General features: G+C 47.8%; 4 protein-coding genes across 4 annotated transcripts; 3 read left to right on the top strand and 1 right to left on the bottom strand.

Moving 5' to 3' along the window:
* Positions 1-15,736: 15,736 nt before the first annotated feature.
* LOC147967885 (uncharacterized) lies at positions 15,737-16,315 on the top strand. Its single transcript, XM_087522579.1, has one exon. The coding sequence runs from the start codon at positions 15,821-15,823 to the stop codon at positions 16,313-16,315; it is 495 nt and encodes a 164-aa protein (XP_087378705.1). The 5' UTR covers positions 15,737-15,820.
* An 18,091-nt stretch (positions 16,316-34,406) lies between these two features.
* Positions 34,407-40,500, bottom strand: LOC125507747 (Kinesin motor family protein). The gene is made up of 15 exons (XM_048672238.2): positions 39,993-40,500; positions 39,747-39,890; positions 39,544-39,627; positions 39,338-39,463; positions 39,189-39,248; positions 38,990-39,043; positions 38,813-38,905; positions 38,124-38,219; positions 37,661-37,809; positions 37,299-37,445; positions 37,061-37,190; positions 36,051-36,971; positions 35,880-35,978; positions 35,057-35,788; positions 34,407-34,961 (listed from the first exon to the last, which is right to left on the bottom strand). The coding sequence occupies exons 1-15, from the start codon at positions 40,233-40,235 to the stop codon at positions 34,707-34,709; spliced, it is 3,333 nt and encodes a 1,110-aa protein (XP_048528195.2). The 5' UTR covers positions 40,236-40,500; the 3' UTR covers positions 34,407-34,706.
* A 6,595-nt stretch (positions 40,501-47,095) lies between these two features.
* Positions 47,096-47,482, top strand: LOC147967884 (uncharacterized). The gene has a single exon (XM_087523300.1). The coding sequence runs from the start codon at positions 47,096-47,098 to the stop codon at positions 47,480-47,482; it is 387 nt and encodes a 128-aa protein (XP_087379426.1).
* Positions 47,483-56,178: 8,696 nt separating this feature from the next.
* On the top strand, positions 56,179-56,619 carry LOC147967883 (uncharacterized). The gene has a single exon (XM_087523299.1). The coding sequence runs from the start codon at positions 56,179-56,181 to the stop codon at positions 56,617-56,619; it is 441 nt and encodes a 146-aa protein (XP_087379425.1).
* The last annotated feature ends 15,470 nt before the right edge of the window (positions 56,620-72,089 follow it).

The following is a 72,089-nucleotide window of genomic DNA, read 5'->3' as shown; positions in this document are numbered from 1 at the left end:
AGGGCTACCAAAAAAGAACAAGTGTATGCATCAAACTAAATAAAGATCCTACTACACCAAGTGTACGCATCTAACTAACTGGCTCAGTTAGACGTTACTATTTATTAAGCTGTGGAGATTGGCTGACATCTTGAACCGGATGGGTGCCTAACGGGGGAAACTCCAGCCAGCAGGTCGAAGTCCGATACTTGCGACCCTCTCTCCTACTTTGGGTTGCAGAGCGTGGCGGCACATATCAGGGTATGGTGCATGCAGAGACGCATGGTACGCTGTGTACACACAGTTTTTCCTGATGAATGAAACCGCACTGCCATCATGATCCTTGCCGTCGGTTATCTCCTGGTTAATCGGATAATTCAGTCCGACAAATAAAGAGCGTGTACCAAGGCTACTTACCAGCCTCCAGTCAAAAATTCCTGAAGGCCCGGAGAAGCTGGGATCCTGCTCAAAGACCTTGCAGTGACTGTGATTGTATTCCGCGAAACAACACGTCCGGTATGTCTGAACGATCATCAATCTTTCGCCGTCGTCTGATCGAGCCAGGAACCACCTGCAACTGCCATGCCGCTTTTCTTTGAAAGGTTCTGGGATTAGGAAGGGTAGGGACACCAGGCGGCCTACAACATCATATCAAGTTGGAGTTAAATAAAAAAGGGCTCTTGGTTTAGTCAATCTTAAGAATAGCATGTTATGAGCATGAATATTTTTTCAGCAAATGTTGACAGTAATATAAGAAAGCCATCATGATATCATAGGAAAGTAACATACTGCTATAACAGCCGTTTGTAGTGATGACTGGAGTAGGCAGCAATACATCCAGCCATAGAAGGAGTCGACAGCGTAAATGAAGCCCTTGTGTTCAATGGCATCAGAGAACCATGGAGGATGTATGATCCTGCGATGGACGTGCAGATTTATCCACTTACCGCAGTGACCTGTCAGATAGGCAAGACCACGGTTGAAGAACGCAATTAGCCTGAAGTCTTTATAATTCGTAGATCTTGTGGTCACTTGGTAGATTACAACCTTGAGCAAATCAAACTTGGTATCATGTTGGCTACTGTAAGATTCCGAGTATTCTGGGCCGTGGTGCCAAAGCAGTGCAGTGTTAATCGAAGGAAGGGGGATCATCGCCGGGTGTAGACCTCCACGAGCATCCAGCTGCCGCGACCGTTGACGAGCACCATCCAAGACGTGTTCATGCCGACCCAGTACATACCGTTAATGTAGTTGAGGCTGACGGGATCAGATCGCAGTCAAGGGGGTTGATGCTCGCCACCCTACGATCGCTATGCTGCGTGACATGCCGTTTCTGAAGATCAGGCGGCATCAGCAAGCAAGGAGCTGGCTTAAAAAGCTCCGGCCTGAGGGCTTTGAGTAAATGGTACAGCCCCGACGAGCACGCGGCGAGCGGCATGGTACTGAGATTTTCCACACACGAAACAATGATCTTGATTACCTCTGTGGGGAGCGAATTCCAGCCACTCTTTCGGCGGATGCTGCTCGGTTCTGCCATTGTTAGTGCTTGGGTTTCGGACGAGGGGGGGGGCGCCTTAGCGGGGATGGAAGATTGGACGAGATTATGTGCGGACAAAGATGGAAAAGCGAATATGTGCTGCAGGAAGTGGACAGGTGATGATGACTACAGCACGCCACTTGACTTACGAGACACATACCAGCAACGTAGGGTCATGTCGATGCCAGACAACTTGCTTGAGTGATCACAGTACGGGTACTCCCTACAGTGCTATGCCCTAACTTGCTTGAGTAGAGTAGTAGAGTAGGACTCTGCTCTACTACTAGCACCGGAGGAGTAGTATATTCTAATCTAAAATAGTTACAAACTTCAATGCCCGAGCATGGAACGACTACGAACCGTGCTCAAAGACCGTGTCTACGTGGTGTTTGGACATGGGCGACAACCTCAACGCCAACGGTGCTGCTCCTGTTGCACCGTATGTGTTTCTGTCCTTCCTGTTCGAAATCGTGGTAGAATTCATGTTTTATACTCTGTATCCTACTACTATGCTAGTTCACATGATTAGTTTCATCTCTGTTATAGCCGTCATGATTTATTTTGTGCTTATTCGGATTAAATCTCGTAGTAACTTGCTCATATATTCAACTGGCGCAACGTCCCCTACAGCCACTCCCATGGACGGCCTGGTCGATGTTGGAATTTTGCTAGTAGGCCTTTATAAGGTGAGCTCTTCTACCACTTGTATGAGCATGAGAAGAGGAGACCTACACGCGCACTCCTCCTCCTCTCTCGCCTCGCCACGCCATGCCTCGTCACGACGCGTCGCGGGTTGCGGGATTGAGCCGAGCCAAGGACAGAGCTATACTCCGACGACCTACCCGGCCCGCACTATATAGTTTCTCACCACCATTCCAGATCATTGTGCCGCCAAGCAAGTCTCTCCATCCCTCCTTTCGGTGTGCACCGGGAGAAGGGACAGCAGGCCTCCAGAACCCCGCCTCTCGTGATCCTGTACGGGAGAGGGGCGATCAGGTTTTTGGGGAGCGCACTCGCGCGACTGCTGGCAGCGACGACTTCGCGAACGACGACTTCTTCCCCGACCTCGGCAACCTCATCCTCGACGACATGGGAGACAACGTCAACGTCGGCGGTGCTGCTCCCACTGCACCGTATGTGATTCTATCCTTCCTGTTCGAGATCGTGGTAGAATTCATGTTTCTAGTATGTGATTTGTTCATCTGCTATGCTAGTTTGCATGATTATTTTAATCTCTGTCAATGCTGTCATGATCTATTTCCTATTTATTCGGATTAAATATCATAGTAATTTGCTCATATTTCCAACAATCCAAAAACCTGATAATAGCCCTTCGTCCACTGCTATGAGTGCCTGATGCTGTTTTGTGGCTCGCCGACGGACATGGTGCATCACCTCACGGATGCGTGTAGCGGTCATTGCTGGCCCTTAGCGGAGAACATCAAGTACGAGACGTGCTACCCGTTCACCATGCCGGAGTCGCTGGAGGATCGCCGCCGCCTACTAGTCTCGGAGGAGGACAACATCGTCTTCCTCTTGATCGTGGGCACCGGCAAGGCCCGCGCAGGCCGCCGCCCCGTCTCTGTAATGTGCGTCAGGGGCGATGCCGCTAACGCTGACACTGACACGAGGCGGATGTACGGGTGCGTGGTCAGTGTTACTACCCCTCCGGGTCGCGTGGGTGGCGACACCGGCCTCATCGAACGGACTTGGACTCTGGGGAGCTGGGACTATCCCGCCAATGTGGACTTGGAAAACCCATGGCATCCTTTACCCGCCGACGCGGTGCACGGGGACTCCAAGGAGGTTCACCTGGCCATACGCATTATCAAGTTAAATTTTGATCATTAGTCTTCGCTGAATGTAATCCGCTGTCTAAGCATGTGGAGACTTCCATGCAGGATCTTGCTCTATTGGAGTATCGCGCATGAATAAAAGTGTATCCGTTTATGGTTTAGTCTAGAATCTTCCATGTATGAATTTTTACTACAGTACTGGTGAAAGACTTTCGATGAACCATTTCTTACATCTCCTCTGCCCGCTTGCAAGTCGTCCTGATTTAATCCCTCCGTCTAGGTGTATAAGGGCATGGTTAATATTACTTAATAGTATAGCCAACTGTTGACTACAAGAAAGTGCCGTGTCATCTGTAGCCAACATGTATAACAATCGATACTCAAAAACTAATTCTTAAAGATCATTTCTTGCAAAGCACAATAAGTGTTATTTCTTCACAAGTTTTGGATGCAGGTTGAACAGTTGAACGATTTTGTTTGCAAAAGATACCTTTTTATCTATTTCACCTGGATGTTTGTGAGCTCTAGAGATGAAATAATATCCGAAGAAACCTATCGATACCCGTTACACATGAGATGACCCCCACATCCTTTGTCAAAATAAACAACTCCCCTATCAATGCATTTCACTCTTCGGTGCAACGCACGGGCACCTTACTACTATAGATTAGTATGACCAAAAATTGAACTAACATTATATATAGTACGATAAATGCTGATGCATGTCACCTAAAATTATATCATTCAAAACTATGTTCAAATACGAATCCAACGATATAGTTTTTGTTGACATGCACTAACATTTTGTCAGTTAAATCTTTAGTCAAATTCAATGGGGGACTAATAAACCACGACCGATGTAGTACAAGTGTAGAGGGCGGCGCTGCATGGAAGTCTCACCTCTCACCCCGCTCGTGGCGCGGCAGTAAAGCCGTCATATCACAAAACCCAACTAATCCAGTAATAAGTACACTGTAACCAGCCTATAAGTCATGTACACTGTACTGACAGTGGAACCCACATAGTACTTAGAATACAAGATTAAGGATGCAATTAACTTTTTATAGAGGGAGAATCATACACACAATTAACTCAAATGGATTGGACGTGACTATTATTCTCCAATGACAACCGGCAAATTTCCTCCCGCAGGCCGGAGTAGGTTTCTCGGTTTGCATGCGGGTTTAACGGAGGGGTTTGATGGAGGCGAGGAGGCGTGTTCAGCCGGGCGTGCAGTGGACGGTGCAGTACTATTCGATTTGACAACTACAACCGGTATATTATAAAAAACAAAGAAGAGTAGTAGAGATAGAGATAAGAATAGAGACTAGGGAGGAGCACCATCTACTGCTTCGTGGGCTACTCTTGCGCTCCATTCGGCGGCCGCAACGTTCCCTACAGCCACTCCCTCATGCGCTCCATTCGGCGGGCGCTGTTGAAATTTGGGTAGCGCACTCTCGCGACTGCTAGCAGCGACGACTTCACCGACGACGACTTCTTCCCCGACCTCGGCAACCTCTTCCTCAACGACCTGGGCGACAACCTCAACGCCAATGGTGCTGCTCCCGTTGCACCGTATGTGTTTCTCTCCTTCCTATTTGAAATCGTGGTAGAATTCATGTTTCTAGTCTGTGTCCTAGATTCGATCTGTTCATCTACTATGCTAGTCCGCATGATTAGTTTAATCTTTGTTACAGCCGTCATGATTTATTTTGTAGTAAATTTCGTAGTAACTTGCTCATATATTCAACAGGCGGAACGTCCCCTACAGCCACTCCCGTTTCATGGACGGCCTGGTCGATGCCTCCAAGGAGCCCTTCGTCTACTGCTATGAGTGCCCGGTGCCGTTTTGGGGCTCGCCGGCGGACATCGTGCATCACCTGACGCAGGCATGCAGCAATCACTACTGGCCCTTGGCGAAGAACATCAAGTACGAGACATGCTACCCGTTCACCGTGCCGGAGTCGCTGGAGGATCAGCGCCGCCTGCTAGTCTTGGAGGAGGACGACAACGTCTTCCTCTTGATCGTGGCCACCAACGAGGCCCGCGCAGGCCGCCGCCACATCTCTGTAGTGTGCGTCAGGGGCGACGCCGCTGACGCTGACACTGACACGAGGCCTATGTATGTGTGCGTGCTCACTATTACTACCCCTCGGAGGTACGTGGGCGGCGACACTGGCTACGCCAAGCATACTTGGACTCTGCCGAGCTAGGACCTTCCCGCCGACGTCGACATGGAAAACCCATGGTGTTATTTTGACTCCAACAATGTGCACGGGGACTCCAAGGAGGTTCACCTGGACATCTGCATTTTCAAGTTAAATGTTGATCATTAGTCTTCGCTCAATGTAATCCGCTGTCTAAGCATGTGGAGACTCCCATGCATGATCTTGCTCTATTGGAGTATCGCGCATGAATAAAAGTGTATCCATTTATGGTTTAGTCTAGAATCTTCCATGTATGAATTTTTACTACAGTACTGGTGAAAGACTTATGATGAACCATTTCTTACATATCCTCTGCCCCCTCCCAAGTCATCCTGATTTAATCCCTCCGTCTAGGTGTATAAGGGCATGGTTAATACTTAAATAGTATAGCCAACTGTTGGCTATAAGAAAGTGCCATGTCATCTATAGCCAACATGTATAACAATGGATACTCAAAAACTAATTCTTGAAGATCATTTCCTGCAAAGCACAATAAGAGTTATTTCTTCACAAGTTTTGGATGCGGGTTGAACAGTTGAGCGCTTTTGTTTGCAAAAGATACTTTTTATCTATTTCACCCGGATGGTTGTGAGCTCTAGAGATGAAATAGTATCCGAACAAACCTATCGATACTCGTTACACATGAGATGACCCCCACATCCTTTGTCAAAATAAACAACTCCCCGATCAATGCATTTCACTCTTCTGTGCAACGCACGGGCACCTTACTATAGATTAGTATGACCAAAAATTAAACTAACATTATATATAGTACGATAAATGATGATGCATGTCACCTAAAATTATATCATTGAAAACTATGTTCAAATACGAATCCAATGATATTGTTTTTGTTCACATGCACTAACATTTTGTCAGTTAAATCTTCAGTCAAATTCAATGGGGGATAAACCACGACCGATGTACTCCCTCCTTCCATCTATACAAGGCCTAACCCCAAATTTTATTTTTCCATCTATACAAGGCCAAATGAACTAACCGAGGCATCTCCATCTTAATTTTCTCTTGCAAGTCGTGCGTGGTCCCTTCATCGTGAAAATGCTCTGGCCGTCGCATTGATTTGCATGCATGGATAGCACCACCATATTTTCAAAGGAGGAGCGAGCTCTATATTTCAGCCAATGCATGCATGATTTAAGGAATTATGGTTGGGCATGCATGTAGAAAAGGGAGGAGAGTAATTTGCATGCGAGGGATTAAAGGAAGGGAGGCCAGCGGCTAGGCATTCAAAGGAGGCTGCATGCAAGATTACACGGGATCCAGATACTAGTCCCAAAATCAGTTCCTCTTTTTGCGGACATGCCTTGGTACGAGAGATTGACAAGTTAGGCCCTGTAAAAAAGGATGGAGGGAGTAGTAGTACTAGTGTAGAGGGCGGCGCCGCACAGGAGTCTCACCTCTCACCCCGCTCGTGGCGCGGCAGTAAAGCCGTCATATCACAAAACCCAACCACTCCTAGTAATAAGTGGCCTGGTAATATAAATGGACAAGCAACCATCACATCCCTCCGTCTTTTTTGCATTTCATCTCTCTGCATTTACTTTCTCCGGTTCATCTCGCACAGTCGATCCCTAGCTACTACTCCTAGGGCCAGTTCTTTTGGCGGCTTCCCCAGCTTTTCCCACAAGACTAGTCACAGTGGAGAGTAACAATAAGGCGCCTCACTCATTTATTTGGGTTTCTAAACTACTATTCTGTCCTGGTTTATTCCTCACCATTGTAATTTGTGCTAAATTTTGACCAAAGATTTAACTGGTTTATTCCTCACCATTGTAATCCCTCCGTCTAGGCGTGTAAGTCATCTTATGAAAACCAAATAATCCCAAAACACTTAGGCGCGGTGCATTAACTTCTACCTCGTTTCTTGTTTCTTGACATATCAACCAATAAGAGATAAAGAGTGTGCATGCTTTTAATGACTTGAGATATCAAACACGACATGCTGTGGTTAGTTCATTGCATGCAATACTATTAATTAGCAAATAAACATTAACGTTTCTCGTTTTCTCCTCCTCCTTGGTCACGGTGCACAGCCTAAGATGACTTACTCACCTGGACGGATGGAGTAGTGCATGTGACATGCACTAACATTTCATTAGTTAAATTTATGATCAAAATTTGACATAGATTACAATGGGGACCAATAAACCAGGACGGAGGTAGTAGTTATGGGATTACTAATCTAGAAGCCTAAAAGAGCTGGCCCCTGGTACTCCTACTAGTAGTAGTACTCAAGTTGGAATTCCAATTGCACGGCACAACTTGTTAGGCAAAAAATTCGATACAGGGTGTAGGAAGCGGTTTGGGAATTTGCATGCCTTTCCAACCAGTGAGATACTCCGTACAAAGTACGACAGAGAAATAACCACAGAGAAGGAAGCTAAAAGTAAACAATCAAACGAGCATTTTTGCATTGAATCGTTTCACAAGCTTGACTAGTGCTGTTTTTCTACTTTTACAAAAACCGCATCATAATGTTAAAACGTGCATTTGCACGTACATAAGTAACAGTAGTACTCCCTACGTCTAGGTGTATAAGTCTTCCCTCCTTCTTGGTCACGGTGCACAACCAAAGATGACTTATTGACCTGGACGGAGGGAGTAGCACAGTCTGCAAGCATATATCGAGAGAGACGTGTAGTGCGATAGTATATAGTAAAGTTTGTGCTATATGCACGTACTTGCAAAATGCGTATGAATACACAAGGTTTCCAAAATTTCCCTTTTACATACTTAATTAAGGACGCTAAAAATTCCTGAATGTTCGGGATTTATCATTTGCGTCCCAAAACTAATGAGATCGCCTTACGAAACAAAAATTATACTCCTCCTAAAAGCCACGGCGCTTGCAGGAGCGCTTGCGGCGCGCCACGAGTGCCCTGGTGCGTGGTCGTTTCCCAGCGCGCCAACACAACGCCTCTTCCTCAGCCTCGCATCTCGCGAGGTGCTGATTGGCGGCTTGCCGGCGGGCAAGCGCGATCTCACCGGTATGGTGATCCGGCGCCAACAGGTACTCCTCCTCGCTGGAAGCATGCACCCGGTCCACGTACCTCCAAGCATAGATGAGGCGCTTGGGCCCGATTGCACTCAGGGCGTCGGCACGGGCGTCCTCCGCCACCCTCACGGCCCTCGCACGAGCCTCCTGCCAAAGAGCCAATTGCCTGACTCTCTCGGACGCGACATAGGCCTCCCAGGCAGCTTGTTCCGCGGTGCGCTTCTCTTCCTTGGCCTTCTTCTCTGCCTCTATTTTGGCACGCTCTGCTGGAGGCAAATCCTCCCACAAGGCGACATCCATTTCTTTCCAAAGCTCCTCAAGTCTGGGGGGCTCGGCGGGCGGCGCGGCGTTCTCCTCGTAGCGGGGAGCCAACGCGTCCTCCGGCGCATGTGCTGGCGAGATTGGGAACGCCGACACGTCCACCTCGATGGGTCGCGGCGAGGAGCGGAATGCCGACGCGTCCTCCTCGACTAGTGGCGGTGAGGAACGGAAGGCGACGCGTTGTGTCGCGGCGAGGAGCGGAACGCCGGTGCATCCTCCTCGACTAGTGGCGGCGAGGAACGAAACGGTGACGCATCGCGTAGCGGCACGGAGCGGAACACCGACGCGTCCTCCTCGACTAGTGGCGGCGAGGAACAGAACGGCGACGCGTGACCGTCCACGCGGTGCAGCGAGGGGCTCCTAGGGCTTTGGAGGGGCGATGCCATGGTGGTCGACGTGAGAGGGAGGGGGAGGAGATAGCGATGAACGTGAACGTGAGGGGAGGAGATAGCGATGTCGTGGGAGGCGCATTATTTATAGCGAGCAATGGCACACCTACGTAAGATATGGACTGAGCTGCACTGACTTAGCTGCAGGTCCAGTTGCGTCACTGACATGTGGGCCAGACCCCTGTTGGGCCCTTATGTCAGTGACCCAATGCACCTGCAGTTAAGTAACAGCTACGTGGGCATATTTGTTGGAGTAAATTACGGGGGAGTGAAGGGGTGGAAATATTGCTGCTCACAACGGATTGGACGAGCGTGGGGGAGTAGAGTCATGCATGCAGATGTTTTCACATGGGGTGGAGTGGTGGGACCGCCGGAGGGAGAAGGAGAGTTTGGCAGGCATATTGTTTCCACACATGGAGAGGAAAAGATTTGGAAACGAACGGGCTTCCTGCAGGTATGGGGAACGGTGCATAATAAGTCATCTTGCATGCTGGGCTAGGTATTGTCTCAAGTCATTAAAAACATAGACGCCCACACATGTTCATATTTCAAGGTGCACTAAATTATTGCATGCGATGATTAAGGCTGTCCATAATGGTGGTATCTTAGTTGGTATCATGCACACGGGAATAGCAAACATGCTGATGTGGCAAAGAATTAAAGAAGAGAGGGGGGTTAGAGTAACTAGTGTTCATGCATGCATTGGTAAACACATTTTTTTGTGAAGAACGACAACACTAGGTGAAATTTTTGAATCGAGCCCTTTAAACTAGAAGGGAGGTAGTGGTACTCTAATAGCTAACCTTGTTGTGATGACAAGATAGGACATGGCACGCACCTGGACGGAGGAACTAGTCTGCATTGTGCATTTAAGTTTTGTCTGAAGTCAATGTACATCTACTTTCACCAGACTTATAGAAAAATGTGTCAACATTCACAATGTCAAATCAATATTTTTACACTCATTATAAAACGTAGTTCTTATACTCATTATAATCAGTATTGTAGATATTGATATTTTTAGTATAAATTTGGTCGTGGGATTTCATTGATGCATGTCAAAGCTTGGAGGAAGCGGAGCTTAGGTCTTGCATTGCCGGTCTCTACATAGGTATTTCTCTTCATAATCCTGTAATTTTAGAGACTGATTGCGCTTTTGTGGTAGCGTCTCTTGCATCGGGGGACTATGACAGGTCTGCTATGCGTGACCTGAAGATGAAAGGGTTGAGCATCTTGAAGTTGATCAACAATCTTCAATTGTCAAAGATTAGCCGTTCAGCCAATAAGGTGGCACACTTAATCGCTAAGTGTAGCTTTGATAGTAGATTAGATGGTATTCTTGTAAGTAACGTACCGCCCTGTGTGGTGAATATTGTATCGAATGAGTGTACTGGTGTGGCTGGTTAATTAATATAAGGTGGTGTTCAAAAAAGTATAAATTTGGTCAAACACTTTGCAAACGGTTGACGGGAGTAAAAAGGACCAGAGGGAGTATCATGGATGTGGAGTAGGCAAAAAAATTGCTTGTCTAAAAAAAGGCAATTTTTTTCTCATTTATAGCCGGTCGAAGTCTCAAAGGGCGCGACCGCGTGAGGGAGGCGAAGGTCGTGGGAGGCGCGACGTTTGACGGAATTAAGTGAAGTTACATCCACGTGCCGGCATGGCGTGCAAACAGGCAGAAGCTATACCGTCAGGCCTACGATATGGGTCTAGTAGACATGACATCTAGTGGGTCCCGCATAGTTCTCGAGAACTCTTTGGGGGCTTGCAGCCGTTTATGCACCGGGCAAGCCAGCAACCCCACGCCGTTCGCACGCCCTACTCGTCCCCGTCTTCTATCTTCGTGTTCCTACTGTACTTAATACGTTCATACTAGTAGTATAATTTGGGTCAGTCGATTTGTGAAAGAAGTTCGACAGAGCGAAGGAAGAAGACGGCAGAAGAGGGGGAAGAAGCCCTTCTAGCCATCCATGTTGCATCAAACGGCTCACATGAGTCGACTGACCCAAATTGGTCCTTCAGACTGCAGGATCCACGTGGCATTCAAGGTCTTGAAGGTAGATTCCGAGTCCGCACCCGGTTTGCGGGCTCGACGTGCGCGCGACGGGCTTCCGCCGCGACAACCACCATGCGCGCCTCCTCCGCGCGGGCGGAGACGACAATGACATGCTAGTTCCTCCTCGCCGGCATGCTGGAGCACACGCTCCTCCTCCTCTTTGTACGCTGCGTGCATAGACGCGGCTCCACCAGCTGCTCGCGTCCTTGGCAGCGCGGCGGCATCACGAGGAGGGGCTGCAGACGACGTGAGCGGGCGAGCCTTCGGCTTCATGGCACAGGGATGACGGCGACACGGCGGTGATGGCCGAGAAATTGTTGGCCGGAGCAGGCGGGCGCCGGCATGCGCAACAGTGGCGGCGGCATATTGATGAGTGCGTGTGTGGGAGCTTACTTTAGTTAGTACCACAGCCACGATACGGAATCCTGTGCAAGCGCGTGAACCGCGACCGCGCGGTCGATCGAACGGTGCGTCACCGTGTCGCGCTCGAAGGACATCCACCGAACCTTTGTGTGTGTGTGAAAACAATCCTCGAATATTACTCAACTTTTTTCCTGTGGAAGTTCTTGACGCTGCAATATTTCCATATATTTGAATTTAGCTCCAGTTCGTGTTTATTTGGATTTGGACGTTTTAGGTGCGCCCTAGTTTTTTTAATACTGATTTTGTGTGTGTGACTAAGAGAGAACGTGTGTATGTGTCCATATGCATGTGTGTTGTGGCAGAAGGGCAATGTGGAGACGGTGTTGTGATACAGACATAGAGAGGTGTGAATGTGCAAATGATCATGCATGAGTGAGACATAGACAGATGTCGATACGTTGTGTATACATGAGAGAATAGTCTTCTAGTTTACTTGTGTGTGTGTGTGTGCGAGAGAGAGAGAGAGAGACAGAGAGAGAGAGAGACAGAGAGAGGAGCATCCGTAACACAACAACCATCTCTCTCGATTCGTCCGTCCCTTGCATGGTCGCATGCAACACATGCATCAACGCGCACATTTTGATACCCTCACCCGGCCCCTGCCCACCTCAAGGCCCGCACAATCTCTTCGTGAATACCCATTTCTCTCCTTAGGTTTGTTTTCTCTCAATATCTGACACACACACACACACAGAGACACACGCAACACAACACAACACACACACACACACACTCCCCCGAGCACACAATTCATCCCCATCCAAGGTTATATGGTGACCACTCTCGCTTGTGCTTCTTTGCACCCCAATATGCACAACACCTCAATCTTCAAAGAGGGCATCGAGCAGATCGAAGACGGCGACCACACCACGCTAGAGAATGCGGGGTCATTTGGAAGCAGGGTGATGTGACGATGGCTGACTGACTCCTCCCCCACCCTCTCTCTCTCTTGCACAAAATTACCAATCCCTCTCTCCCCCGCACAAAATTGTCAATCCCTCAACCCACGAGATCCTTCCCCTCTCGTCCATGTTTTTCTAGCTCCCTCATCAAACATGTTGTCTCTTCTCCTTCCACGTATACAGAATCCAGATGCACACGCATCTCATGTATATTACATGTATCCATCTTTCTCACAGACCTAACTTCTTCCTCTCTCTTTCTCTCTCTATCTCTCTCTCTCTGTCTCGTTAGGTTTGTCTCCTACTCTCTCGTCCACATACATACAATCTTTCCCGCCCTATCTGCTCCATCTTCAAAAGCTCTCTCTGCACGTTTCATTCACACATTGGGATATGTCAAAATGTTGCTTCTATAATGGATGATGTAGAGTTATGGTTGTTTTTGTTGCATCCTACAAAGTAATAACTATGAAATGCATTTAGATTCCCAATTTCTATCCCCACCGCAAAATAGACTTCTCCACGGCACCACAGCCTTCGTGCTCCTCCCCTTTACATCGACGCACTCGTCCATCGTAGCGCATCTGCCTCATCGACGACCTCATACGCCGCACTAGAGTCGGTCCATCGTCGTCGTCGTACATAGAGCCTCTTCCCCGGCATCGTCTTCCACGGTCTCGGATCTGCTTCCCGGAAGCCGACGCCAAGCGCAGAAGTACCACCGTCATGGACAATGAACTGACTCCCATTGCCGACCATGACTCACAGAGGCCGCCGCGACCATCGTTCTCCTCCTCGATTGGTAATGTGTGTATTGAATCACTTAGTAGTACATGTGCAGTTCCAATTTTTTTCATACCTACCCTTCAAATTTCCTGGGTGCTATTGTTCCCGTAAAAGTTATTGGTTATAGCCTCCATTGTCCAACAGAATATCAGCTTGTAATTGTGTGTCGCTCCTGTATCGCGCTGTGCTTGGGTAGGTTTTTCATCTGCAACCAGTAGTGTGGCAAATGATGGAAAGGTTTTTAGAACTAGCAAGATGCCCATGCGTTGCACGCATCAAGATGCATTTGTATGAGTAGTTTATCTTGTGGGAGAAAAGGATGAACGAGGGAAGACCTTATTTGCAAATCTGGAGAGGGGTATGATACGTCTCCAACGTGTCTATAATTTTTGATTGCTCCATGCTATATTATCTACTGTTTTGGACTATATTGGGCTTTATTTTCCACTTTTATATTACTTTTGGGACTAACCTATTAACCGCAGGCCCAGCCCAGAATTGCTATTTTTTGCCTATTTCAGTGTTTCGAAGAAACGGAATATCAAACGGAGTCCAAACGGAATGAAACCTTCGGGAATGTGATTTTCTCATCAGATAAGATCCAGGAGACTTGGACCCTCCGCCAAGAAAGCCACGAGGCGATCACGAGGGTGGAGGGTGCCTCCCCCCTAGGGCGCGCTCCCTGCCTCGTGGGCCCCTCTAAGCTCCACCGACGTACTCCTTCCTCCTATATATACCTACGTACCCCCAAACAATCAGATACGGAGCCAAAAACCTCATTCCACTGCCGCAACCTTCTGTACCCACGAGATCCCATCTTGGGGCCTGTTCCGGAGCTCCGCCGGAGGGGGCATCCATCACGGAGGGCTTCTACATCATCATCATAGCCTCTCCGATGAAGTGTGAGTAGTTTACCTTAGACCTTCAGGTCCATAGTTAGTAGCTAGATGGCTTCTTATCTCTTTTTGGATCTCAATACAATGTTCTCCCCCTCTCTCGTGGAGATCTATTCGATGTAATCTTCTTTTTGCGGTGTGTTTGTTGAGACCGATGAATTGTGGGTTTATGATCAAGATTATCTATGAACAATATTTGAATCTTCTCTGAATTCGTTTATGTATTATTGGTTATCTTTGCAAGGTTCTTCGAATTATCAGTTGGTTTGGCCTACTAGATTGGTTTTTCTTGCAATGGGAGAAGTGCTTAGCTTTGGGTTCAATCTTGCGGTGTCATTACCCAGTGACAGAAGGGGCGGCAAGGCACGTATTGTATTGTTGCCATCGAGGATAACAAGATGGGGTTTATATCATATTGCATGAATTTATTCCTCTACATCATGTCATCTTGCTTAAGGTGTTACTCTGTTTTCATTAACTTAATACTCTAGATGCATGCTGGATAGCGGTCGATGAGTGGAGTAATAGTAGTAGATGCAGGCAGGAGTCGGTCTACTTGTCTCGGACGTGATGCCTATATACATGATCATACCTAGATATTCTCATAACTATGCTCAATTCTGTCAATTGCTCAACAGTAATTTGTTCACCCACCGTAGAAATACTTATGCTCTTGAGAGAAGCCACTAGTGAAACCTATGGCCCCCGGGTCTATTCTCATCATATCAATCTTCCATCACTTTATTATTGCTTTGCCTTTTACTTTCCATTTTATTCTACCTTGCATCTTTATACCAAAAATACCAAAAATATTATCTATCATCTCTATCAGATCTCACTCTCGTAAGTGACCATGAAGGGATTGACAACCCCTAATCGCGTTGGTTGCGTTGAGCTACTGTTTTGTGTAGGTACGAGGGACTCGCGCATAGCCTCCTACTGGATTGATACCTTGGTTCTCAAAAACTAAGGGAAATACTTACGCTACTTTGCTGCATCATCCTCTCCTCTTCGAGGAAATCCAACGCAAGCTCAAGAGGTAGCAGGGTATGGGTACCTTGTTTCCTTCCTATCTGTCAGATATAAATCGGACGACCTATATTGCAAGAAAAAAAGTATAGAGAAAAAAAGTATAGAGAAAAAAAGTAGAGAGTAAAGGAAGTAGAGATAAATATTAAATATTAAATATAAAATAAATATAACATTAGAGAAGAGAGTAGAGATAGCAGAGACGTCGGGAAAGGATCACGCGCGCGGCAAAAAGCGGCCGGGTGTGCGCTAGTTTTGGCGCGCGGCGTCCGGCACGCTTTATAAAATCCAACGCCTCCCACCGCTCTGTGCCTTGCCACCGCTCTCTCCCCGCTCTATGCCTCGCCACCGCTCTCTCCTCGCTCTTTTTCGCCTCGCCGCCGCCGCACCACCGTGCCACCGCGTCACCGGGAAACTTGGGGATACCGCGGCGTCCGCGTGCGCCCCTTCGGCGGCTTCTCCACCGAGATCCGGTTCCGCGGGATGTGCCTCGGCCTCGGCAGTTTCGACACCGCCAACGAGGCCGCCCACGCGTACGACGCGGCGGTGTGGCGCCTCCGATGGCCTCATAGAACATTGAACTTCCCCAACTTGCCGACGCGGGAGCGGGCGCAGGAGCTCGCGCCTCTGCCGCGGCTTAGCACCGACGAGGATCGCCGCGACAACCGGAGGCGGGAGCACCGTCTCGGCATCGCCGAGATGGACGAGGAAGCCATGGCGCTGTGGCGCCAACACTTCCTGCAGGACATCATCAACGAGCGCGAGTTCTACACGCAAAGGAGGGCGGAGAGGGATAAGAGGAGGGCGGAGCGAGCCGCCTATCGCGAGGACAAGCGTAGGCGAAAAGCGGACGCTCAATTCAACATGAGGCTAGGAGCAGCGTCGCCCTGGGAATCCGACGACGATTGGTATCTTCACGCCTACAGTCAGACGTCTGAGGAGGACATCACCGAGGAGGAGTCGGACGACGAGGAGTAGTTGAATTATCTTTTTTTATCTATCTATGCTGAGAACTATCCTCTACTCTCTAGTATCTACTTCTAGATCTCAACACTGTAAACGCTTTTTTAAAGCGCCGCGCGTTGTGATTCTATTGGAGATGCTCTAACATGGCAGAAGAGTGCTTTAATGTTGCCCACAAGATGCGCGAGTATTACTAGTAGTATATTTTTCTTGCCATGTTGAGATTTTAAAACCACGAGTGCGAACATGCAGAGGAGCAATGAAGACCAAACACGGGATATTCGGGATGTCTTCAAGGAGCGTGGCAAGTTAAAGAGGAGCTGCACCGAACCTGTAAAACGAGCTTTGGTAAGTAACACCCTTTCAATTACTTTCGTATAGCCTCGTGTTCTTCGATGTGTATATGTTGTAGTTTCTGTTTCTCTTAAGCGTGGTGTTCTTCGATGTGTAATAAGAAGAGTCTTAATCGTCCTAATGCTTTCGTTTTTAGCTTGATGTAGGAAGTGGGTGTTCTCACCTTGTAGTCTGTTTTTATTTATTTATTCCTTTTGAATTCACTTCTCCGAGTTCTGTTTATCTGACTTCTACTAAATGGATCTAGGTTGCTCTGAGTATTGATCTAAAAAAGAAGTAACTTCATGTCAGGATGCAGTTCCTGTGAGGAGGGAAGTATGCTCAACCTCGAGATCATGTTTCCAAAATGAGGCTGGATTACACACAAGGTGCCAGTTCCCTAATGATGCTGGGTTAGACACAAGGTGCAAATTCCCAGATGATGTTGGATTACACACAAGCCAGGTGGAGTCGTCAGCTGTTCATGTCCTCGTGGCATTAGTAAAGGCTGAAAGAAAGCGTGCAGCAGCCCTTGAGAATGTAGCTGAGTTCCTGAAGAAGCAAAAACATCAATCAGATGCTCTCTTCACCCAAGACAAAGAAGAGATGGAAGAAGCCAGAAATAAGCTAGCAGAGGCAGAGTAGGCTAGGCATCTCCTGCTATCTAAAACTGTTGTCAATACAAAATTTCCTTCATAATAGCTAGGTTCAAATGTTTATCCAGTCAGCATGCCTGTTGTGATGTCCATGCATCTACTGATGTGGCATAAAATGTTTTTTTGGGTCATGTAATAACAGCAATTACTTTCCAAACAATAACAGACGAAGCATTGGACATGGTATAGTTCACGTGCAAGCCCGACATTCCAAGTTCAACTTCCACATCAAACTCATGTTCACAGATATCTGCACATTCATACATAATGTCCACAACCATGATTCACTTCAAAGCCAAAAAAATGTGAGGAGAGTTATAAATAAAGAAAATCCTCTACTAGTTCCTGCTACCAGTGCGAGCACAAGAAGTCAAGACCATGCGTATATTAATTATATTTTAGTCATTTTTGTGTTCTAAAATGCATGCCGGCTCGCGGAAGGACGTGTTGCCGGCACACACGCGGATTCAATGAAGGCAGATGGGGTAGTCTTAAGCTGGTTGCATGCGGCGAGGAGGCGTGCTCAGCCGGGCTTGCAGCGAGTGTGGCCCTCTTGGCCGGCGCGCCGGTTCAATGCCTGCGCTATGAGAGGTTGCGTCCGTTTCAGAGCAATCACTCCCTCCAGTCCTTTTTTGTTTGGGTATAACAAAATCTCGTTTTCCATTCACATTTTACAAGTAAAATTCGTGGACAAACTTTGACCCAAAGTACGATGGGGACTAGTAAACCAGAATGGAGGTAGTAGTTTTTTTTAATCAAAGAATGGTTCACCCTTCCGATTTTCATTACTGAAAACCAGCATCTAAATCTAAACCATAGTATTTGCCCTAGAACTACCAGGTTCAACATCTCGCAACATAAACCCATACAACCTCCATCGCAAAAAAACCATACAACCATACGCCAAGGAGGTACGTAGTACTATGAATTCCATTTTCGCTCCATACCAATCATTCTAAAAACTACTTACTACTTATAACGCGCCATTGAAAATCGAAACTCTTAACCCCGCTAAAAATGATATTCAAACGTGGCTACTCGATCTATGGCAACTGGTGAGCCAACGCGCTCCAAGTCGTTCACCTATGGTCCCGACCATCAACTCCTACGGATCAAATTATCACGCGAGCTGACTATTCCTACAAAGGTGCTCCACCATGTACCCGGTACCCGCGAATGCAGCAATTGTGCACCTAGGGTTTTAGGGTTTATTTGTTAATGTCGCCTTTACGTAACACTCATGTGTGCGGGACAGCGAGAGGCCGACTGCTTGCGTGCGCCTCTTCTCTTCGTATATGTACTCCACCATTTGTCTAGTGTCCAAAAAATTATAATAACTACTAGCAATGTGCCAATGCGTTGCCACACGATCAAAGTAGATTAATACAGTGGCGGAGCTAGATGCAGATTACGCCTGGGGCTGTGCTATGTTGAATGATATACCTCTATGATTTTCTATGCTTTGCATGAGGAAATTACAAAGGAAGTTGTTTCTAGGCCTGGGGCTATAGCCCTAGCTGCCCCAGGCATGTCTCCGCCACTGGATTAATACATATTCACCGATTTGATAGAAAAAAGTCTAGTTTTGAAATACGTATATCACTAAAAATATGTTATGTTTCACTCAAAATATATTCCTTTGGCGGTTTTGATGAGATAAGGGAGGAATGTTGTTGGTTTCAAGATTCGAGAAGTGGTATATGTCTAATTTCTACTCTTACTAGCAAGATGCCCGTGCGTTGCACGGAACATCAAGATCTTGTGGGAGAAAAGGATGAACGAGGGAAGGCCTTATCTGCAAATGTGGTGAAGAGTGCGGGTAAATTGCCATATTTTCCTTCCTATCTGTCAGATATAAATCAGACGACCTACATTGCAGGATGGCAGGCCCACCATCATCACCAACTCTATTTTTTATGCCTACTCTTATAATAAGCATTGTCAGTGATGATCGTGTGCCTGCCATCCTGCAATATAGGTCGTCCGATCTATATCTGACGGATAGGAAGGAAGCAATTTTGCAAAAAGATACCCACACCCCTCTCCACATTTGCAAATAAGGCCTTCCCTCGTTCATCCTTTTCCCCCACAAGATAAACTACTCATACAAATGCATCTTGATGTTCCGTGCAACGCATGGGCATCTTGCTAGTTGTTGCAAAAAGCCCATGTGTGTGTGAGAGAGAGGGAGAGTGGAGGCGGACGGAGTGCATGTGTGACAAAGACACAAGGCATGTGTGTGCGATAGGTATCAGTTTAAAATGAGGCGATAGTGTGTGTGTGCACGATCGAGAGGGCATGTCTCAACAAGGGAAGAAAATCTACATAGATACAAGGAGCGGGAGAGAGACATGTATGCGATGGTGGAAACACGAGTGTGCGGGTGTATAAACCTATCTAGAGGCTAGCTAGTCAATAAATGTTTGTTAGAGAAATATGAGTCGGGGTGCGAAAGCGAGAGTTTTGTGTGTGTGAGAGAGAGACGGTGGTCGGGAAGGGGAGTGGAAGCAGGAGTTGTGTGTGTATCTGTGTGTGTGAGAGAGAGAGGAGACGGTAGTCGGGGTTGTCTGATCGGTAAACAAATGAATAATGTTAGTCTGGGATGGAGACGAAAAGGAGACCACAACAATTGTTGTGTCTACAGGAGAGATAGAGAGAGAGTAATTTTAGTGGTATGAGTCATATGTAGAGACATATAGGGTGTGTGAGAGAATCCCATAGAGAGAGAGAGACAAAGTGAAAGATGAGTGGAGACTGTGTGTTTGGCGGTGAAAAAGAAAGCTTAGGTATCGAGTGATACCAAAGAACAGTAGAGACGTGAGAGATAATGAAAAAAGTGTAGTGTATAATGATAGGGAGAGTGTGACACTTCTCAAGGGAGACGTCGAGAGACCATGTTTGCGAGGATAGGAGAAACATGAAGTGAGCGTGCGGGTGAGCTGGAGAAAAGAGAGTGATAGCTACCTGAAAGAGCATGCATGCGAGAGAGATGGGCGTGAAAGGAGTGAACAAAAAAGGGATTCAAATATTTGAATTCGAGATGATGATACATGTAATCCATACTCGAACCAAAATTGATCTATCAAACATGCATACTCATATGAATTCACGCACATCTATGTTATTTAATATGTAGATATTACTGATCCATACATTTTAGTAGAACATAATTTGGTTAAAAAATTTCGAATTCAACCTTAAGATTTCGAGATCGTTCTATTTGTAAATCATATTATACATATAAAGGAGCAGAATTCTTTGTTGTCCTTTTGAAAGTATATATAAAAAAATGATGTATATAGAATGTAATTCCAATTGAAAATGGATCCCGCCCGAAAAAAATAGAATACAAATGGGATTAGAATTGAGTTGGCACGGTAAACGTGCACTGTGCAAAATTTGAACGAAGCAGGGAAAGTCACAGTAACTGCCGGAAACAAAAATCTGCGAGATGGAAATCACTACTGCCTATCCCTGCCACGCAATGCCTATCTGCTGGATTTCTATAGGTTTCGATAGGGGTAGGTTTGTAATTTCACCCAAACGTGACGTAACCGCCTCTCACCCGGATTCATACACGGTGGGCGCCAAAACACAGTGTGTCCTCGGCCGAAATCGACTCCCTCCCCGGTTCATATTCATACACGGTGGGCGCCAAAAACAAACTCTCATCGGCAAATATTCGGTGTATGCGAGATTACCATCCTATCGCCAACTGACTAGTGTTGCTGTGATGTAGTAGAAATTTGAAACGGGGACTAAGTTTGTAAATTTCCTCGCATTTGAGACAAGCGCGCCCTGAATACATGGTTCCCCCCTTCCTCTCTACCTCCCTTTTCCCCATTCGTACTCCGTGGTCGCCAAAACACCCTCTCCACCCCACCCTCCTCCGTCCGCCGCCGTCCGCCACCCCATCCACCGCCGTCCTCCTCCACCATGCCGAAGCTGATACCCCGACGCCGCCGTCCATTACAAGAGATCAACCTCTCTCATCCACGGCTTCGGACCGGGATCCTTGCATCCCGTCCTCTTGCTTCATCCCCGCCGTCGTCCACCTTGCCAGCGCCGCTCCTTTGACCGTCTCATCCACCGCGCCCTGCCGCCACCATCTACCCTCCTAGATCTGCTTCCACGCCTCCGACAGCCATCGCTATCGCAGCACCGTCAAATTCTCAGCCGATACGTACACGGCGCCGCACCAGAGGCGATACTCTTTCGTATCTGCTCAACTTATTTATCGCAGCAAGAAAATAGATCGCCACTGCTTTACTCCGATTTCTTGTCTTGGTTGCGAAGTTGCCTTTGTCCGGTTTGCACCTTCAGATCCGCCATGGCACGCTCAACACCATAGTCGCAATGCTTATGGTTTTCCCCTTTTATATTCCACACTAGTTAAATCACAGTAGACTAAATTTCAAAATTGGGCCAGTCGATTTTTGAGAGCTCGCCGGAGTTCGCCGGTGAGAAGGAAGGGGCTCGGGTGGGGACGGTAGTTGTGGGGGGCGGTGGTGGGGCCTCGTCGAACGAAGAAAACTCGACGCAGGTGGGGGCGGGGGTAGGGGTGGTGGAGGAACACAGGTGGTGGGGCCGGTGGTTCGGCTGGCGGCCCGTGCGGTGTTCTGTATGGGAAGCACAGGTTCCTTGTCAAGAAGGGGAGCAGGGACATCTGCAGTCAACAGCTGATAGAGCTGGCCTGTACGTGATCGATAGGCTTTCAATTAGTAGCGGCAATACAACACCGTAATTTCCAGCCAGTTCCACTTTCCCGATTTATATATCTTGGTTATGGTGTACCCCTGTTATGTACACTATGATCTGCCTAGTTGCTGTGTGCTCTTGTTATCATGGTTTGGCAATAAACTCTCTATACAGTATATTATGAACCTATCATCTGCCAGCTATCCTTACTTCTGGAGCCTATTTTTTGTGTACTTGTGCCAGATTATATAAATGCACGCACCATATTACAGCACACATGAGCTCTCTCATCAAAATCCAGTGATAGCACACAAGTGTTTACAGGGGCGCCCCTATATTAGAATATCATCTTCATTTCAAAGATAATCTCACAGCTATTTATGTTTTCATGGTTCTCAAATATTATAAGAAATTACAGTGAATATCAGAATCTGCGCATCAGAGGAATATTGTGGAACACTCCAATGACTTACAAAATTGGCAGCAAGGCATTGAGTGCCATTCTGGAAGCTATGAAACTCGTACGCTCCCCACCTGTTGATTCTTGTTCATAATATCATCCTAATGACTATTCTAACCTCGAGGAGTCAAAGGCAGATGGCCTGTCCTGTTCACCCATCAAGGTTCCTGTTCTAATTTGGCAAGGTTTTATTGATTGCGCGTATCTTGCATATGTTGTCTTGCATTTCTTCTACTTTGTTGCACCGCCATCTGCTTAGTTTACTCATCATATAACTCGAGATGCCATGCCCATCTATTATCAATACATGTTCCATCTGTCATCATACCATGTTTTTCCATCCAAATGTTGTTCTTGTGCATCAGACATCAAAAAGGAAGAGGGTGATTGCAGAACCTGAAGGAGCACCAGCAAAGTCCTTAAAAAACGTGGTGGTGCCGGAGAAATCAGACAGCGCCCCACTTATATTGGTTATACAACCAGTGACACAAAACGTAGGACCGACTCCAGCTGACTATACCCATACTTCACTGGCCACACCACTAGCCCCACCACACAGGACCTACACTCCAGCAAAAGGTATACCGATTTCATTTGCCATAGCACCAGCCGTACCACAGAAAAATCCCACTCCAGCAAAAAGTACAACAAGTCCACCGGCCGAAGACCTATCCCAACTGCAGAGATGGCCAACTCCTACAGATTGGAACCCCATTCCATTTATTCCTAGTTTAAAAGACAATGCTTTCAATGTTGTTAGGGACTACGTGCATATATTCCCATCATGGGAAGATTATAGTGAAGACAAACACCATTTTCACATCTTCCTGTCCCACTTACGTGTAAGTGCTATAATTCACGGTGATTATTTTCCTATTTTCTGCTGATTGAACACATCAGTGATTTACATTACATTGTTGTAAGTAGGTGAGGGTCAATATGGATAGTCATGACGAGCAAAGCTTACTTGCGCTTTTCAAGGAAGCATTGCAGCAGTATCGGTGTTACCTGAGGAAATCACACTTCGATGGCAAGTCTATAAACGAATTTTCGGTGAAGTCTCCTGCTCTAAATTCAGAAGACATTGAATGGAAAAACCTTGTTATGCACCGGTCTCGTTCCCAGGATGAGGTATTTTCTATGAAATCACATGACAATTTGAACTTCTGCTTTTCCGTATGTGCCTTACGGATCTTTTTTGCAGGAAATTTGCTCGAAGAAGAATTCCGGTTTGACAAGAACGATAGGATATCGCAAATATGCTGCCCGCTGCTTTGCTCTTGTTAGTACCTGTTGTCCTGTATCACTGTACTTGCATACATACCTGGTTCATTATGTGACAGCAGTATGCATGATAGCTTGCTTATCAATTGTTCGCTCCAAATTATCTGATCTGTATGAATGGTTACATTAGTGTAGAATATATCCAATGCCAATGTTTTTTTAGCTCTGCATTGTTCTTGTAAGTACATGTTGTCCTTTATCAGTGTACTTATAATGACAGGTAGTTGTTCATGTACCATCACTCTGCATCTTACTTTCCTTTGCCCTCCATTTTGTACACATCAGATCTATATTTACTCTTACCATAAGGTTGGTATTGAAGAAGTTTTGTTGTACATTGCTCTTGGCTGTACCTTTTGCCTGTATCGCTGCACTTACATTTATAGCTACTTGGTTATGTAGCATCACTCTTCATCTTATCTTAAATATTCTCCATTTTTTCGTATATTATCACATCTATATTTACTCTTAACAAAATGTAGAATAAAGGCAATGCTTTTGAAGAAGATTCTGTGGTAAACTTCTTGAATTGCCCCCCCCCATCAGCATGGACAAGGCCTTTATAGAGCCTGTCTTCACCAATAATGTAAGTCTGTCCATCTCAAGCCTTCAAACTTTGTTGTATATATTTGGTTAGGCATGAGTGCAACAGCTGTTTATTTTTGGTGTTTGCATCAAATTGCTTGTTTAAAGTTTATTATGTAGTTCATAAACAAAAGTTTGTCCTTTCTCAATTTAAGTTTTCAGTTGTACAACCAAGTTCCTTCTTCATACCATGTAAATTAAACTATACAGAGCAAGTGATCTTCTTTTGCACTGCATGTATGTGTCTGTTCTTCATCCGTAATCCAGTGGTGTGGTGAACCTACCCACTACAGCACAATGTCATATTCTGCAATGTCTTAACTATGAACAATGTCATATCATTCTACTATTATTTAAACCGTCTCTTTATTTGCCAATCTGAAATGGTATAAATTGACAGCACACTAACCATTGATACTTATGAGTTCTTGATCTGTAATCCAGTGGTGTCGTGAAGCTGCCAACTCCTTCACAATGTCATTTCCTGCCATGTCTTGACCTGAACAATACCATATTGTGTTAATGCAATTTTAAACTGTGTCACTTTATTCGTCAGTAAGAAATGTGATGAATTGTCAGCACTGATACTTTTTTGTGCAAAACCTGTCGTCTGTCTGCTTGTTTATCTTTCAGAGTGAGGAAGATATAAGTGTTGAACAAGCGCAGTCTCATCATCTTGCTCAATTGCTTGCACTGCAGCTCCCCAGTAGGGCTAACCTTTCTTGAACTCTATTGAAGTGCCGTCGGTTTTGTATATTATTTTGTCGGTGTGTTTATTTGCACTTGTGGCGATCTTTGATGCCCAGTGTATGTAATCTCCTGTCTGCTTGTGCTTTATTATCATAGTGGCGAACTTTGATGCCGAGTGGATGTAATATGTCGTAATTTCTTTATTGTATAGTCTAGGTTTTTTCTTATTCACGATGCTGCAGTTATTTTACTGTATATATATATATCATGCCTTCGCAGTAACCGGCCAAACCGTAAAATTACGGTACATAATCGGGCCGTCATGCAATCACGATGTAGGTTGGGCCTGAAACGTGCCGAACAGCCCATGGGCCGGCAGCAGCCCGAAATGAACCCCGGCCCATGATTGTGTGAATCAAATCACGGGCTTTTAACAAGCCAAAATTGTCTCGGTCCGTGTTTGGCCCAATCAGATATCGGCTGCGAGCAGGCCAGATGCAAACCGGGCCGTAGTTAGGCCCAACTATATGACGGGCTTTTAACAGGCCGAAATTAATATAGGGCCAAAATGTTAAACGGGACCTTAATAGGCCAAAAGTAATATCAGGCCAAATTACTAAGTGGGCCTTTAGCAAGTGGGCCCAAAAGCATAGTGTCTAGTTGACGGGCCGAATCTGATATGGGCCATAATTGAGCCCAAAGCCTCTTAAAGGGCCGGACCTGATCTGGGCCGTAATTTGGCCCAGAACATGGTAGGATTTTAACGGGCCGGATCTCATATGGGCCACTATTAGGCCCGGAGCATGGCAGGCCATTAATGGACCGGATCAAATATGTGCCGGCATTTGGCCCAAAACATGGCAGCCAGTTAATGGGCTGGCCTACAAGGGTCCTCAAAATCTTGTGGGCCTACAGCTGGGCTGGCCCATTAATGTCGGGGCCTGCCAGATTATGCTGCTGTCACTTGGTGTTGCCGTTCTTTTTCCCTTTCCCCGGTTTGTCCTCCTCTGAGTCAGGGTCTCTGGTACTATCTGAATCGGCATACTTAACCAAAGCGGCCATAAGCGTTGACATATCATTGCAGTGACATTTGAGCCTTCCTAACTTCTGTTTGAGCGGCAGAAAACGGCAATTGCCCTCCAACGTTAGTACTGCGGTATCTGCATTGATGCGATCCGATGAATGCAGAATAGTCGAGACCCGTTTCACCAAATGGGTTGTAGACTCCCCATCCTCTTGGGAACAAGCGGCCAGGTCAACAATTGACATAGGTTGCTTACAAGTATCTTAAAGTTCTGGATAAACTGGTGCTTCAATTCGGCCCATGATCCGACAGTTAGTTGGTAAGCTCTTCAACCAAGTACGAGCTGTCCCTTCCAACATCATGGTGAAGTATTTAGCACATACCGCTTCATCCACATCTAACATCTCCATTGCCATCTCGTAGCTTTCAATCCATGCCTCTGGTTGTAGATCGACGGTGTAATTGGGTACCTTACGAGGGCCTTTGAAATCCTTGGGCAGTCGCACATTACGCAAAGCGGGGGTGAGACACGGCACGCCTAAGGAACTGAATACCACACCTGGCTCCACTGAAGCGGCAGGGTGAACCAGAGTAGGTTGACGGGCTCCATGCAGAGCTGCTAACTCGGCCTCTCGACGTGCATGACCATGATCCACCACATCCTGCGCATTAGCACCTCCACCTGCCGGGTTGTACCCTCGCGGCGAGTTACGGCGACGTGCACTGCTTGATACGGCCGGTTCATCCTCAACGTGCTTGCTGTAGCTCCGGCTCGGACGGGGGAGGGTGGAATGAATCCTCTCACGACTATGTGAATAAGCCTGTTGCTGGTTTAACACTGTTTGAAGGAGCTCTCTGGCCCGTCGTGCCTCAATCGCAACTGGTGATTCATCGTCGGTTGGGAGGGCTGCCAATCGTGAAGCAGCGGCCACAATGTTGTCCAACGGGTTGGAGTAATGCCCCGGGGGTGTTGGAACATACTGTGGCACGATGTTATTCTAACGAGGCGGGTCCATCGTGCGTGGCTGAACCGACGCTCCTGTTCCTGGCGCCTCAGTCCGGTTTAATACTGGCTGGTTACTAGTTCCTGCTCCTGGCGTGTTGAAGAGATTTCTTGGCTCATAACTCGGCGGGAGATGCGACCGGTATCTTCTTCTCATGACTTCCTCTGAGGCATTCTGGTCTAGCCTAAGCCGGTAGGCCTGAGCTTCCAACTCGGCCCGTTCTGTAGCCATCCTAGCGTTCTCTACTACTAGGTCCACTTTAGCCTGAGTTATCTGATCTCTTACCTTTGCGATCTCCGCGTTGTGCTGATCCCGGGCTGCTGCGTCCACCTCCGCGGCCATCAATGTTGCCAAAGCGTCGAACAAGTCAGACAGAACTTGAGCCGGAGGTGGTGCAGAGCCCCCTGCTTCCGCCGGCGTGGCTGTTGCTGAACCAGAGAGCATTGCTACGGCGGTTGATGAGTGGGGCGCTGATTGTGTACCGGCCATGAAGATAGCGACCCGGTTTGGCAGATCAAGGGAGTCCGGAATATTGTTGCCCTCAGAACCTCCACTAATCCGGCCGTCCTGCAACTGATATAGCGATTCGGTTTCTTCAGAAGACTCGTCGTCGGAGCAGACAACGGTTTCTCCATCAGATGTCGGTCCGTCCTTATATTCTGCTCCATGGATGACACCCACGAAAACATGCCTTGCTACGGGCTGAACCGGGGAAGGGCTTGCACGCTGAGCCGTCTCGATGATGTTGGCGCAGGTGTCCGGCTCAGGGCCCGGTTCGCCAATCTTGCCGATGAAGACGTGAATCCCACCAAAGGGGACCCGGTACCCGTATTCGATTGAACTGGCCTCGGGGCCCCATCCCGCGTCGTCGATGTAGAGCTTGTCGCGATGACTCTTCGTCATCCGGCCCACAACGCATCCCTTGAGTCCATCAAAGCTGCCCTTCAAAAACTTGAAACCATCGTGCGACAGCCCCACGGTGGGCGCCAACTGTCGTGGTTTGTCACGGCAGATGTCCTCGTGAAAGGACTTAGTCGTGGAGCCATCGCTACGGATTAGCTTAAAGGGGTTAAACCGGACAAGGGGACACGAGGGGTTTTATACTAGTTCGGCCCCTTCGATGAAGGTAAAAGCCTACGTCTAGTTGTGATTGGTATTGCTAGGGTTTCGATCACCAAGGAGCGAATCCGCGTTGCCTGGCTCTCGAGTTGTTGTCTGTCGTCCCTAAACCGCTGTCGGGTCGTCCCTTTATATACACAGGTTGACACCTGCCGGTTTACAGAGTCCCGAGGTCGGATCATAAACGTGTCCGGCTCGGTCTCTATTCCTTCTACTTACAATACAAGTTACATGAGAAAGTCGGTTTACATCTACAGGACTTAACTCGCCTTTAGGCCTTGGGCCTTTGTAAAGCGCCACCATCCTCACATCTTCATGGGCTCCTAGCCTTCATAGAGCTAATTCGGCCACTCCTGGCCGGTTTATGTCCAGTAGTAATATCCCCAACAGTTGTAGTGCAGCTCAGCGAAGAAGCGCTTGATTTTGTTGCTTTTGCGGCTGCGAGCCCAGAAGTTGACGTGAGCCCACATCTGTTTCCTGAAACTAGCTCTGGATTCCATCAGAGGCTTCACAGCATCAAACTCGTCACCTTGCAGAAATTACATCTTATGTCATGAAACATTCAGCACAACTTAATTGCGATTAACTTGATCAGGACCAATTAAATCTCTAGTTGAATGAGAAGAAAGGCATGTACCGGGTGCCTGGCATTGTAATAGTGGAGAGCGTGGGGGACGTGAGGCATGATGGTGGTGTCACGCTTTCTGCATCATATGAAATTAGTGTGTAATTTATTTGATATGTTAAGTTGTTTGACATATGCACGAGCATAATATATAGAAGACGATCTGCCCTACTATCAAATGCAAACAAGTCTTCTCATTAAGGCGCATCATGATCAACAAAACTAGAGCCGATGGGTAATCTCACACAAATCTTTCCATGATGCAATTCTCCAGCCACGACAGAAGAACCAGATTGTTATTCGTAACTGCAAGATTGGGGACGCAGAAATCATAAGAGCGATTGGAGTCACATGAGCATGCTATATTTATAACTTCCCTTAGGATTTCCTCAATCGGTGCATCAGAAAATAAAATATACAAATAAATAAAAAGGCTTCTATCTGAGAATTTTAGTTGTTTGACTTCAACCACAGTTGCCAAACATAAGCTGTCATTCCAACAAAGGCCAACGAAAGAAGAATTTGTGATGAACATGTCTATGCTCGAGGAGTCAGAAGCTCTTTGGTTAAAACCGAAGGCAAGGATGTCACTTTGTTTATGTCGCAACTGGCTCTTTTGTTGACCAATAACTACTTGTGCCACAAGCGGACATCACATGTGACCGAACCTATCTGCAGGTGCAGTAGCATCATATTTTAAAATTAATTGCCGCTGTGATCTTCGAGTTTGTTCCTTCCAGGTTGACGGGACCAATTCATAGAGCTCCAAATCAAGGGACTTGGTGCAGGCAAGTTTATGTGTTACTCCCATTTCCTTAACAGCACAGACACACGCACTAAGTGATTGAACATACTTTTAACTGTAAGTAGGAACTGTGGAGTAATGTCGTTCATATTCTAGACATTAGAAACGTTGCACCCAAAATATATATCACGCTTATACTACTTTCGGTCAACAAAATTAATGCATGAACTGCCAAGTGATTCCGATTTTCAGAAACCTCTACTGCATGGCACTTATCCATCGCTTCACTTTGCGCTCGTGCTCGCGTAGGTCAGTAGGTGGCTCTGCAATCGTACCCGCTCCTCAAGGGAAAGCTGTGGCAGCAGCTCCTCCAGCGATGGCGCAATAAACGGCTCAACTTCCTGTCTAACGGAATCCGGCCCAGACTCCATCAGTGATTTGGAATATACCCCCGCTGAAGGTGATCTGTAGAAGGAATATGCCCATTAATTTTGCAAAACATCTTCAGAGTAACAGGGTAACAAACAATTCGCTGCAGTTTGAATTAACAGTAGTGCAGCTCCAATGTTATATACACAACCAATGCAATTACCTAATACACCGGAGGTAGTTAAAAAGATGGCACGCATCTAAGGCCTTGTACAATGGGAGGTGCTTAGGGGAGATGCTTAGAGAAATAAACCAGACTTTTCTTAAGCACCGGTGCTTATTTGTACAGGGTAGACGCTTAACTAAACGTCTCTTTTATAGAAATAGGCACCGGTGCTTCAGAAAATCTCGGTTTATTTTTCTTAGCACCTCTCTAAGCATCTCCCATTGTACAAAGCCTAACTATACATGTTTTTTTACAGCCAATTGCAGTTACCAATTGCTAAAATTATCAGAGGTAACAATTGCACAACGGATTAAGGACCGTTACTGCAATTAGCACCGAAATCATAGCAGGTATTTAGATCGCTTAAATCGTCGCATTCAAAACAAATAAAAACTAGAAACAACCCTAGTTCATGGCCTGTCTGTTCCAAAGACGTGCGTGCAGATCTGAGGTACGCAATAAGAGGAAGTGAGTTTACGCCGTCATTGGGGTGTGGGTGGCGGCGGGGGGAGGGGGAGCGCCGGCGTCCTCGCGGCTGGAGGAGGTCGAGCTTCTTTGAGGGCGGAAGGGTCTACACGCGTGCGCTGGGAGGTGTAAGGCGGAATAGGAGGGGATTATGCTGGTCGTAATGGTAGTATTATAGGTAGTATCATGCATGTCAATTAGGTAAATTTGATGAGGTGACATAGAATTAAATGAAGAAAGAGAGGGTTGAGTATCATATCATGATATCGTATCATATTAAATGGTGTACTACTACGTGTCTTGCATGGCAATAAATGAAGTTAACTATGATACTATGCACTACGGATGTACTCCCTCCGTTTCTTTTTACTCTGCATATAAGATTTGACCAAAGTCAAACTACACAAAGTTTGACCAAATTATATAAAAAAATATGAACATCTACAACACTAAAACTATATAGTATGAAAATACGTTTCATGGCGCATCTGATAATATTGATGTCATATTGTGAATGTTTATATTTTTTAATATAAAGTTAGTTAAACTCTACAAAGCTTGACTTTGACCAAAACTTATATGCGGACTAAAAAGAAACGGAGGGAGTAGTATCATACACTAATATCATATGCATGATATTAGTATATGATACTCGCCATTACGACCAGCCTTAGGTTCGACGCGTGCGCTGGGCGGCCGGGCGTTAGATGCGGAGGATTAAAGGACGCCCAGCTAATTAGGCCTTGACATGCTGAACATGCGAGAATTGAGAGAACTAGCGCTCGGATCTTAGAAAAACTGGAGTAGTTAGGGTTCCTGTTACAAGAGGGAGGGAGGTGGTCGCCAACCACCCGGCGGCAGTTAGGGTTTACACCCGTTTGCATCGATGCCTCTCCGGCATGGATCTGAGGTCCTTAGAAGAGAAAAAAGGTTCACTGAAGGTAAAAGGAAGCTCGATAGCAACCTTGAGCAGATACGATAAAAAGGCGTGAACCGGTAATTTGATCTTAACCGACAGATGGAGATCGGGCGACTGTCGGCTGGTGACTTGAGTAGTTCAGTGTCCCGCTTCACTTCATCATGTTAGCCGCATATTGTAGATCCAAGGGCTTGGGCCCGTTGCCGGCAAGGGAACAACTACTGAAGAAGAAGAAGAAGAAGAATAAGAAGAAGAAGAAGAACATGGGAAGGAAGGAGACTGACAATACCCAGATTTGTCCTCAAGGCTAGAAATTTAGGGAGATCTTCTGGATAAATGTCGAGTCGGGCAGATTTGCTCATTTGACCAACCATCTAGCAACTGGAATATAGATTTCTCCTTATTAGGGTCTTGGAATGAGCTTGTTATTTGGAACTGCTTCAGGTTGGAGTTGAATTTGGCCCTGATCATCCACTATGGGCAAGTGTTTGGTAGGAATGACATGAGTTCCGGTGTGTTGCTTCAGCTGGCTCGCATGAAAGGTGTGGCGTAGTTTACTCCCCTTAGGAAGGAGCAGCTAATATACATGGTTTCCTACTTTCTTAAGAATTCTGAATGGGCCATAGTAATTAAAATGTAGCTTCCAATGCCGGTGAATGCTAAGATAGGTGTGCATGTAGGGCTGGATTTTTATGTAAACCATGTGTCCCTCCTGAAAAACTCTTCCTTTCCTTTTTTTGTCCACAAAGTGTTTTATCCTTTCTTGTGCCGTTTGCAAGTTTGCTTGATCATTTGATGAGCTACATCCTTGTCGAGCAGTAAATCAGGAGGGTCCTCACCTAAGAAATCTGGTTGACTGGATTCTCCAACCATGGGGGAGGGAAGCCATATATATAGAGCTTGAAATGGGTTCATTTGTAGAGAGTTGTGAAAAGTTGTGTTATACCACCAAAATACTGCATAATGGGGAGCCATGGACATCTCAAGAAAGATGTGTTGTTCAGTTAGCTTCAGAATACTACATAATGGAGTCATCGTGCAGTTAACTAGATTATTAAGTTAAATTCAGTTAACTGCATTATTGAGTTCAATTCAGAATTGAGTATACTCTATTGTTTACATTCAGTCCAAGTGGATTTCACCAAATAAATTATTCAGTGTGCAATTAAAAAAAAAAGGTGAAGATGCACAACATACTACCTCACACATTCAGTTATAGCACCACAACACACCACACCAAACCTCAGAAACAACCACATCCACAATATAGTTGAAGACTACATACCTGCACAATACAACCTAGGAATCTCCTCCAAGTCAAACTAACTTCAAAAGCCACCATCTTCTTCGACCATTGACCATGCATTTTGGCTCAGGAAAGCATAGATCCATAGAAAGATGGATCCACCATAGTGTCAGGTGTTTCTTGCAAGCATCGTAACAGGAACAACCTTGGATTCAAGCGCTGGAGCGCATAAAATGAAAACATCCCCACCTTTACAAAACCTAACACTAACCCTAATTCAGTTTGAGCATGGTGGACCTACAAAGAGCTCCATTTCCATGCCAACCATGGAGATGTCGTCGTCCTAGCTAGCTCTCCTCCTCGTCCTTCTAGGAAGGCATCCTCAACTTCGACTAGCAGCAACAGCGGCGGCGGCGTGGTCCGAGCAGAAGAGAGAGTCGGCTGAAAGAGTGAGGTCTGAGAGTGGGCAGTGAAAGAGTGGCTCGGTCAAGGCAGAGATGTGCCGTTAATGGCTGTCAGGTGCCCGCCGTCATGCCTTAGCCTCGTTCTCACCTGACTTGTGGGCCCAACCAGTCATAAACGAGTATAAAAACAGCTGAATCGGGTAATTATCAGATATGGTAGTTTTTAGCCAAAAAATAGGCATAATTTTCGGGTCAAAAACGCAAAGTGATAGTTTTTCTAATGGGTTGGTTGATTTGTGGTAGTTTTTTGTTAAATACTCGGCCAGATGAGTGCATGTGATACTGCTCACGTGTAGGAGCCCTATTCGCCGGCTGGTCGTGCCACCCTATTCGCCGATGGAATGTTTCTCATCAGCTGATGGTACAACAACGACATGTATGGTACTGAGAAGGGTAGCGGTAGGCTGAAAATATAACAGAGCCATCTATATTTTTCAAGTGCAACGACATGCTTGAGGTCGAGTTACATGCGATCATGCAAAGTATGGCTCTCGCTATCCAACATACCGACCTCCAAATCATCGTGCAATCCGATTCCTCGAAGTCGTTAGTTGTGTTCTCATGTGAAGCACTTCGGTGTGAACAAATTTGTGTGGCAGATCGATTGGCAAAATATAGTCATATGAAATGTATCGCAGCGTTGTGGTTCAACCAAGGACACCCCATGTATTGAAGATCTTTTGTCTCTCGATTGTAACACTATTATTATAGAATAAAACTCCCTATTACTCGCAAAGAAAAGAAGAAGAAATAGTACTGTACTGATACTGAATAATGGTGTAGGAGCATACATGTGAATGCCCCTGTTGGGTTTGTTAGTACTGTCCTGATACATGTGAATGCTTTGCCCCAACAGTGGGAATAGTTGTATATATATTGGGGTTTGGTAAATTTCAGACTTTGGTGGATCTATTCAGCACCTAAAACAGTGTAAAAGGACATATCTAAAACGCATTGCATTAGTGAACAGAGGAAGTATTATATTATTTGATAAAAATGAACCAAATGTGGAATGAGTGAAAGTTTACGCCGTTGGTTAAATACCTACTATACTAGCAGGCAGACACGCAAGACTACTCATCAATCAATGATACAAAGGGAAGTAGTACATATTTTCAGTTCAGCCTTTAAAAGAGACCTGCACTTCGATCTTTGTCAGCTGCCTGCCTTCTGCTTCAGTGAATGCATTCAGTATGAAATATGTAAACCCATCAATCATACAAAGGGGGAAGAAGTACAAACTGTCATCATACATAAAAAAATCAAAGCTTTGCCCCAACAGTGGGCACATGAACCATCATAGACATGTATAAAAATCAAGAAAGATCGAAGAACCAACGCTTGTTTCCTAACTGTCAACCAGGCTCAGTTGACTTACTCAAGCAATCATTCAAGCAATTTAGAGGCAAACGCAGCAGCTCGCCAGGAGTGATCATCTTCGTCGCCGTCGCCGGTGGTGGCAAAGGAGCCGACGAATCAATGAAGTTCGAGCAATCATTCGAATTCAGACTTGAACGCAGAACGCCAGGACTGATCGTCGTCTTGGACAGTGGACGACTCCCTGGGAGCATGGCTGTACTCCCTGGGCGCATCCTCGCTGCGGTAGAACCCCTCCAGGGCCGACTCCGGCAGCCGGCTCTCCGCCAGGTAGTGCTTCATCGTCTCGATCTCCACCTCGTGCTTCTTCCTCGTCTTCTCCAGCTGCTTCTTGAGCTTCTGGTTCTCCTGCAGCATGGCGGCACTCCTCTCCTGCAAGACAAACACAAGCCAAAAAAATGAGTTTCTTCCAACTCATTTTGAACCAAAAATGGTGGTGCTCTGAAGTTTGAACCGGCCGGACGGACCTTCTCTTGCGTGGACGCCTCCTCGGCTTCCCTGAGCCTCACGAGCAGCTCGCCGGCGGCATGCACCGCCTCCGCGGTGTCCCGGAGCTGGACGCGGAGCCGCCTGTTCTGCTCCCTGAGCTGCGCCCGCTCCTTCTCCCGGTCGATCCTCACCGTCGACAGCTCCGCGGCGAGGGCGGCGGCGAAGGCCGTGCCGCAGCCCTTTTTGCCGGCCCTGGCGGCCGCCCTCTTCACCTCCGCGATGCCCCCCATGACGCCGCGGTGCCGCTCGAGGAGGTCGTTGTACAGCTCCTGGAGCTCCACGTAGTGCTCGATGATCCTGGCGTGGCCGTAGATGGCCCGCTGGAGGGCGTCGTCCAGCTCCTCCGTGCACTTCTTCTCGTCCCGGAGCTCCGCCTCCGTCTTCTCCGCGTGCCTCCGGCTCGACTCCAGGTCCACCCTCAGCTCCTCGGTGAGAGATATCCATTTGCTCTCGGACTCCGTCCATTTCTGCCTCTCTTTCTCCAGCTCGTACTCCTGGTCCGTGCTGCCGTTCCTTATCTGGTCCAGAAGGCTGTCGTTTGCTGTTGATCCGTCCGTGAGAAGCTTTACTTGGTCCTTCAGCCTCTGGATCTCGCCTTCAAGTGCTTCCCTCTCATTCACTTCGAGTGGCATCTTGCTATCCTCACATTGTTCAGCAGTTAGTTCCCTCATAGGCATAACATCTTCTGATCCCTTCTTTTGTTGCCCAATCTGCAATTGAGCAGAGAAAATCGTCAAGGAATGGAAAATAATAATTACCTGAAGAAACTCATTCACAACTCACAAGTAAAACACCACATACCAAGTTGCTCAACCCCTTGATCTTAGCTGCCTGTTCTTCACATAAAGCTTCAAGCTCAGCCACTCTCTTAGAGCCAGTAGTCGAAGAGATATCACCGTCCTGGTAGAGTAAAAATGTGTAAGCAGGTGCCAAGATTTGATGAGTACAAACTCTGCCAACAAAATAGCATACCTGGAGGGAAGCATTAGCCAAGTCATTGGATGTGACAGCAGTCGCCGTTACAATCTGCTTCTCTGAGTTGATGTCCTCTGAATGGTCCTCATTTGTATCCATTGCTTTCTTGCAGGATGAGCAAATGGTAGAAGCCGAACTGGCGTCCCCCTCCGGTAATGCCTCAAGGGCTGAACTTGCTTTTGCTGACTGGCGGGGGTTCAGTGCAAAATGGTCAAATGAAAGGCCAACGAACGATTTTCGTGGTGCTGGAGGATTCTGCTGATGATACTCTATAATGTGCAGGCCCCGTTGGAGACTTGCGGCCAGCGAGTCAGTGGGACTAAGCTTGCTCGATTGTAAGGAGGAACGCACTGCACTCTTCCTATACGTTTCCAAATCGGCTTCTCCTGGGCTGGATTCACCAAGCTTGCTCGGAGAGAACCCTGGCGACGCAATGCTCCTTCTTGCCTTGTGGATCTTTGGAGAAGAGCAGAACGTCGCGTCTTGGATTGGGCTCAGCTGTTCGGAAGCACTAATTGATAGAACAGATTTCCTGTCAGAAACCTGGTCATGATCAGCATTTGTATTGCTGTGCATTTTCTGGGGCTCTTCCTGAAGTGGGCCTTCACTGTCATCTATGACAACCTGATCATTATGTTCCCATGGTATTGGACTGTCCTCTCCACTCTCTGCATCCATGAAGTCATCAAGAGTGTCTTCAGATGAAGAATGAATCTTGCTAATCTGATCACGCAGTTCATGCACATCATCTTCATCCACATCCATTTCATCATCTGTCTCAACTTCAATATGGGGCAAAATTATAGAGCGATTGAGGCTCACACGCAAACTGTGCAAGCTCGCTCGAGCAATTTGTGCATTGAAGTATCCAGTCTCAGATGTTGCGTGCTCTCCAGACTTGGTTCTTACAAGTTCATCCTGCAGGTCATAGAACACAATTAGCAAATTTGCAAATTTCTGTAAACTGTTGCCACATATGTCTACTCTCTACTGTGCTCCTGTAGTACCTTCAGCTGACGGATCTGATCACTCAGACCATTAACATCATCTTCTGATATCTCATTTACCACAGCTTTGTTCGGCATGAGCTTTGTCCGCTCACCAAACCTTAGCGTGCTTAAAGTCTCAGACCTGCATCTGCATTTCAGGGGAACATGCCAACTTAAGAAACTGTAGCATACCCCCTAATGATAAAGCGCTCAAGAAAATGCAAGGGGCATATGAGAATTCCAGAGCCAAACATACCTGTGCTCTGAAGAAATGGAACACAAAAATGTAGCCCTTGAATTGCCGCCTAGCGTATCCTTCAGCACATGTGTCAAACGGGACTGGCTGTATGGCAATTCATCTTCCTGGGGCTTTGGTTCTTCTGAAAGAATATTGACTAGTTTCCTAAAACCACAGTGTGCAAACGTGAGATATCTGCCTTTTTACATTCTTGTTAAAGAGGCAATGACGTATTAGTGTCAATAATTGCAAAACTATCAACCACACAATCTGAATGTTTTTGTTACAAGAAGGATCAGTAAATATGTATAGTAACAAAAATATCAATCATGCAATCCCAATAGGAAAAATAATTGTGTACTTATCATTAAACAACATACCCGAGGCTTGAGAGAGACTTCTTAACGTATCTTTCCTCTCGTGTAATGTTCTTGCCAGCGCCATCACTTTCATCAATATCAACACCAGCTAGATCAACAAAGGTAATTTTGCTAGTTTTTGAACTACTAAAGCCATTTGATGACAAATCCTGCAATATTAGTTGAATAAAGTAAGATAAATCACCAAATTTATATCCTCTTATCAGCAGACTATTCAAAATGAAGTAAGATAAATCACCACATCTACATCGGCTGATCAGGTGCAGACATTTCAAATTAGAGTAGAATGAACTAGCAGGATATTGAACTTTTGATGAGCTCTAGCACTGATACGAATATATGATTACTACAATATTTGCAGTCAAATTAATGGCTGTAAAGTGCAAACTGGATAACAGGCAACAAAATACACAACAGAAGAAAACATTATTTGCATAAAATCTTATGAGGGGAATATGATTACCTTGCTCCAAGCTTCAATGACACAAGTGAATATCACGTGAGAACGTGAATTTTTCAAGTTCATACTATCAACGCCAATTTTTCTTTTTGTCAGGCCCTGCAAAAGGAAGCAACTCATGCTAAGCATGACATATATGATTGGAAACTTTGGTATCAAGATAACTAGCGACAACCCTAGAACAATGGCAGACTGAAGCACATGATGGTTATTGTACATATCACACCAGATACAGCAAAATAGTAATGGTGCTGAGAGAGCATGGTGAAAAGCAATTATCATGAATTGGTGCGATCTAAGCATTATAATTGCAGCTGGGTTTCCAAATAAGCTTTTTGGGTAGCTCTAACTTAGTCACTGTAGAGTGCGCATAATTGTTCATGCAAACAAGGATTGCCTTTCTGGACAGAATAGAAATACCAATTTTGAACTTTCTTCTTAAAAAAACATAATCACGGTGCGCTATTCCCTGTAACACTAACTAGACATGAGCTTCAATTATCCTATTGGTTTCTCTGAAAACCATGCATCAAATATATTTTTTAATCACTGAATCAAGAATTTTAACAATTTTTAACTTTCTTAACACTAACTAGACACGAGCTTCAGTTATCCTATTGGTTTCTCTGAAAACTATAAATACACACAATTAAATAGTAATAAGTACGTATTGGTTAGGCCTCTCACAATACCTTCATCAAGATCTGATTTACATCCTCGACTGTCGATACATACTCCTCGGTCAAGTTTTCAACATGGACACCATTGCCAGTGGTCTCTCTTATCTAAAAGGGTGGAGCTGGGTAAGATATCCATATAAACCAGCACAAGTGCACGTTTCAATGTAACTTTCTTGAGTAAGAATATACCTGAAGATTACGTTGAGATGGATCAAGCAGGTCATTGATCTGCTCATTAAATACCTGCAAGAAGTTGGAAAGCAGAGAAATTAAAAATTCGGTTGGTGGTTCAGTTGTGAATCCTGGAAGCATTTTTTTGTTCAAAACATTTCAGTTCTAGAAATCCATATGTGTAGATGCAGTATTCATCCGTTTTCTAAGTAAGCACCTCGAGAAAGGAGCACCGGCACTGGTAACTTGTGTGCTTCTCAGGGGAGCTCTCTTCGTTCTGAAACAGGAAAAGAACAATTCAACAAGAGAATCGAAGCAGCTTAACTGAAAACTGCCGGGAACTAGAGATAAAGAAAGGGCTCTTACGCCTTGGATTTGAGAGAAGAGGTTCTGGAAGAAGCGAGGCACGATCCCCCGGTCGGCCCGGTCGGAGCGGTTGTCGAACATGGCGGCGAGGGGCCCCCACATGGTGTATGTCTTCCCTGTGCCGCTCTGGTATGAATGAATCCACGAGCAGAGCGTCAGCAGCAGGAGGAGGAACAGAGAAGACAGTACAGAAGAAATGGCAGTACCTGGCCGTAGCAGACGAGGGAGGTGTTGAATCCGGCGAGGGCGCTGTGGATCATGGGCACACCCACCAGATGGAACGCATCCTCCTGCCAATCACCAATTCACCATCAACCACAGAATTAATCTCATGATTACGGCAAAGCTCCACCAAAGCAAGCAAAGCTGCTCCGACTGACGGGGCAGAGCAATTGGAAGCAGAGGTTACCTGGGAAGCCCTGTCGTCGAGGAACCCGTCGACGGCGAAGGCCCGGTCGCCGACGGCGATGGAGTCGGGGGAGGTCTTGCGCACGAAGAAGAGGTCCTTGCCGTCCACCGGCAGGCTGACCGCCGGCCGCACCCGCACCACGACCTGCCACAACCGTCACCCCGCGAGATCTGTAAGCGTAAGGACGACCGACCCGTGGAGAAGAAGCGGGCTCGTCGCGTGAATGAATGAGCGGACGGTGCGTACCTTGACGGCGGGCTCGTCGTCGACCGGCCGCTGCTGGGCGGGCGCGGCCGCCGGCTGGGGAACGGGGACGGGCTTGGACGGGCCCGGCGGCGGCGTGGAGGGTTTGCCGGCCGGGGAGGGCGGGGCGGCGGCGAGGTTGGGGTGGAGGTTCTCCTGGTCGTCGGCGGGGGAGGCGACGGAGAGCGGGGAGAGGGACCGCGCGCGCGAGGTCTGGCGCTTGAGGTTCCGCCGCAGCATCTCCATGGCTGCCGCCCGCGCGAGATCGACTGGATCTGCTGCTGCTGCGGCCGGATCGAAGGGGGAGGAGGAGGAGAGGGGAGACGGTGGGACGGAGGCGCTTGCTTGGGTTGGAGATGTAGATGTGATTGACTGGCTGGCTGGCTGGGTATCCGTTGCGATTCAAAAACTTTTGAAATGGGGATGCGGGGGAGTGGTGGAGCGCCGTTGGGTGGATTGGAAGGGAGTGCGGCTGGATCTCTCCCCGGTTGTTGTCCGTTCGGAGCAGAAAGCCGCCAAGACAACTCGCGGAATAAAAACCAAGTGGTAATAATAGAAGATTCCTATGTTATTCCCTCCGTCCGAAAATACTTGTTGAAAAAATTGATGTATCTAGACATATTATAGTTCTAGATACATCTATTTTTATGCATTTCTTCGACAAGTACTTCCGGACAGAGGGAGTACTTTTTATTTCCTTTTAATAAAGTCAGTTTTTTTAGGCCGAAGAAAGGTCAGTCAGGGCAACAACAAGAGGCACCATCCGATTTAGCCGAGTGGCTGTCCAAGGACATGTTTGGACCGGAACCCTTCTCCAACGGGCCCCATTTGTTCGTGGACAGCCCATCGCCCTGTTTCAGCCCTAGCCATGGGAAACAAGATCTCCATTTTCTCACTCTTCTTTTCACTCCTCCTTGTTACCTTGTCACCCTCTTCCCCACCGACCAAAACCCCATTCCGATGCCCCTATCGTCGTCGACCACGCTGACGAGGAGCTGCTATAGGCATCTCGCACCGCCTGGTTGCTCCACATGATCGAGGGAGCTACTTCAGGTTCCAACTTAGCATCTCTATTTTCATCGTTGCTCCCTCTCAATTGGACTCTTCTACTGTGGCCGAATCAAAGGGAGAAAGACAGGCAGGAGATGGTAGGGTGTGGATGTGTGTGTACGTGCACGTGTGTCACGTGTGAGGTTTCATTGGCTAGCTATCCTCTACAATTCAAAAACTACTGAAAAGGGGATGCGGACATAGCGAGATGAGGAGAGTTGAGCTGGCTTGGTTGGCTCCTGTCAGTGCCAAGGATAACATGAGTAGGGTATTCTTAAAGTTGAAGAAAGTGAAGGATAATCTTCAAAGTTGTGTGTGTATGGGGGAGGGGGGGCTAATATCAGAGAAGATAGTAACAAAAGGAAGAAAGAGGTGTTGGCAAAACTGGAGGATCTGGAGATCCTTGAAGGAATGGAATGTATATCTGGTGAACATTTTGAGAGGAAAAGTTTTGTTGAAGGGGCCTTGATGCACATTTATGAGGAAGAAGAGATGTATTGTTATAACATATCTAGCGAAAGATGCATGGCTCCTACAAGGCGATGCAAACATCAAATACTTATATAAAATTGCTAATGGGAAGAGAAGGAAGAATATGATGTATTCTCTAATAGAAAGACAATGTTGAGGTTCATGGTCTACTACTATTGTCGGGGGGATGAACCCCAGGTAGGCAACGGAACCCGGATCCTTTTCAAAAACAACGGGGCCAGCAAGCCTCTCGAGCCGGCTCACGCTTGGCCAGGTCACTCGACCCGGCCAAACTCCGCAACCCGGTCGGACTCCTCGATTCGGCCCCGACCACCAGCTCAAGACAGCCGAGCTCGGCACATCAAGACTTCCCCAACAAGCCAGCTTCACTCTTGGCGCGTTCTCAACCCGGCCACGGATCAGCTCCCGTCCCGTCCTAGCCGTACGATGGGACGAGTCTCCACCTACCGATGACCGAGGCAACAGTGCCCTGCCCATGCCTCTGGTCAGCCGGGGCATGGCAACAGTGCCCCACCTACCCGCTGACTAAGGCCGGCGTGGCAACAATGCAACCATCGTCACCAATGACGCCAGCAAGCGGTGACCTGACGGAGCGCCACTGTAGCCGGCTCAACCCGGCCACTCCCTAACGATCGACAAGACGGCCAACAGTGCCCCCATACCCAGCGGGCCCCGTGCCCGAAGAACTCGGTGAGCCTGGACCCCCGGCGGGTCCCAGCGTTGGCTTCCTGGACAATGACAACCCGACCCCACGGCCTTGTAACATTACCATTGTACCCCGGGGGGTTGACCTATAAAAACCCCCAGGAGGCCTCCATGCACAGGGGTGAAGAAATCCGGTCAGTAGAATACACACACATGAAGAGGGAGCAGCCTAAGCCCTGGCCTGCCTTCCTTCTTCCCCGACACATCTTAAGGAGCAACTCTGTACTGATACACATCAACCACACTCGGCAGGACTAGGGGTGTTATCTCTCCGGAGAGCCCCGAACCTGGGTATGTCTTGCGTCCCGCACTCGCTCATGCCGACCTCGCCTCTGGAGCCCACCAGTGCCCTCGAGCCTCCTCCTATCTTTAGCCATTCATTGGCATCTGTCGTGCGCCCGCCACGACAGTTGGCGCCCACCGTGGGGCAGCTCGAGGTCCTGGCCGGGAGCATGCTTCAGACAGGGCTCCTCTCCGACTCCGACGAGCCCATCACGCTTGCGGACGACGCCATCGACGCACTCGCCACCTCCTTCGCCGCACTGCGCGTCTGACGTCTACTACACAACCTTCTTCTTGTAGACGTTGTTGGGCCTCCAAGTGCAGAGGTTTGCAGGATAGTAGCAAATTTCCCTCAAGTGGATGACATAAGGTTCATCAATCCGTGGGAGGCGTAGGATGAAGATGGTCTCTTTCAAACAACCCTGCAACCAAATAATAAAGAGTCTCTTGTGTCCCCAACACACCCAATACAATGGTAAATTGTATAGGTGCACTAGTTCGGCGAAGAGATGGTGATACAAGTGCAATATGGATGGTAGATATAGGTTTTTGTAACCTAAAAATATAAAAACAGCAAGGTAACTAATGATAAAAGTGAGCGTAAATGGTATTGCAATGCTAGGAAACAAGGCCTAGGGTTCATACTTTCACTAGTGCAAGTTCTCTCAACAATAATAACATAATTGGATCATAAACAGTCCCTCAACATGCAACAAAGAGTCACTCCAAAGTCACTAATAGCGGAGAACAAACGAAGAGATTATTGTAGGGTACGAAACCACCTCAAAGTTATCCTTTCTGATCGATCTATTCAAGAGTCTGTAGTCAAATAACACGAAGCTATTCTTTCCGTTCAATCTATCCTAGAGTTCGTACTAGAATAGCACCTTAAGACAAAAATCAATTAAAACCCTAATGTCACCTAGATACTCCAATGTTACCTCAAGTATCCATGGGTATGATTATACGATATGCATCACACAATCTCAGATTCATCTATTCAACCAACACAAAGAACTTAAAAGAGTGCCCCAAAGTTTCTACCGGAGAGTCAAGACGAAAACGTGTGCCAACCCCTATGCATAAGTTCATGAGGTCATGGAACCCACAAGTTGATCACCAAAACATACATCAAGTAGATCACGTGAATATCCCATTGTCACCACAAATAAGCACATGCAAGACATACATCAAGTGTTCTCAAATCCTTAAAGACTCAATCTGATAAGATAACTTGAAAGGGAAAACTCAATCCATTACAAGAGAGTAGAGGGGGAGAAACATCATAAGATCCAACTATAATAGCAAAGCTCGCGATACATCAAGATCATGCCAAATCAAGAACACGAGAGAGAGAGAGAGATCAAACACATAGCTGCTGGTACATACCCTCACCCCTGAGGGTGAACTACTCCCTCCTCGTCATGGAGAGCGCCAGGATGATGAAGATGGCCACCGGAGGGGGATTCCCCCCTCCGGCAGGGTGCCGGAACGGGTCTAGATTGGTTTTCGGTGGCTACGGAGGCTTGTGGCAGCGGAACTCCCGATCTAGGTTATTTTCTGGAGGTTTCTGTATTTTAGGAATTTTTGGCGTTGGGAACAAGTCAGGGGGTCCCCGAGTCGTCCACGAGATAGGGCGGCGCCCGGGAGGGTAGGGCGCGCCCCCACCCTTGTGGACGGCCTGGGACTCTTCTGGCCCAACTCTTTTACTCCGGGGGCTTCTTTTGGTCCATAGAAAATCATCAAAAATTGGCATGTCAATTGGACTCCGTTTGGTATTCCTTTTCTGTAAAACTCAAAAACAAGGAAAACCAGAAACTGGCACTGGGCTCTAGGTTAATAGGTTAGTCCCAAAAATCATATAAAATAGCATATAAATGCATATAAAACTTCCAAGGTTGATAATATAATAGCATGGAACAATCAACAATTGTAGATACGTTGGAGACGTATCAAGCATCTCCAAGCTTAATTCCTGCTTGTCCTCCAGTAGGTAAATGATAAAAACAGATTTTTTGATGTGGAATGCTACCTAACATATTCATCAATGTAATCTTATCTATTGTGGGAAGAATATTCAGATCCATAAGATTCAAGACAAAAGTTTAATATTGACATAAAAACAATAATACTTCAAGCACACTAACTAAGCAATTATGTCTTCTCAAAATAACATGGCCAAAGGAAGCTTATTCCTACAAAATCATATAGTTTGGCTATGCTTCATTTTCGTCACACAAAAATGCTCTCATCATGCACAACCCCGATGACAAGCCAAGCAATTGTTTCATACTTTAGTAATCTCAAAAAAAATTCAACTTTCACGCAATACATGAGCGTGAGCCATGGACATAGCACTATGGGTGGAATAGAATATAATGATGGGGGTTGTGTGGAGAAGACAAAAAAGGAAGTCTCACATTGACGTGGCTAATCAACGGGCTATGGAGATGCCCATCAATTGATGTCAATGCGAGGAGTAGGGATTGCCATGCAACAGATGCACTAGAGCTATAAATGTATGAAAGCTCAACAAAAGAAACTAAGTGGGTGTGCATCCAACTTGCTTGCTCACGAAGACCTAGGGCATTTGAGGAAGCCCATTGCTGGAATATACAAGCCAAGTTCTATAATGAAAAATTCCCACTAGTATATGAAAGTGACAATATAAGAGACTCTCTATCATGAAGATCATGGTGCTGCTTTGAAGCACAAGTGTGGAAAAAGGATAGTAGCATTGTCCCTTTTTTTATTTGGACTTTTTTTTCATTTGGCCTCCCCTTTTTTTGGGACAATGCTCTATTAATGATGATCATCACACTTCTATTTATTTACAACTCAAAGATTACAACTCGATACTAGTACAAAGTATGACTCTATATGAATGCCTCCGGCGGTGTACCGGGATGGGCAATGAATCAAGAGTAACATGTATGAAATTATGCATGGTGGCTTTGCCACAAATATGATGTCAACTACATGATCATGCAAGGCAATATGACAATGATGAAGCGTGTCATAATAAACGTAACGGTGGAAAGTTGCACAATATATCTCGGAACACTACTAGGGAAAAGCCTATACACAGAATCTTACCAGCATCGCGCTTTAAAATCAGGCGCTGCTGCTAAGTAGCAGCAACGCGGGTTTTTAAACCTCGCTACTACTAAGTTGATAGCAGTAGCGCTGGTTTTTAACCCTCGCTACTACTAAGCGGTCTCTACCGTGCCCCCCGGGACATGCCATAGTAGTAGCGCGGGTTTTTAACACTCGCTACTACTAAGTTGATAGCAGTAGCGCTGGTTTTTACCCCTTGCTACTACTAAGCGGTCTCTACCGTGCCCCTGGGCCATGCCATAGTAGTAGCGAGGGTTATAAACCCGCGCTACTACTAAGTTTTTACCCCTCGCTACTACTAAGAGGCCTCAACCGTGCCCCTCTGGGACATGCCATAGTAGTAGCGAGGGGTAAAATCCCTCGCTACTACTAAAGGTCCCATTTTGAATCTCTACCCCCCCCCCCCCCCCCCCCGTGGATCGCCTTTTCGGTTTTGTAAAAAGCAAAAGAAAATGATAAAAAATTCAAAAATTAAAATCCTTCGAGATGTAGTTATGTTACTACATCTACTAGTTAGGAAAATTTATAAACTTAAATTTGGACATGTTTTGCAAAAAGTGTAGGGAAAATGTAAAACGGCTATAACTTTTGCATACGATGTTAGAAAAAAACGTATAATATATCAAAATGTTTCAAAAATTAAAATCCTTCGAGATGTAGTTATGTTTTACATCTACTAGTTAGGAAAATTTAAAAACTTAAATTTGGACATGTTTTGCAAAAAGTGTAGGGAAAATGTAAAACGCTATAACTTTTGCATACGATGTCAGAAAAAAACGTATAATATATCAAAATGTTCAGCACGAAAATCCGCATACGATTATGCTTGAATTCCTCAAAACTTCTTGAGGGCAAAGGAACTCGGCATCCAGCGCATCCTATGTTATGGCGACTCGGATCTGGTGGTGCAGCAGTGCTCCAGCGAATGGGATGCCCGCGACCCCAACATGGCGAGCTACCGCTTCCTCGTCCAGAAGCTGTCCGGGTTCTTCGCGGGCTGCGAGTTCCTCCATGTCCCACGCGCAGTAAACGAGGCAGCGAACACACTCACCAAGATCGCCTCGTCCCGGCGATCCATCTCGTTCAGCGTCTCCCTCGAGCACCTGCGCAAGCCGTCCGTCAAGTCGTCTCCGGACTACGAGTCCATCCACGTCCCGGACGCCCCGGCCGCACCTCAACCCCGCCCGAGGACTGCTGAACCCGGCCCGGGGGCTGCTACCATCGACCCGGCCGCCGCCGTACCCGGCCCGGGGACTGCTGCTATCGACCCAGCCGCCGCCGTACCCGGCCCGGGGACTGCTGCTATCGACCCAGCCGCCGCCGTTCAAGACCCAGGGGCCGCTGAACCCAACTCGGGGGCTGACATCCCGGAACCCTCCATAGTGGCCATCCTCGCCGTGGTGACGGCGCCATCATGGGCCCTACCCATCTGAGAGTTCCTGGAGAACAGGGTTCTCCCCATGGACGAGACCGAGGCCCGGCAGGTGCAGCGCCGGGCATCTACCTACATCATCATCATCAACAACGAGCTCGTCAAACGCAACACCATCGTGTTCCAGCGCTGCGTTGAGCAAGACAAGGGCATTGAGATCCTCCTCGACATACACCAGCGCGAGTGCGGACACCATGACGCCTCGCGGTCCCTGATGTCCAAGGCCTTCCGCCATGGTTTCTACTGGCCCAAGGCCCTCGAAGACACCGAGTCGCTCGTCCTCAAGTGTGAGGGATGCCAGCGCTTTAGCAAGCGCAGCCACCAGCCGGCATTGGCACTCCGGACCATCCTGATCGCTTGGCCCTTCGCAGTCTGGGGACTCGACATGGTGGAGCATTTCTGTTGGGGAACGTAGTAATTTCAAAAAATTTCCTATGCACACACATGATCATGGTGATGCATAGCAACGAGAGGGAAGAGTGTGTCCACGTATCCTCGTAGACCGAAAGCGGAAGCGTTATGACAAGGCGGTTGATGTAGTCGTACGTCTTCACGATCCGACCGATGCAAGTACCGAACGCACGACACCTTCGAGTTCTGCACACGTTCATCTCGATGACGTCCCACGAACTTCGATCCAGCAGAGCTTTGCAGGAGAGTTCCATCAGCACGACGGCGTGATGACGGTGTTGATGATGCTACCGATGCAGGGCTTCGCCTAAGCACCGCTACGATATTACCAAGGTGGAATATGGTGGAGGGGGGCACCGCACACGGCTAAGAGACCAATGATCAATCATTGTGTCCATGGGGTGCCCCCTGGCCACGTATATAAAGGAGTGGAGGAGAGGGGAGAGGGTCGGCCCCTATGGCGCGCCCCGGATGAGTCCTACTCCCACCGGGAGTAGGATTCCCCCCTTCCAACTAGTAGGAGTAGGAGTCAAGGAAAGGGAAGAGAGAAGAGAAGGAAGGATGGGGCGCAACCCCTCCCCCTAGTCCAATTTAGACTAGGCCTTGGGGGGCACGCAGCCTCTCCTCTCGCTTTCCCCTAAAGCCCAATAAGGCCCATATACTCCCCGGTGAATTCCCGTAACTCTCCGGTACTCCGAAAAATACCCAAATCACTCGGAACCTTTCCGATGTCCGAATATAGTCGTCCAATATATAGATCTTTACGTCTCGACCATTTCGAGACTCCTCGTCATGTCCCCGATCTCATCCGGGACTCCGAACTACCTTTGGTACATAAAAACACATAAACTCATAATACAAATCGTCACCGAACATTAAGCGTGCAGACCCTACGGGTTCGAGAACTATGTAGACATGACCGAGACACGTCTTCGGTCAATAACCAATAGCAGAACTTGGATGCTCATATTGGCTCCTACATATTCTACGAAGATCTTTATCGGTCAAACCGCATAACAACATACGTTGTTCCCTTTGTCATTGCTATGTTACTTGCCCGAGATTCGATCATCGTTATCTCAATACCTAGTTCAATCTCGTTACTGACAAGTCCTTTTACTCGTTCCGTAATACATCATCTCGCAACTAACTCATTAGTTACAATGCTTGCAAGGCTTATAGTGACGTGCAGTACCGAGTGGGCTAGAGATACCTCTCCGGCAATCGGAGTGACAAATCCTAATCTCGAAATACGCCAACCCAACAAGTACCTTCGGAGACACCTGTAGAGCACCTTTATAATCACCCATTTACGTTGTGACGTTTGGTAGCACACAAAGTGTTCCTCCGGTAAACAGGAGTTGCATAATCTCACAGTCATAGGAACATGTATAAGTCATGAAGAAAGCAATAGCAACATACTAAACGATCAAGTGCTAAGCTAACGGAATGGGTCAAGTCAATCACATCATTCTCCTAATGATGTGATCTCGTTAATCAAATGACAACGCATGTCTATGGCTAGGAAACATAACCATCTTTGATTAACGAGCTAGTCAAGTAGAGGCATACTAGTGACACTCTGTTTGTCCATGTATTCACACATGTACCATGTTTCCGGTTGATACAATTCTAGCATGAATAATAAACATTTATCATGATACAAGGAAGTAAATAATAACTTTATTATTGCCTCTAGGGCATATTTCCTTCCGTCTCCCACTTGCACTTGAGTCAATAATCTAGTTCACATCGCCATGTGATTTAACATCAATAGTTCACATCTTTATGTGGTTCACACCCATAGTTCACATCGATATGTGACCAACACCCAAAGGGTTCACTAGAGTCAGTAATCTAGTTCACATCACTATGTGATTAACACCCAAAGAGTACTAAGATGTGATCATGTTTTGCTTGTGAGATAATTTTAGTCAACGGGTCTGTCACATTCAGATCCGTAAGTATTTTGCAAATTTCTATGTCTACAATACTCTGCAAGAAGCTACTCTTAGCTAATAGCTCCCACTTTCAGTATGTATCTAGATCGAGACTTAGAGTCATCCAGATCGGTGTCAAAGCTTGCATCGACGTAACTCTTTACGACGAACCTTTTGTCACCTCCATAATCGAGAAACATATCCTTATTCCACTAAGGATAATTTTGGCCGCTGTTCAGTGATCTACTCCTAGATCACTGTAGTACTCTCTTGCCAAACTCGGTGTAGGGTATACAATAGATCTGGTACACAACTTGGCATACTTTATAGAACCTATGGCTGAGGCATAGGAAATGACTTTCATTCTCTTTCTATCTTCTGCCGTGGTCGGGCTTTGAGTCTTACTCAACTTCACACCTTGCAACACAGGCAAGAACTCTTTCTTTGACTGTACCATTTTGAACTAATTCAAAATCTTTGTCAAGGTACATACTCATTGAAAATCTTATCAAGCGTCTTGATCTATCTCTATAGATCTTGATGCTCAATATGTAAGCAGCTTCACCGAGGTCTTTCTTTGAAAAACTCTTGTTCAAATATCCCTTTATGCTATCCAGAAATTCTATATCATTTCCGATCAACAATATGTCATCCACATATAATACCATAAATGCTACAGAGCTCCCACTCACTTTCTTGTAAATATAGGCTTCTCCAAAAGTCTGTATAAATCCATATGCTTTGATCACACTATCAAAACGTTTATTCCAACTCCGAGAGGCTTGCACCAGTCCATAAATGGATCGCTGGAGCTTGCACACTTTGTTAGCTCCCTTTGGATCGACAAAACCTTCCGGCTGCATCATATACAACTCTTCTTCCATAAATCCATTCAGGAATGCAGTTTTGACATCCATTTGCCAAACCTCATGATCATAAAATGCGGCAATTGCTAACATGATTCGGACAGACTTTAAGCATCGATACGAGTGAGAAAATCTCATCGTAGTCAACACCTTGAACTTTGTCAAAAACCTTTTCGACAAGTCTAGCTTTGTAGATAGTAACACTACTATCAGCATCCGTCTTCCTCTTGAAGATCCATTTATTTTCTATGGCTTGCCGATCATCGGGCAAGTCAACAAAGTCCACACTTTGTTCTCATACATGGCTCCTATCTCAGATTTCATGGCCTCAAGCCATTTCGCGGAATCTGGGCTCATCATCGCTTCCTCATAGTTCGTAGGTTCGTCATGGTCAAGTAACATGACCTCCAGAACAGGATTACTGTACCACTCTGGTGCGGATCTCACTCTGGTTGACCTACGAGGTTCGGTAGTAACTTGATCTAAAGTTACATGATCATCATCATTAGCTTCCTCACTAATTGGTGTAGGAGTCACAGGAACAGATTTCTGTGATGAACTACTTTCCAATAAGGGAGCAGGTACAGTTACCTCATCAAGTTCTACTTTCCTCCCACTCACTTCTTTCGAGAGAAACTCTTTCTCTAGAAAGGATCCATTCTTAGCAACGAATGTCTTGCCTTCGGATCTGTGATAGAAGGTGTACCCAACAGTCTCCTTTGGGTATCCTATGAAGACACATTTTCCGATTTGGGTTTGAGCTTATCAGGATGAAACTTTTTCACATAAGCATCGCAACCCAAACTTTAAGAAACGACAACTTTGGTTTCTTGCCAAACCACAGTTCATATAGTGTCGTCTCAACGGATTTAGATGGTGCCCTATTTAACGTGAATGCAGCTGTCTCTAATGCATAACCCCAAAATGATAGCGGTAAATCAGTAAGAGACATCATAGATCGCACCATATCTAGTAAAGTACGATTACGACGTTCGGACACACCATTACGCAGTGGTGTTCCAGGTGGCGTGAGTTGTGAAACTATTCCGCATTGTTTCAAATGAAGACCAAACTCGTAACTCAAATATTCTCCTCCACGATCAGATCGTAGAAACTTTATTTTCTTGTTATGATGATTTTTCACTTCACTCTGAAATTCTTTGAACTTTTCAAATGTTTCATACTTATGTTTCTTTAAGTAGATATACCCATATCTGCTCAAATCATCTGTGAAAGTGAGAAAATAATGATACCCGCCGCGAGCCTCAACACTCATTGGATTGCATACATCAATATGTATTATTTCCAATAAGTCAGTTGCTCGCTCCATTGTTCCGGAGAACGGAGTCTTAGTCATCTTGCCCATAAGGCATGGTTCGCAAGCATCAAGTGATTCATAATCAAGTGATTCCAAAATCCCATCAGCATGGAGTTTCTTCATGTGTTTTACACCAATATGACCTAAATGGCAGTGCCCCAAATAAGTTGCACTATCATTTTTAACTTTGCATCTTTTGGCTTCAATATTATGAATATGTGTATCACTACGATTGAGATCCAACAAACCATTTTCATTGGGTGTATGACCATAGAAGGTTTTATTCATGTAAACAGAACAACAATTATTCTCTAACTTAAATGAATAACCTTATTGCAATAAACATGATCAAATCATATTCATGATCAACGCAAACACCAAATAACACTTATTTAGGTTCAACACTAATCCCGAAAGTATAGGGAGTGTGCGATGATGATCATATCAATCTTGGAACTACTTCCAACACACATCGTCACCTCACCCTCAACTAGTCTCTGTTTATTCTGCAACTCCTATTTCGTGTTACTAATTTTTAGCAACCGAACAAGTATCAAATACCCAGGGGCTACTATAAACACTAGTAAGGTACACATCAATAACATGTATATCAAATATACCCTTGTTTACTTTGCCATCCTTCTTATCCGCCAAATACTTGGGGTAGTTCCGCTTCCAGTGACCAGTCCCTTTGCAGTAGAAGCACTTAGTCTCAGGCTTAGGCCCACACTTGGGCTTCTTCACTTGAGTAGCAACTTGCTTGCCGTTCTTCTTGAAGTTCCCCTTCTTCCCTTTTCCTTGAAACTAGTGGTCTTGTCAACCATCAACACTTGATGCTCTTTTTTGATTTCTACCTTCATCGATTTCATCATCATGAAAAGCTTGGGAATCGTTTTCATCATCCCTTGCATACTATAGTTCATCACGAAGTTCTACTAACTTGGTGATGGTGACTAGAGAATTCTGTCAATCACTATTTTATCTGGAAGATTAACTCCCACTTGATTCAAGCGATTGTAGTACCTAGACAATCTGAGCACATGCTCACTGCTTGAGCTATTCTCCTCCATCTTTTAGCTATAGAACTTGTTGGAGACTTCATATCACTCAACTCGGGTATTTGCTTGAAATATTAACTTAAACTCCTGGAACATCTCATATGGCCCATGACGTTCAAAACGTCTTTGAAGTCCCGATTCTAATCCGTTAAGCATGGTGCACTAAACTATCAAGTAGTCATCATATTGAGCTAGTCAAACGTTCATAACATCTGCATCTGCTCCTGCAATAGGTTTGTCACCTAGCGGTGCATCAAGGACATAATTTTTCTGTGCATCAATGAGGATAAACCTCAGATCACGGACCCATTCTGTATCATTGCTACTATCATCTTTCAACATAGTTTTCTCTAGGAACATATATAAAACTTAGGGAAGCAATAACGCGAGCTATTGATCTACAACATTATTTTCAAAATACTATCAGGACTAAGTTCATGATAAATTAAAGTTCAATTAATCATATTACTTAAGAACTCCCACTTAGTAGACATCCCTCTAATCATCTAAGTGATCACATGATCCAAATCATCTAAACCATGTCCGCTCATCACGTGACATGGAGTAGTTTCAATGGTGAACATCACTATGTTGATCACATCTACTATATGATTCACGCTCGACCTCTTGGTCTCAGTGTTCTGAGGCCATATCTGCATATGCTAGGCTCGTCAAGTTTAACCTGAGTATTCCGCATGTGCAACTGTTTTGCACCCGTTGTATTTGAACGTAGAGCTTATCACACCCGATCATCACGTGGTGTCTCAGCACGAAGAACTTTCACAACGGTGCATACTCAGGGAGAACACTTATACCTTGAAATTTAGTGAGAGATCATCTTATAATGCTACCGTCAATCTAAGAAAAATAAGATGCATAAAAGATAAACATCACATGCAATCAATATAAGTGATATGATATAGCCATCATCATCTTGTGCTTGTGATCTCCATCTCCGAAGCACCGTCATGATCACCATCGTCACCGGCGTGACACCTTGATCTCCATCGTAGGATCGTTGTCGTCTTGCCAACTATTGCTTCTACGACTATCGCTCCCGCTTAGTGAAGAAGTAAAGCAATTATAGGGCGATTGCATTGCATACAATAAAGCGACAACCATATGGCTCCTGCTAGTTGCCGATAACTCGGTTACAAAACATGATCATCTCATACAATAAAATATAGTACCATGCCTTGACCATATCACATCACAACATGCCCTGCAAAAATAAGTTAGACGTCCTCTACTTTGTTGTTGCAAGTTTTATGTGGCTACTACGGGCTGAGCAAGAACCGTTCTTACCTATGCATCAAAACCACAACGATAGTTTGTCAAGTTAGTGCTGTTTTAACCTTCTCAAGGACCGGGTGTACCCACACTCGGTTCAACTAAAGTTGGAGAAATGGACACCCGCCAGCCACCTATGGGCAAAGCACGTCGGTAGAACCAGTCTCGCGTAAGCGTACACGTAATGTCGGTTCGGGCCGCTTCATCCAACAATACCGCCGAACCAAAGTATGACATGCTGGTAAGCAGTATGACTTGTATCGCCCACAACTCACTTGTGTTCTACTCGTGCATATAACATCTACGCATAAAACCTGGCTCGGATGCCACTGTTGGGGAACGTAGTAATTTCAAAAAATTTCCTATGCACACACAGGATGATGGTGATGCATAGCAACGAGAGGGAAGAGTGTGTCCACGTACCCTCGTAGACCGAAAGTGGAAGCGTTATGACAACGCGGTTGATGTAGTCGTACGTCTTCACGATCCAAGTACCGAACGCACGACACCTCCGAGTTCCGCACACGTTCAGCTCGATGACGTCCCATGAACTCCGATCCAGCAGAGCTTTGCAGGAGAGTTCCGTCAGCATGACGGCGTGATGACGGTGTTGATGATGCTACCGACGCAGGGCTTTGCCTAAGCACCGCTACGATATTACCGAGGTGGAATATGGTGGAGGGGGGCACCGCACACGGCTAAGAGATCAATGATCAATTGTTGTGTCTATGGGGTGCCCCTGGCCACGTATATAAAGGAGTGGAAGAGGGGGGAGAGGGTCGGCCCCTATGGCGCGCCTTGGACGTGGAGGTTCGAGTCCTCTTCAAGGCATAATATGGAGAATGCTCATTCAATGAGCATTCCCCGTAGAAGTATTCCGGAAATCTGGGCCTGGCGCTCTCCTCTATCTTCAGAGAGAAGAGAAGGAAGGAGGGGGCGCAGCCCCTCCCCCTAGTCCAATTCGGACTAGGCCTTGGGGGGGGGGGCGCATCCTCTCCTCTCTCTTTCCCCTAAAGCCCAATAAGGCCCATATACTCTCTGGCGAATTCCCGTAACTCTCCAGTACTCTGAAAAATACCTGAATCACTCGGAACCTTTCCGATGTCCGAATATAGTTGTCCGATATATCGAACTTTACGTCTCAACCATTTCGAGACTCCTCGTCATGTCCCAGATCTCATCCAGGACTCTGAACTACCTTCGGTACATCAAAACACATAAACTCATAATACAAATCGTCACCGAATGCGTGCGGACCCTACGGGTTCGAGAACTATGTAGACATGACCGAGACACGTCTTCGGTCAATAACCAATAGAGGAACCTAGATGCTCATATTGGCTCCTACATATTCTACGAAGATCTTTATCGGTGAAACCGCATAACAACATACGTTGTTCACTTTGTCATCGGTATGTTACTTGCCCGAGATTCGATTGTCGGTATCTCAATACCTAGTTCAATGTCGTTACCGACAAGTCTCTTTACTCGTTCCGTAATACATTATATCGCAACTAACTCATTAGTTACAATGCCTGCAAGGCTTATAGTGATGTGCATTACCGAGTGGGCCTAGAGATACCTCTCCGACAATCGGAGTGACAAATCCTAATCTCGAAATACGCCAACCCAACAAGTACCTTCGGAGACACCTGTAGAGCACCTTTATAATCACCCAGTTACGTTGTGACGTTTGGTAGCACACAAAGTGTTCCTCCGGTAAACGGGAGTTGCATAATCTCATAGTCATAGGAACATGTATAAGTCGTGAAGAAAGCAATAGCAACATACTAAACAATCAAGTGCTAAGCTAAAGGAATGGGTCAAGTCAATCACATCATTCTCCTAATGATGTGATCTCGTTAATCAAATGAAAACTCATGTCTATGGCTAGGAAACATAACCATCTTTGATTAACGAGCTAGTCAAGTAGAGGCATACTAGTGACACTCTGTTTGTGTATGTATTCACACATGTATCATGTTTCCGGTTGATACAATTCTAGCATGAATAATAAACATTTCTCATGATATAAGGAAATATAAATAACAACTTTATTATTGCCTCTAGGGCATATTTCCTTCACTTTCAAGACCGCTCGAGGCGGCATGACGCATTTGCTGGTGGCCGTGGACAAGTTCACCAAATAGATCGAAGCAAGGCCAATCAAGAAGCTGGACGGGCCAACGGCCGTCCGATTCGTCAAGGATATCGCGGTGCGCTATGGCATGCCGAACAACATCACCACAGACAATGGCACCAACTTCGCCAAGGGCGCGCTCGCGCAGTACAGCTCCGTCTCCAGCATCCGCCTTGACCTGGCTTCCGTTGCACACCCGCAGTCCAACGGCCAGGTCGAGCAGGCCAACAGCCTCATCCTATCCGGCATCAAGCCACAGCTTGTCGAGCCGCTCGTCCCTTCGCCTGGCAGCTGGTTCGATGAGCTGACAGCCGTCCTTTGGAGTCTTCGAACAACGCCAATTCGGTCGACCATGTTCACCCCATTCTTCCTCGTCTACGGAGCGGAAGCCGTCATCCCGACTGACGTCGGGTTCGACTCGCCGCGCGTTGCAATGTACACCAAAGCCGAAGCCAAAGAAGCCCGCGAAGATGGTGTCGACCTGCTCGAAGAAGGACGTCTCCTAGCGCTCAGCCGCTCAGCCATTTAGCAGCAAGGCCTAAGGCACTACCACAACAAGAAGATCAAACTCCCAGCGTTTTGGGAGGGAGACCTCGCCCTCTGACTCGTCCAGCAGCAAGCCGGCCAGCACAAGCTGTCCTCCCAGTGGGAGGGCCCCTTCATCATCAACAAGGCCTTGTGTGATCGCAACGCCTACTACCTCATCAACGCCCGCAAGTCAAATAAGCACAAGAGAGACACCGTCGGCGAAGAAACAACCCGGCAGTGGAACACGGAACTCCTCTGCCTGTTTTATAGTTAGCCGTGTGTACGTATGTATCACTGCCTTTTGTAATCATCTGAAAACTATGGAGTCCCCGAACGACGCTCGGGGGCTGCCCTTTCCAACCAAGCTATTCTATCTCCTACATTTGTGCATTATTTACCTCTCCATCAAACCCGGCCATTGGTCTGACTCGCTCGACCCGGGGGCTCGGGGGTTGGCTGGCTTGGTCACCACCCGCCGCCTTACTAAGTGGTTCTTGACGCATTGGGATTGCCACAGTCTTCCACTTCGACCTAAGCCACAGAACCGGCTCCGGCTGTCGGCCGGCAAGCGCGCAAGGCCAGAGCACCAGCACGCCACGAACACTAAGTTAAGGACCGCCGGGTTACCCAACCCGGCCGCGCCACTTTAAGTTACTGCACAACCGACTGCTCGCCAACCGGCTTTGCCAGGTTGCCGCCAGTCGGCCCAGTGGGTGTTTTGCTCGCGCTCAATGTTTCGACAGCCTAAATACTGTGCGCTCCTCTCAAAGGCCGAACTCCTTGTCATGGACTGGGGCCTCGACCGTCAAACTCGCGGGGGAGGGGGGGGAGCCCGAGAGGGGAAAATCGCAGAAAAACGATTCGAAGGACAAAAAGCAAGAACGCAAACATCCACGAAATCTATACATCACAAGTTCAAATTTAAGCAGGCCCCAAGGCCAGAATTCATTACACCCAGAAACCCCCAATGGGTGGGTGGACCTACTACCTATCAGAAATTTCTACTAAGTTAAAAAAATAGGAGGCTTCAGCCATCCCCCTCGGTGGCCTTAGGGTTCGCCGAGGTACCGGTGTCTCCCTTGTCGACGCCCTCGTCACGGTAGACGCCCGTCTCCTCGGAGCTGCTCTCCGGGTCATCCAGAAGAAGGCCATAGTCGTCAGCAGACACGACTCCACCATCTCCCGCCTGCTCCGACCCGAACTCGTCATGGAAGGCGAACCGGCGATGTAGCTGGCCCGTGCAGCGATCCGGCCGGCCTCCGCCTGCAGCTGGCTCTCCGAGCCGGCTCACTGGCCCATCAACGCGTCCAGCGATAGATCCGGATGCCAAGACATCGCAAACCTGAGCATCATCTCGACGCTAGCACGAGCGGCGGAAACGTGCCAGTCATGGAGCTGATCCGGCCCCGCCTCCAACTACTGCGCCAGCCGCATGAAGCTACTCGACATAACAGAACCCGGCCAGAGGGCTGCCGTCATCGCTGCGCCGGCCTGAGAGAGCCGCCCCATTTAGTCGCCCAAGACTCAAAGACAAGCCTCAGCGGCGGTCATGATCTCCGGGAAGGTCCAGGCCACTTGCGGATCGGTCCCGGAGCTAACGACCCCTTGTGGGTCACGCTGAAAGCGGACGGCCTCCTCCGCTAGCTCGCGCGTCTCCGAGAAGGCCCCTGTCAAGAAGAAAAGGAGCAAGTCATAAAAAATTACCAAGAGCAATAAGTTGGGGTCCCAGCACGGCAGAATCCAAGGAAAGCACTTACTAGAGAAGGACTCGTCCAGGTGCTGCGCTTCGAGCAATGTACCGCGCCGGTCCAGGGCAAGGGTGCGATCGCGCTCCTGCAGCGACTTCTCCAGCTCGGCGACCTTGGCAAGAGCCGCCTTCAGCTCGGCGTCCTTGTCCTCAGTCGTCTTCTCGGCCTCCTCGCGGCGACGGGTTTCCCCCTGCCGGGTCTCCTCCACGGCGGGCACCAGTGTCTTCAGGCGCTCCACCTCGGCCAGGAGCTGGCCCTTGTTGTCGGCCAGCTTGCTGCGTTGCTGGTCTGCCTCGGCAAGGGCCGACTGTGCCTCCACTACCTTGGCGGCTTCCGCCTTCAGGCGCTCCACCGCGGCCTCGAGGCGACCCTTTTCGCCCTCCAGCCGCTCCCGCAGCCGGCTGGCTTCATCGAGCGCCTGCCGGGCTCCCGTCGCCTCTGCCCTCGCCCTCGCCACCTCGGCCCCAAGCCGGCCGGTGTCGGTGACAAGCCGGTCGTAATGAAGGCCGGCTTGAATCAGCCGGGTCCTCCATGACAATACCTCGGCTGCAAAAGAAAGAGTCAGAAACGAAGACAACAATATAAGATTCGACCCAACTCCAACACAGTTGGCCCGAATCTCAGGGGCTACAACCAGTGGGTGCGCTAGCGCGACCCCACTAAAGAAGAGCACACAAAAGAATACCTGCCGCGGCGCGGAGCTCCTCCTCCTTGGCGGCGAGCTGCTCCTTGAGCTGTCGGTGCTTCTCAAGGAGCCGTTTGAAGATGCTGACCCGGTAGGAATCCAGTTGCTACAAGAAGCGACGGTCAACACAAGAACAACTACTTAAGATTCGACCCAACTGCTACCCAATTGGCCCGAATCTCGGGGGCTACACCCAGTGGGTGCGCTAGCATGCCCCCATGAAGAAAAAATAGAAGGCAAGGAAAGAACTTACGGTCACGACGCGCTCCAGCTCCCGCGCCTGCTCCACCTCAGCCTAGGCGAAGGCCTGGATCCGGTCCGCCCGCCCTCGCATGCGCCGGGTCACGGCGGCCATCGCCGCCTCCTCCTGGGTTAGAGGCCCGAAGAAGACCTCGCTGGCCCGCCCCGCGTTGGCTGTGACCTGACGGCCAGGCGCCCCCTGGCCTGAGCACCAGGGCACGCTCTCCGCCGGTCGCCTCCCCCGCGGTCGGTGCCCTCTCCGGTGCCCCTTCTGGCGCCATCGCCGGTTCGGCGGCCGGGGTGGCCTGCGGCCCCACCACCAACGACGCCCCGCTCGTTGGCGCCTGGGGCACCCCCTCCAGGGCCGTTCGCGGCGCCTCCCTCAAGACGGCGTCGCCGCTGCCTCCGCCAGCCCCCGCCCGCTCGACCACATCGGTCCGTGGCGGGGTGCCATCCTCAAGCACCACAACCTTCTGGTCGAGGTCCATCATGTCCGCACGGCCGTCCCGGCCGTGCTCTCCTCCCGATGCCGGCACGAAGACCGTCGCCGCCGCCACCGTCCCCGCCGGCATCTCCGGCCAAGCCGGCTCCTCGCCGGCCCACGCCCACGTCGCCACGACGTTCACCCAGGCCTGGGTCGACGCCGCCTCCAGCTCCGCCATGGCCCGGTTCCGGTCCCTCCAGGCCTAGCCTTCGGCATCGGCCGGGTCCAGGCCGAGGTACGGATCCGCCGCCTCCGCCCGCTCCTCTTCCTCGTCCCGACGACGGTGCCAGACCGGCTCCTCCGGAACGCGGTGCCCTCATTGGACGCAGCGTCTGCCGCCGCCACCGCCAACGAGATTGGCGACCTGAAACGCAAGACAGAGTAAAAACACAAGAGCCAAGCAGAGCAGCTCGGCCAGTCGATTCAAGCAAGAAAGCTCACTCCGGCACTACTGGAACGGTGGGCCTCGCCTCCCTCTCCTACGGAGCGCCGCGCCTCCTCTTGGCGGGCGGCTTCGCACCACCAGCCGGGTCCGCCGAGCGTTTCGCGGTCGGGGCCCGTGGCGCGACGTTATCCTTCCCGTGTGGCCGGCTCGCCGCTGCCGCCCCCCGAGACGACCCGGCTCCGGCCCCGCCGCCTCCGCCACCTGCCACCACTACAACAACAACTCGCGTCAGCATCGCCACACTACAAAAAATACACTTCCGTGATGATACGTGTTTGTCACAGTAGGTCACGTTTTCTGTCATGCATGTAGATCCATGACAATTTTATGACAGAATCAAAATGGACATACCTGTGCTGTCGTAGAAGTGTTCCATGACATTACCAAAATTATCATCATGGAAGTGTCCACTTCCATGACGATAAATCACGTGTCACAGAAGTGCTTTCGCCAAGGGTGACCGACACGTGGCATCCACCGTAATGGAACGCCGTTAAGCTATCGGGTCCGGTTTTGGATCCAATAACCCGTTAACAGCCCCGACCAATAGGGATTTTCCACATATAAAATCATCATTGGGTGGAGGAAACACGTGTTGGCTCACCGTTGGGACAGATGTCATCCACTCATTGGACCCAAAGCGCCTATGATATGTCGACACATGGCACAACCCAACAGAGGCCCATTCCCGTGAAAAGGCTGGCCCATTTGACTTGGTCAAAAGGTGGCGGGCCAGCCCACGGCAAGCCTGTTAACGGCCTGTTCGCGTATAGCCCATTTACAGCCCGCTAACCCAGGGCCCGTTTACGGCCTCTCCGAATTAGGCCCAGTAGCGTCATTTGGGCCGTCCAATATAATTCCAGCCCGTTTTAACTTCCGGCCCATGTATGGCCCATGACGTCTTTCAGCCCATATGAGGCCCTTAGTAACCCTCGGCCCATTAACGGCCCGTGGTAAAACTGGCCCGTAATGAATAGTGTATCACTTTATACCCATTAACGGCCCATTATTCCGCTGGGCCGTTTCCAGCCCATGTTATCTTTCGGCCTTCTTAGGGCCCATTTATTCTTGGGCTCATTTCCAGCATTCGTTTACTTTTGGCCCATTATTGTCATTTTCTGCTTGTGGGCCAAATTCAGCCTGTGGTTACAGTCGGCCCGTTTGTGGCCCGTTTTCATAGCGTCATCAAATACGGCCGATTAACGACGACCCGTTATGGTCGGCCCATGAAGGGATGATTTCAACTCTAGCCCATTTAGGGCCATAATGTGGTCTGTTATTGGCCCATGTTTGGCCAACCGATCATACGGCCCGTAGAAGGCCCATTGATGATACGGCCCATAGAAGGCCCATTGTGTCTACGGCCCGTATAAGGCCCATTGTTTCTACGTCCCGTAGAAGGCCCAATGTTTCTACGGCCCTTAGAAGGCCCATTGTTTCTACGGCCCGTAGGACCATGTTAACTGAAGTAAATATGTAGCCCATGGTTAATGTGGCCTAGTTTTAAAAAATAGGTTATTGCGGCCACTAGCAAACCGCGAAAAAAGAACTGCACTGATACGAGGAAACAAATAAATAAGACAATGAGGAAATAAATAAGCAAGGAACTTACGCTAGGCTATCACGACTATTACACATATTACATCCACTAGGCATTAAAGTTCGCCACGAGTGCAAATATAGGGAACAAAGCAGCATATAAACGCCGCAGCAAAATAAGTCCAGAACTGAAACCACTTCAGAAGAGCTCAAGAAACAATATTCTGGGTACCCATAATGCTGGCAAGATGCTTAGCAAGCTTATTAACTTTCTCTTGTTTGGCGCTTAAATCCTCCAGCACGTGCTGTTGCACCAGAAAGTATGCATCTGAATTCTGCAGGGACTTCCTCAGTCCTTCGGCTTCCTGTCGCATAACATCTGATCGATGTATTTCAACTTGAAGTTGAGACTCAAGAAGCCGAACTGATTCAGGCAGCGAGTTCGAACAGCTGGTGCCAGCAGTAGTAGCCAGTAACTCGAACACTACATCAAGACAGGACCTTGGGGTTGTCTCAGTGTCTTCAATATAGTTTTTATCAGCTTTCTTGGAGACCAACAGGGATGTCTCACTATCTTGAACCTTATTTGCATTACTTCCTTTACCATTGCATAACGGGGTACTCTTCTCCAATATTTTATCTGCGTTCTAAAAGAGAAACAAACAAAGACATCACATGTTTACAATGTAGTATATGAAACTCTGTAACAACCACGATGCGGCTATATCTCCCACGTGTCGAGGCGCGACTTAGAGGCATAAATGCATTGTGGTTTTGTCGCAAGAGGGGTAATCTTCACACAATCCCATGTACTGAATAAGAAAGGGATAAAGAGTTGGCTTACAACCGCCACTTCACACAAATACAAGTTAAACATACATCATCCAGAGTACAATCAAAGGTCTGACTATGGAACCAAAATAAAAGAAGACAACCCCAAATGATAGATCCCTGATCGTCCCAACTGGGCACCACTACTGATCAACCGGAAAAGACACAAAACAACGATCAAGATCTTCGTCGAGCTCCCACTTGAGCTCTGCTGCGTCGCCTGCACTGGTATCATCGGCACCTGCAACTGTTTGGAAGTTTCCGTGAGTCATGAGGACTCATCAATCTCACACCCGCGAGATCAAGACTATTTAAGCTCATGGGTAGGGTAAGGTAAGGAGGTGGAGCTGCAGCAAGCACTAAGCACATATGGTGGCTAACATACGCAAATAAGAGCGAGAAGAGAAGCAACACAATGGTCGAGAAGCTAGAAGTGATCAAGAAGTGATCCTGAAACTACTTACGTTCAAGCATAACACAAGATCGTGTTCACTTCCCGGACTCCGCCGGAAAGAGACCATGACGGCTACACACGCGGTGCATTTTAATTAAGTCAGGTGTCAAGTTCTCTACAACCGGATATTAACAAATTCCCATATGCCACATAACCGTGGGCATGGCTCTCGAAAGTTTATACCCTACAGGGGTGTCCAAACTTAGCCCATCACAAGCTCTCATGGTCAACGAAAGATATTCCTTCTCCCGGAAAGATCCGATCAGTCTCGGAATCCCGGTTACAAGACATTTCGACAATGGTAAAACAAGACCAACAAGACCGCCCGGATGTGCCGACAAATCCCGATAGGAGCTGCACATATCTCGTTCTCAGGGCATACCGGATAAGCTAAGCGTACAGGTACAGCATAATCCAAGTTGCCAAGGGACGGCCCCGCACGGTGCTCTAGTTTGGACCAACAGTCAGAGGAGCACTGGCCCGGTGGTTTAAAATAAAGATGACCCTTGAGTTCGCTGAATCCAAGGGAAAAGGCTTAGGTGGTAAATGTTAAAACTAAGGTTGGGCCTTGTTCAAAGCGAACTGTCAAGGGGTTCCCATAACACCCAACCACGTAAGGAACACAAAATCAAGGAACATAACACCGGTATGACGGAAAATTAAGGCGGCAAGAGTGGAACAAAACACCAGGCATAAGGCTGAGCCTTCCACCCTTTACCAAGTATATAGATGCATTAATTAAAATAAGAGATAATGTGATATCCCAACATATCCATGTTCCAACATGGAACAATCTTCAATTTCACCTGTAACTAGAACACTATAAGAGGGGCTAAGCAAAAGCGGTAACATAGCCAAACAACGGTTTGTTAGGAAGGTGGGTTAGAGGCTTGACATGGCAATATGGGAGGCATGATATAACACGTGGTAGGTAGCGCGACATAGCGATAGAACGAACAACTAGCAAGCAAAGATAGAAGTGATTTCGAGGGTATGGTCATCTTTCCTGAAATCCCGCAAGGAAGAAGAACGAGTCCATGAAGAAGACAAACAGACGTAGTCGAATGGGTCCTCACAAACGCGACGTTACCGGATCTAACAAGAAGCAACACCGGAAAGGAGCAAACAACATAGTAAACAACCATCACATAAACATGGTATGATACACAATCAAGTATGATGCATGTCCGGTTTAAAGAGGCATGGCATGGCAAAGTGCAACAAACAATGCTACAAGTTAAGCGGAGGTCAATATTGACGAAACACCACATACATTTATTTAGTTCTCTCTCGTTTATGTACCCAACAATATTAAATGTTGTTAAACATGGCAAGAGGTGAAGCATATGAAAACTACACATTTAAGCCAGTTTAAATGAGGCCGGAAACAACAACAATTCCAAAAAATCCTCCTCACGTGCATTAGCAATTTAATGCAACAACAATTTTAAACATTTTAAATGTTGTTATCATGATGCGGATGACATTTGCAAGTTTTAAGCAATATATATGAAAATGTCGATAAGAGCATGTTATGCAGTATTTGTCATCATGGCGGAAACGAAAGGGGTGCCACGGCAACGAATCCAAAAATGATGCCACGACAACATATCGGTTCCGGTAGCTCATGGAGATACCGGTGCAAAAGGAAATGTGACGGGAGCGTGTCATGCACGGATGGTGGGGTGACCTCGGATACCGGGTTCCCACGGATCGATGGCGTGGCAACGAGGAGGAACAACTAACATTCACGAGCGGTACAACATCCAAACATGCATCTCATACAATGCATTCGTCCATGGGCGGTCGTCTCAGCTGTATACCTTCTAAGCGTGCATTTCGAGGCGGTTCAAAACGTCGAGGGAAGTAGTCGTTCACGGGTCGTAGTGGAAGTAGTGGTACACGTTTCGTAGTCGAACTTGATGGAACCAATGTCCTCGTGGGTAGTCGTGGTACTTGGGGTCTTCGAACTTGCCGGTCTCGGTTCGTGCGACGGTAGTTATACATCTTGTAGTGGAACTCGGAACGTGGGTGTCGAGGTACTTGGTGAAATGAGGGGTGCAACGGGCCTTGGGGTGCAGAAGACACTTGGAACAGAGAAGCCATCGGGCTGCTGTTCGTTGGAAACGAGATGAACCAGGGGAGGTCAAAGCAGCACCGGGGCAAGCACTGGTCCAGCGGGACGCGGGGGTCGCCAGGAACCTAGTGGAGCAACGACAACAGCGAACTGAGCGGAGGCACCATGGATGGAGCCTGCAGCTCAGGCAGGGAGGTGGAAGTGCAGACACTGCCGACGGCAGCGGATGCGCAAGAGACGGAGCAAGGCGCCCGATGGAGGATACTGGCGGCGCCGAGCAGAGGCTTGGGCGGAGCTCCTCCGGCTGGGCATTGGCAAGGAGAAAGGACGTCGCGGAGCAGAGTCGCGAGGAACGGAGGGGCCGCGGGGCGGCTGCGTGCATGCGGGAGCGAAGCGATGGAAGCGGTGGCGAAGCTGCGGGCCAGCATGGTGGCCTCCATGGTCGGCGGCCGTGCAGGTCGCGCAAGGCGAAGGGACGCCGCGGGAGGCAGCGGCGAGCTTGAGGGTCGGTGGCACGCGTGGAGGAAGAGGAGCCTGGGCGTGGAGCTGACGAAGGAGGGCCAAGGGAGGTCACAGGGGGCTCGCCGGTGCGAGATCCGAGCAGCAGAGGGAGGAGGTGGCGGCGCTAGGTGGAAGGAGGGGAAGGGGAGATCGAACAAGGCACGCGCTCGATGTCTCCTACGGCGCGAGGGGGAACGAGAGGGAGAGACCAGGGGATCGGGAGAGAGCGTGACTAGGGTTGAGAAGGCAGGGGCCGGCTGGGCCTCTGGTGAGCTAAGGGGAGCAGGGCGGCCTGGCTGGCCGGCCCAGAGGAGAGGGAGGCTGCTGGGCTCTCCACTCCCTCTCTCATCTCTTCTTTATTTCCATTAATAGAAACCAATTAAAGAGGAGAAAAAGAAAGAGGGGGGGTTAGGGGAAGAAGTTGGACACACGGATAAATTTCCCGGACTAACAAAAATGTGCTCGTTCCAAGAAAATAGAAATGGCCAAGATTGAAAGATTAAATTCAAACTCATTTGATTTAAATTCAAATGATTTGAATAGGAAGTGAGGTTTGGGAAGGTCCAAAAATGTTCAGATTTTTAGTGGAGCTCCGGAATATGATGAAAGAATATATGGCAAGGTTGGAGACCAAGAATTAAGATAGCAAGGGCATTGGGATATTTTGCAAGTGTGTTTATGGGTGATTCCAAATTATTGGGATATAATTTTTATAGCTCCCTAAAATATTGGGAGAATATGTTTTAAAGAGAAATCACCATAGTGAATATCCCTCGGTTTAAATGAATCAAAGATCCATACAATTTAATTGGTTGAGTTTTAAGAAGAGGTGCAAGATGACATGATGCAATGCACATGATGCAAAAATGAAAGCAACGAACCAAACAAATCACACGACGAATCTCAGAAATCATGGAAGGCATCTGAAGCTCCGGTCTTGGGGCATTACAAACTCATTTTGGTAAACCAGTTCAGTAGTAAGGTGGACATGATAACAACATGAAACAAACATATATCTATGTAGTATGGTCTATATCATTCCAGTTCATGTTTCCAAATCAAGATAGATACAGTTCGAATCATATCTATTTAAGACAAAGCAACATAGACAGCATATAAGTGTGGGAAACTACACAACAATAACAACACTTGTAATGTGCATGGTATGAGAACATAACTGTTTATTCAATTGAAACTGAAATCAACATAGAGCAACTTACAACATCAAACACGTTAAAGTAAGAGGTTTAAAACATACCTGTTGCACCATTGGAGTTTCAATTGCATCCTTCAAATTTGAAATTAGTTGGTATGAGTAAATACAGTGATGCAAGAGCAAATTAGTATGAACCATAGCTATGGAACCTGACCTGAGAACAATTCTTCTTCTGCTTTAAGCGTTGACTTGGGGTTTGGAGTGGTGGTCCTCGTGCTTTGGGCACTGCAGTTGCCTTACTAACTGCTCGTGTTTGGTTCTGTGTGGTGGAGACGGTGCTGTGTCAACGGGAACTGGGTTACTATCTGCTGGGGTTGGGGTTAGAAGGGGTGTAGCTGGTTCTCTGTCCAACTGGGTAGGGGTACAATCTGTGTGAGTCTGGGTTATGTGTGGTGGGGCTGGTTCTTGGGCAAGTACAACCATGGTTCTATCTCCATCGACAGGTAGCACGATCTTTTCTAAAGACCGTATTTTTACTCCCACAGATACTGCCATCACCCCCTCCAATTGAAATGGCTGATAAACAAGAAAAGTAATTGAATGTACAAACATTGTAAGATAGACAGGTGCAATGGATAGTAGGGAAGAAAACAGGGCATGATATAATTCACATTTATGTTGTCTAACCAAACAGAATAGCAGGACATAATTTCACATATATGATGGCTAATTAAACAAGATAGCATGACACAATTTCACATGTATGATGGCTAACTAAACAGGATAGAATGACATACTTCGAAATATGATGACTATGTAAACAGGATGACATGATATAACTATACGATGTGTCTATTAAAGTGGTTGGCATGCCATAGATCACAAACATGCCGTCGATGGAAACATGATGGCATGATATAATTCACGGATAGAATGACATAATTCAAAATATGATGACTATGTGAACAGGATGAGATGACATACTATATTATGTCTTTAGAAAATGGGCTGGCATGCCATAATTCAGATACATGCTTTCTATGTAAACATCATGGCATGGTATAATTCAAATATATGATTTATATACTAAGGAAGTGAGCAGAGGGAAATCACATATATGATGTGTCAACTAAGGAGATGTCATTCAATATCATGTATATGATGTAAAAACTAAGCATTGCAATACAACGTATGCATGATATGAGTAATATAACCCTGCCAAGTTTGAGCATACACCTCAGGGGGATAATAGAACTGGTCATCTGCCTCTGAATCCTCCTCTGAAGAGCTATGTGTAACCAGCAAGATATCTGCTTCAGCAGGTAGCATTGTCTCCTCTGAAGACCTTGTTTTCACTCCAGATTTCTCCATCACCAATTCAAATGGCTGATGCACCGGAAGAGCAGTTGAATATACAACCATTGTCGACAAAATCAATGAGAAATACAAAAAAGGATGGCATGATATAATTCACATATATGACGCTTGGCTAAACAACATGGCATTGCATAATTCACACATATAATGCCTTGCAACAAGATAGCATTGCATAATTCACATATATAATGTCTTGCAACAAGATGGCATTGCATAATTCACATATATGGTAATTAGACACTAAACAGGTGGCATTCACACAAAGCATGTCTAAACTAAGCAAATGACATAGCAATGCAAGATACCATACGCACGATATGAGCAACATAACCCTGCCAAGCTAGAGCATGCACCTCGGGGGGGGGGGGGAAATAGGACTGGTCATCTGTCTCTGAATCCTCCTCTGAGGAGCTATCTGTAACTAGCAAGACATGCGCTTCGTCAGATAGCATTGTTTGCTCTGAAGACCTTGTTTACACTCCAAATTTTTCCATGACCGTCCCGAACGACTGATGCACAAGAAGAGTAATTGAATGTACTAAAATTGTTGACAAATTTAACATGTAATAAAAAAATGATGTCATGATATAATTCACATATAAGATGACTGGCTAACCAGGGTGGCATTGCAAAATTCACATATATAATGCCTGGCTAAACAAGATGGCATTGCATGATTCACATATACGTTAAAGAAACTAAACAGTTGGCGTTGACACAAAGCATGTCTAAACTAAGCAGATGACATCTTTGATGTATACAGTAAGCAATGCAAGGCACCATATGCATGATATTACCAACATCAGCATGCCAAGTTAGAGCGAAGACCTCATGGGGTAAATAGGGGTGGTCTTATGCTCTTGAATCCCCCTCAGAACAGTTATCTTCCTCTTGATTACGATCCGAAATGGGTTGAGGGGGGCTGCCTTTGCGCCTATCATGGAGCTACATCTACATGAAATTTTATTGCCACACAAGGCTCGTCGCTTTTGCTCTACATGTTTAGTTCCATTGTGTACAATAACTGACATGCATAGGAATAAAACATAGTGAGATTATGTAAGGAGTGCATGCACAAATCCAGAGTGATGGTAAAAAATTGTGGATAGACCCAAAAATAATGATAGCAGGCAGATAATAGTGTCGGGGGTTGGGTGCGACATATGCCAAAGGATGGCTTTTCATGGTAGGGGCGAGTAGAATGTCGCCGGTGCCTGGAAACGGGATAAGGTGAAGGCATGCACGCCGGCGAATCTTACCCAGCTTCGGGGCTCTCCGTGGAGATAATACCCCTACCGCTGCTCTGTGGGGTCTCCGCATGATCACTATGACAAAGTGTGTACACGTTTGCTCCTTGAGCTGTTTCTTGGAGGTAGGAGAAGACTAGGTTAGCTCTCTCCTTCCTATCTCATCTGGTCTAGTACTAATGGATTCGAACCCTTTGCATGGGTGCCCTGGGGGTTTATATAGGCCCACCCCCCAGGGGTACAATGGTAATCCGGCTGGGCGCGGGCCCAGCCGTCAGTTTCTCCGACCTCCGTCTTTTCCGCCGACTGTTGGGGCCCGCCAACTGGCGGGCCCCGCCGACTGGTCCGGTACGGTGCCAACAGGCCGTGTCCGCCGTTGGCAGGTCTTGCCGGCTGCTGATTACTGTAGCCGTGCTTCTAATGACGCGGGCTTGGTCATGGGGTCATGGCGATAGCCCCGCCGCCTGGCAGGCGATCACTATTGCCACTCCTCGTCACATCTGGTTAATGGCGCATGGGCCCTGGGGGAGGGGCTGGCCGACTCCTGGGGGCCGACCCCCATCCGGGCCGACTGGTGGCGCTCTCGCCGTCTTCTGGACTCCCGCTGACTGGTGGGACCCGCCGTCCCAGGGTCGTACAGACAAGCCGTCATGGGCGCAGGATTCTGCCCACTAGTGCTGATGTCAGGGCCGGCATGGCAACAGTGCCGCGCCGGACAGAGATCTCCGCGGGTACGGCGTACTGTGGCCATGCCTGCCCTTGGAAAGGGGTGGGAGTGGGCTTTACTGTAGCCACTCCCCGCCCCGTCCCTCTTGATGAGGGCGTGGGGTTTGTTGGAGTCGCAGGCCGGCTCCCATGGCCGGCTTCTCTGGAGGTCGCTAGTTAGGAGTCGGCTCATCCTGAAGCCGTCTCCGGGACTCGGCCGCGAGTGGGCAGTCGGTTGCCTTGCCGCAGACTTCTCAGAAGGCGGCTCTTCGTCCTGGGGTCTTGAGGGGCGCAGCCTGCCCCGATGTCTTGAAAGGTTCAGGGACTCGGGTTAGCCTACCCGTGGCCCATTACTCCGACAGTAGTCCCCGAAGCTGATGAGGCGCCGCGGACAATCGGCCGAGGAGCCTCAGCAGTTTCTCTTTCCGGGTGCCCGAGACGTGGATCTTGCTTGACTTCTGCCGGGCCGACTAGAAGGAGTCGGACTCGCTCAACTCTGATTTGAACAATATTTCGAACGCCGCGGCGGGATCCAAGTGGCGTGCTGGCTAAGCTTCCCGGCCGCCGCCCGTGCCGTGCCTGTCACGTGGCAACATGCGGCCGGGCCAGTCTGCCTGCCCACACGCGTGACGGGACAGGCCCGCAGGTGGGGCCCGCCATTATCGCGCCTCGGCGCATGAGCGGATCCGCTGCGGCCCGAGCGGACGGTTGGGATTCCCGTAAAGTTACTGCGCGCAGTAACTTTGGCGTGGAAACGTGGGGGTCGTGGGGTCATGGGCACAGTAAATCCCACGACCGCCCCCCCGGCTTCGCAGCCCATGAGGATATATTAGGGGGGGGAGGGGGGCGCGACAGAGCACGCGCGCCCTTCCTCCACGCTACTCCTTGCTCTTCCTCTTATTCTTCCTCGCACCACCGTGCGCCCAAGCTTTGCCGAACACTGCGGCGATCCGATCACGATGAGCTCTTCCTCCGCCGCCGCGCCTCCCTCGGTGCATTCCGGCACCTGGGACGGCTTAGAGGTCCATGACGACCACATCGAGTTCCTCCTCAAGACTCGTCGGCTTCCCGGCGAGGATTACGTGCGGGTACGCCTTGCACCGAGGGGGGAGATCTCTCCGACGCCGGAGGAGGGCGAGCGGGTTATCTTCCACTCGCACTGCCTGCGCGGCCTGGGGCTGCCGGCGAGCAGCTTCTTCCGCTCCTTTCTAGAGTTCTACGGCCTCCAGCTGCACCACCTCACGCCCAACACGGTGGTGCTGCTGTCGGCCTTCGTTGCCCTGTGCGAAGGCTTCCTCGGAGTCCTCCCCACCATCGAGCTCTGGGGAGAGTTCTTCTACTCCAAGCTCGGCACCCAGGCCGCAGGCGTGCCGGCTCAGTGCGGCGTGTTCATCACCGTGCGAAGGTCGGGGGCCGACAACCCCTTCCCCACCATCAAGCTGATAAAGGCAGTGAAGATGTGGCAGCGATCGTACTTCTATGTGAATAGCGTCTTCGCGAAGGGCGATTGGGTCAATCTGCCGGCTTTCGAAGCCGGCCCGCCGGCTGGGAGGCTGCCCAACTGGTCGTATCGGGCCAAGTCGTAGACGCTTGCGGGAGCCGGCACCGTCATGCGACTCCAAGTGCTCACGCAGCCGGAGGGCTTGACTCGTCCGGATCTGCTGGCCGCCTTTGTGGCGCGCCGAGTTCTCCCGCTCCAAGGTCACCCCCACATGATATGCCAAATGAGCGGGCACCGTGACCCGAGTCGGATGTGCACCAAGGACATGCCTCATGAGGAGGTGGCCTACATGGTGAACTACCTCTCGGACAGCAAGCTCCTGGAGGATTGGCGGTTCGGCAAGGAGCCGTACTCTCGCGCCAACCCCCCGCCCGTAGTGAGTTGCCTTTTTCCTTCTTTCTTTGAATTGCCCTCTTTCTTGCAGAGTTTGTTTTGTCCAACCTGACCAGTCGGCTTTGGTCAGAATCCCCTCCTCCATCCA

The sequence above is a fragment of the Triticum urartu genome, chromosome 5A (genome assembly GCF_056163025.1).
Source record: "Triticum urartu cultivar PI428250 chromosome 5A, HENAU_Tu73, whole genome shotgun sequence".
NCBI classification, from domain to species: domain Eukaryota; kingdom Viridiplantae; phylum Streptophyta; class Magnoliopsida; order Poales; family Poaceae; genus Triticum; species Triticum urartu.
Note: the sequence above shows the minus strand (reverse complement) of the source record. Positions and strands in the feature narration are given on the sequence as shown.

What these genes read in the sequence shown, in the direction of transcription:
- LOC125507747 (XM_048672238.2), bottom strand. Translation starts at nt 40,235, where the DNA reads ATGGAGATGCTGCGGCGGAACCTCAAGCGCCAGACCTCGCGCGCGCGG. An exon ending in AAGTCTCTCTCAAGCCTCGG is followed by an intron (nt 37,446 to 37,660) that starts GTATGTTGTTTA and finishes CTGTGGTTTTAG; the next exon opens with GAAACTAGTCAATATTCTTT. An exon ending in TCAAGGGGTTGAGCAACTTG is followed by an intron (nt 35,789 to 35,879) that starts GTATGTGGTGTT and finishes GCTCAATTGCAG; the next exon opens with ATTGGGCAACAAAAGAAGGG.
- LOC147967884 (XM_087523300.1), top strand. Translation starts at nt 47,096, where the DNA reads ATGGACGAGACCGAGGCCCGGCAGGTGCAGCGCCGGGCATCTACCTAC.
- LOC147967885 (XM_087522579.1), top strand. Translation starts at nt 15,821, where the DNA reads ATGTGCCTCGGCCTCGGCAGTTTCGACACCGCCAACGAGGCCGCCCAC.
- LOC147967883 (XM_087523299.1), top strand. Translation starts at nt 56,179, where the DNA reads ATGCCGAACAACATCACCACAGACAATGGCACCAACTTCGCCAAGGGC.